The sequence below is a fragment of the Manacus candei genome, unplaced genomic scaffold (genome assembly GCF_025592945.1).
Source record: "Manacus candei isolate 608988 ecotype Guabito, Panama unplaced genomic scaffold, ASM2559294v1 h1tg000011l, whole genome shotgun sequence".
Lineage (NCBI taxonomy): Eukaryota > Metazoa > Chordata > Aves > Passeriformes > Pipridae > Manacus > Manacus candei.
Genome location: NW_026138059.1, coordinates 25,305,441 through 25,377,529, shown reverse-complemented (window position 1 = coordinate 25,377,529; position 72,089 = coordinate 25,305,441). Strand labels below are relative to the sequence as shown.

The following is a 72,089-nucleotide window of genomic DNA, read 5'->3' as shown; positions in this document are numbered from 1 at the left end:
CGGAGTTCAATGGAAAGAAAAAAACACAACAACAACAGAATAAAGAACCCAACCAAACACAAAAACCCCCTGCTCAACTTTTTGTCCAAGAGCAGACGCAAATCAGGAATGACATACTGTTTTAGCCTATTTGATATTATATGTTGCCTTTAAATAGTATAGTTGTAATAAAGTATAACGGCATGAATGGTCACACACATGAACATTTACTTGGTGTGAAGTGTTTTCACTGCTTTCCCTACAGAATAGATACATCTTGAGAAAGAGAAATGGCATAGAGAGCACTGCTGACATTTTTAGGTGATGGAATAATGAAAATAAATGTTCGTTACTGCAGGATTTTTCTAAAGAAGGTTCTCTACTGACAGAATCATTCTCAGTGAAAAATACTGACATCGTCAGTAGAGAAGGCTATCTGTGAGTAGAAATTTTTCTCTTGGTGTCTTCTCTCTTCATGCACCAGTTCAGTCCTGGCACAGTTTTCAGAGTGTACTGCAAGGATGCTTTCACGCACGTTGCCTTTAAATCATCACTGAGGACACAGCAAAAGTACCAATATAACCATTTCCTGGAAAGTTTCAGTGCTCTCTCCAGGTGTTCTTAACTTTCTTAATAACAGTAATTCACAGTGTCAGGGTCCCGTTAGTCACCAGACAGATCATTTAACCACTCATAGAAAGCATCCAACATCTGCCTCAGTGATATGTTTCCCAATCAGAATCTGCTACCTCATGCCTTTTGATCTTGAACTGCAGTATGACTGTGGCTTGTGAACAACAGCACAAACACTGACACTGAACACCTCAAAGTCCACTCTTAAGATAACAGAGACCCTGGAGAAGCAGTTGGAAAAGCGGAGCATCAGTGGTCAGAAAATTCTGCACTCTACCACAGACCTTACATGGAATCATTTAGCTGGGTCCTCCTTTTTTTCCTCTCTTTGTTTTTTTTTTTTATAAAGAACTTGTATGGAGCAACTTGTCCTGGGCAAGCTCTTGTTTAGCTCAAGTCAGTATACCAGACCATTTACAGGTATATTACTTTTCTTTTCCATACCTTTCATTTCAATATATTTATTATCCTTCACCTAATAAATGTTTTATCAAGTTATACATAAAACTTGGATTGATTTAGAAAAGTGTCTGTGGCAGATTTTACAGCTGAAGATCTCCAAAGTGTTTTTATCACTACCGGATTTTTCCGTATAACAGTTAATACTGGTTGGTCCCTTTGTGCAGCCCAGGGACTAGCTAAAGTGCGCCCTTTGAGGGTACTCCAACTGCTTCTCCCAGTACAACTACTCCTTACCCAATTTAGGACTCATCAGCTTCAACAATGCTCACAAAAGCTGGTGCTAAAACCGGTGCTAAAAGCTATTCTTCAGGAAGCATTTGTTTGACAAGTAATGCTCCTGCAGCTCCCTACAACAGCAGCAGCAGAGGTGAGAGTATGTTCATGTGGCTCAGTTTGGGATGAGGGCCATCAGGAGCAAAAGCTGGCCACCTTTCCATGGAGGAGGTGGTCATGAGAGCTAGCAGGAGGCACCAAACCCATTCCCTAAGGACTACCCTACCCCCTGCTGAGAGCAAGCCCAGGGAACTCCTCTGAAGCCAAGTTCAGAGTCTAAAATGAGATAGGTTAGTAACTTCAAGGAAAAGAGCTGAGGTAACATTCAAATGTGTGATGGGTCTCAGCCTGCAGGTCTGCTGGAATCTGTACAGTACTCTGAAAGGCTTTGGAAATTGCAAGTGAAACAGGCAACCTCCCGCTGCCAGAAGGCTTACGTTTGTGGTTGTAATGGTTTGAACCAGGTTTTCCCCCTGAAGCAAAGTGGTAACCCCAGGGGGGTGGTAAACCCCTGGAAGTTTTGAAGTTTTGTCCAATGGGCGCTCCTGCAAAATGTAAACATACCACAAGCAAACGGAAGAGAAGAGTTGTAGTTTTGGGGATGATAGAAGTGGTAACCATGTTCTGACACCACGAGGAAAGGGGCTCAGAACCCCTCGGGGCTCTGCCCACCCCCGGCCCCGGTTGGGAGCTGCAGGGACCTGGAACAGCATAAAGCTGGGCTAGGTGCCTGTAGTTATGCTGGGAGATGTTTTCTCCACTGTGGGCAGCGGCAGGAGTAGTGACAGACCAACACTGGCCAGAGAAGGTGGCAGAGAGCCAGGAGAGATAAGACCAAGCAGCAACAGAGGCATGCAGCACCGCAGAGAGGACTCTTGGAAGGAGAACCGAGAAAAGAGAGTCAGCAGCAGAGTTACAGAGTTTTGGGGGTAAGAACTGAACCAGACCCCCCAAACTCCTTTGAGACCTCCGGGAAAGGAGGGACATGGACTCCTATTTTGGAGAGGAGTTTTGGACATGCAGCACTGGAGAGAGAGAGAGGAGCTGAGAAGCTCAGTCGTCCTGAGAACTGAGCCAGGACGGTGTGGGAGGTTGGCCTTGGGGGCCCTCCCTTGCTGCAAGCTACAAAGAAGCTCGCAGCCTGAGGCAGGGCACAGAGGCCCTGCAAGGAGCTTGAATCTCCTGAAGATACCAGACCGTCACGAAGACCCCCTGTGCTCGTGATATGACCGTGGTAGAATGACCTTTGTTTTGGGTGACGTAGCCCACGGAAGACCCCTTTACCTGCGTCAAGGGGCCGAGAGAGGCTTGGAGGCCTCCCTCGTGAGTGCTGGCAGAAATCCAGCTATCAGCTGCTGCATGTGGAAAGGACAGATGACTGCTGCTGTAGAAGATACTTCTGCTTAGAGACTGGAAGGGATCTGTCCTTCTTCCCTCCTGGACTTTTATTTGGAGGGGAGAAGAGATCTGATCCATTGTAAATACTATATGTCATGGTAGAGATAGTTGTGATTGTGTGTATAATGTATTATAATACTTATTTGTACAGTCATTGTAATATATTCCCTTTCCCCGATTTGGAGTCTGGTGTGTTTTGTCTGGAAAAAACCCATCTCACATTGGATTGAGATGTGACATGGGGCTAGGACTAGAGAATTAGATTTTGGGGCTACCTCAAACCATGACAGTGGTGAAGGGCACATTCCTTGAAAACATTAGAAAGGGGGCTGTGGACTAAAAAGATTGACTACTGCAAAATGAGAGGTACTAGTGAGGTACATCATGGAAGGTGTGAAGTCAAACTTCCCCAATACTCAGAGGTGTTAAGCCCTCAAACCCTGTTCTGTAAGCTGCACTCTGACAGCCTTGCATTGCAGAGAAGAGGTAACGTTCTTGCAAAAGCTCATTGAAAAAGTGTTTGGCTCTCACAGGAGGTCAGCAGGATTGATTGAGCTCCTTTAGATCTACATTAACATATTTCCTCTGCGTCCAGCCAGACGTCATTGATGCACCACGGCTTTGAACTTTAGAGGAGGCTGGATGGCTTCTGCTACAGCTTGCCCAGGGACTGCAAGGAGCCCCAAAACCCAGTCCTTATGCTCTGCCATACAGGTCATGCTGGAGAACCATGTATGGTGCGTGGGTGTTCAGTCTGGTCAGAATCCCCTTGGCTACTCTTTATGACCATGCAAAAGGGAAAAGAGAGGCAAAGCAAAAAAAGAAAGGAGATCAAGTGCAGTGATTCTCTGTTTTTTTCTCTTTTTTTTCCTCCTGTAGAATTACAAGGGAAAAGGTAGGAACAACAGGCACGGAACATTCTGTCTTGGATTCTTATTCACTTCAATTGTTTTTATATCATTGTTTTCTGTACTAGTGTACCTTCACATCATAAGTTTGTTGCTCTGTCTGAGCAAGTAAGCAAGTAGATTTCTGGACTGATGGTCCAGGTTTGCCCCACTGAACCTCAAGAACCTCAAGTTGTACATGAACTAGGAATTCACTTCCCTGTAGACAGTGGAGAGTGAAAGAGCTCTCCAGATGTGATTCAGATCTCAAATGGGCTGACTTGCCTGGAGAAGCCTCACTCAATTTCCTGAAGTTACATAGAGAACAGCAGATTAATGTGCCTTAGTCCAAAGTTGGCATTTGTTCCCCTGGTGGTTTCCATTGGATCCTGTCCTAAAATGAATTTGTATTTCAAAAAGCTATATAAAACTTCTGATGCATCTTTTCTTAACAGGGGTGGCAGTGAAATGAAAATAGATAGAAAACTCCCAGAGAGGAAGGCTATGTCCAAAACATTGTGTAGAGAGAAAGTAGGAGGAGGAGGGAGGGAAGGAGAGGAAAATCCAGGGTGAATAATCAATACTCAGGGGTCTGGAGGGCCTGGACAATTAGGGAATGCATCTCGTAACTCTCCTCAGAATCCTGAAGCTGCCAAAAGGCTGTTACCTGCTCTGGGACTGCTTAGGGAGCTGAGGACATGCCCTGAGAGCCCAGAGAGGCTTTTGGCTCCCCAAAGCTGTGAGTTCACACCAGCCAGAAGAGGATGTGAAATCCAGCCTCACCAAGTTGTCTGGAAGCCGAGCTGTCTGGAAAAGCATTAAGGAAGGACCTTAAAACCTGTCCACTGCAGCAGGTTTAGATTAAAACAGGTATGTTGCAAGCAAACCTAAACCCACTCAAATGGCTGGAGAGCTGGATCCTGCTCAGCTTGCAGGGATTATGTGCCTCACACTGACCAACTTCATGCCAACAACTAACCCCAGTGCTGCTCAATTCCCATCTCCACTATACATGCCACCAGGACTTCTTTTAGCAGATGGTAGCCATTTGCTATGCCAAGCAAAATCTGTGTTGGACCTGCTAACTGACGGATGATACAGAGCCACAGACAGTACTTTTTTTTCTTATTGCAAATAGATATAAGAGCATTGGTGTGCCCAGTTGGCCTCGTGGGGCAGTGCTTGCATAGTACCTCTTCCCACCCACATGTTAAAAATTGTCCCATGTAGACACTTCCACGAACTCTTGTGATCACTTTGCTTTTGTTCTTTCTTGTTTAGTTTCCCTTAATCTAAAAGAAGTAACTCAAACTGAGAACATATTGCTGCTCTTTCAGTGTGGAAAAACATAACATAGCAACTTGTCTTAGCTTTCTAATAGTTTCACGATGTGCTTTTAAACAATGTCAAACTTGTTCAAGGCTCGTGACATTTGAAGTTGGCAAGTAAATCAACATTTTTCAAAAGCAAAACTTTTTAGAAATAAAATGGTTGTATTAATTTCAACAGAAAATATTAGTCCCTGCTTTTTCTGTTTTTTTTTTCTTTTAGACACAAAGTGCTGTGCATGCAAGATTATTTTTATTTTGTATGTATGTTGCAGTGCTCAACATTTTAATTGCCACTTCCTCAATAAAACCATTGGAAATCTTCCATCTTGCCATTAGCACTTACAAAATAACTGTTAACAATATGTTATCCAGACACAGAAACTTTATAATTAACATTGGACTAGTCTTCAAAGTCTAGTGACTAAAATATATCCTATAAAATTACTGGACTTCATTCAATGCTATTCTGCTGGTTTAATGTTCAATAAATGTGTTGAGGGGAGATATTTGGCAACATGCATTAGTCTCTCTGGCAGAGAGAATGACTACAATGGGGTTTGCTCTCTGCTCTATGGCAAGAGCACCAAGGCTCTAGTGGGCTGCTGCGCAAACACTGAAAGGTTGCTGCTGGTGTGAAATAACATAGCTCCCAGACACACTGCTGTGCAATCCTTCAATGCAATGCTCCTCCCTTGTCAACTGACAAGGAATTGGACAGTTCTCACATAAGCAATAAAACACAACAGGCAGTGTATTTCTGGACCATTATAGCACAACTGGGGTAGTGTCAGAAGGCTGAAGGCCAAGCATCTCGACTCTGGGGGAAATACAAGATTGGCTCTGAAGCATCTTAATGCTATCCCAAAATGGAATTTCTACAGTACATTAAATAAGGAGGAATACTTAGTCCTGTGCCTTTAACACAGACATGGACATGACATCACTGGCAGCTAATTAAGACTTATTCCAGCCAGAATTTTGCTGCAGCCATAGCAGGCCATTGCACTGGTAAAGAATTTGGAGGACAGGATGAAAAGGATTGGAATGCACTTTTATTTAGATCAAACTATGAAAAAGGCATCATAATGGATTAAAAACATAATTTTGCAGGATCAATCAAATTTAAAGCAGTATCTCCAAATAATCTGATCATACAAAGCTCTTTGCCCATGGGAAACATCAGAAAAAAACTCTGCCTAGTTTCTGAGATAAACAAGACTAATGGACCAACCAACATGAGGATACAGTTCTGGGAGTTATTTTTACTAGGGTATAGCTCTTAGTCCGGCCAAGAGTATTGTTGTGTTTAACACTCCAGATGCTCAAGGGATGAAGTTGTCACTGTCTCAGTGTACTTTCAGTTCTTTATAAGTATGAAATACTTCACATGCAAGTTGATATCTATACCAGAAGCTACTGTAGGCAAGATTCAGGTTGCTCAGGGTTCCTACCTAGCAAGAAAATTTGGGAAGCCAGAAGCAAAATCCTTGGCCTTAGAGCCATGGGACTCCATGAGACACTGAATAAAGGAGGTATGTGACTCCCAGCCCTGCAGTTTTTGCCCTGTGTACACCCAAATGTATAAAGAGAAAAATTAATAAATATACACTATAAATATTAATATGAGTTTTGCTGTATCCTAAAAGTAAAATTTATTGTTTTTCCAGACTGCTTTACTAACTTTTTACAGATCTTTTAGCAGGCAATATGAAAAAATATAACTGCAGCATCTGGGCAGATTTTCCTTCAGAAAATAAACTTTAGTAGGAACTGTTTTCCTATACTCTCCCTGTTCTTGGCTCACAGGTCATCTAGTGAGGCCACAGTTGGAGCAGTGGAAGAACACTGCCAGGGAAGGGCTTTCATCTTTCATGCTCATTGCGCACATGAACATTTGCTTTCTGTCAACAATTTGGACACTCGGTCAGATCAGTTATTTTCAAATTGTTTGTCATTGTCTGAGCAGGCTTGGTCTCTTTGCAAAGTATGAGTTTTCAGATCCCTCATAAGCAGGAATAGACAGTTGAGCAAGTGGTTGGGTTGCTGAGGGGAATGGTTTGGGCTCAGAAATGTCTACTAGAACACAGTGGAAGCTCCTACCATCTAGATATTTCTCTGTACTGACTCAGTGGGCTCATTCTGTTCAGCACTCTACTAATATTATATCTAATAATACACTTGTGAAATTAGGTTACAGATCATTGTGAGGGTGACTGAGTTCTGCTGGTATAACATCGCTACATTGTGACAGTCAGGTTTCAGATGAAAAACACTGACAATTTTTTAGGTTAAAAAATCCTTTGTTTATTCATTGTCAAGCACTCAGATTGAAGAAAGACAAAAGATTTTGGAGGACATCTTTTCTGTGTATTCTTTTTTGCCATCGTCGTATAGCTATCAATCATAAGATCAGAGAAAAGGGACCTATAAGGGACACTAAGACATTATCTGGTTGATCCACCTCCAGCATGGTAGGGTATATATGCACTCCCTTCCTACCATTTGCTTTTCTAACTTATTCTTGGGTCCCTTTGGTGATTTGGCTTCACGGTTTCCCTAGACAATCTATTTCAATGCTTGGTTATTTATTACAATAGAAACAATATCCTTATTGTTCTGATACCTAAGAGGTACCTTATTTAAATTACCTCCTTTTTCGTGTACAAAGGGCAAAGGAAATTTTTTTTTGTTCTTCTTGCTGCTACCCTCATGTATCTGAAGGTTATTATCACAATTCCTTTTTATTCTTCTGCAGAATAAACAATCTAAATTCCTTCAGCTGTTATTTGTAAGGTATGATTTTAGACCTTTGACCACAGTTGGTGCCCTCCTCTGGTGTCCGTTCACTATGTCTTTTTGGTGTGCAACACCCAGGTTTATCCACACTGAATAGAAGGAACTTGTTTAATGTTTTACAGGTGATATCCCTGTCAACTGCCTTCTTCTGAGCTCTGGGATTACACTGTGGCTGGGGTAGGTATTGTAAGACAAAGCATTTCTCTGATCATTATCCAGTAAAACCATTTGCATCTTGAAGTTCATGAACACTTGCTAGAATATTCACAGAAGCAAATGCAACTGGGGACAGAAAGACAACTGTAACAAATTCAGACAAATATCCCTAAAATAAGTGCTAATGTCATCTCATTCTGAGTTAATATAGATACCCTTCCTCAGGACGATGCAAGACGATAAATTAATCTGCAAGTTTAATAAGATCAAGTGGTAGATACTTATTAAACTGGTAATAGGTGTACATCATGTTGCAGTTTCAATGTTTTAAGAAAAAAGAGGTAATGCTTATAAAGAAAACACAGTGTCTCATGGTCTGAAAACAAGGAGAGGGGAAAACACACATCTCCCCCCAACAACAAATGAGCTGTCATCCACACAAGCTATCCTCTAGACATATTTCTATCCTGGACCTGACAGAGGGGTTTTGACCCAAATGCTTGTCTCTTTTTTTCCAACTGTATTAAGCAACCTAATAAAAGAGACAACCTCTGTCCATAAATCATGTTTCTCTGGTGGCTATCACTCTAATATTTGCTGCCATAAGCCCCTAGGAATGCACAGATCATTCTGTTTCTCTCTCAAAAAGACAAAAAAAAAAAAAAAGATCAGATGAAACCCTATCCTGCTGCGGGGCCATGCTCCTGCACAAAACAGTGGTGTCAGGGGTTACCGCGTTAGCCTCAGATGAACTGATGGGTTGGTACAACAGGGTATAGTGCCATGAATAAATGTGACTTTGTGTCCCAAAGCCATGAGGTCACCACAGTCAGCACTGCACTGGTGCAGTGACACCAGGACTGATTTTGAAGGGCTCTTCCAGTGCTTCACCTGCTCTGTTGAAGCCACCAAACTCCTGGCGAGACTTCAGCTCCTTTGGGTGCATGGTGGCTTTGGAAAAACACAATCCCTATTCACAGGAGGAGAAAATCACCAAATGATTTGTTACAAATTATTCATCATACTCCAAGAATAACCAACTTATTTCATTTAAAAAGAGGGCACAGAGGTTCTCTGCAAGCACATGAGCATTTTTCCCCAAGGAAAATTTCATAATGGTTAATATAAGCAGAACTACAGTAGTGCATATGGTTAACAGCTGCTTTAACATGATATGGCATAACAACTGTCTGGAAATCATTAGCCTAACTTTTCTTTAGTATTTGGGTAATTAACCAACAGACAGAGCTATTTTACCATATCAGATAATACGTATATAATTTTTTCTGTATTATTTACAGTACATATAGTGCTGTTTCTCAAAATAATACATGAAATGATTGCTGGATGAAAAAAAATCGTAGGTCTCCATAGGTATTAGACATATATTTAGATCTTTCCAAAACACTGAAGCACTCAAATAAGACTTTCCTTTAAGGAAATTAAAACATAAAACTCTATTACTGTTAAGGTTGCATAGAGACTAACAAAAGCCTGGAATATAAATATTTATATGTAGATATAAATTTTGTTAAATATATTAAACCATACAGCAAAGTTCTCAGAGACTTTGATAATGTAGATCACTTTTTGGTACAAAGATTTTGTAGTAGGTTTTTATATTGCTCTTTACAACTGCCACCTTCCCCCTCTTTTGTCTACTCATAATAATTTTGTTGGAAGCACAGCTATTCTTTAGCTTAAACAGTGATATCAGAAAATAGTTAGCTCTTTTAGTGCTAAGTAGAGCCAAAATTGAAGAAGAATAAGATAGACCAGCATCACATATGGAGGCCAAAATAATCTTATGTTGACCTACAGAAAGCAAGAAGCCATTGTCATGTTGTGTGAAAACGTATATAAACTTGTGCAGTCAAGGAAGTATAGAAAGGCAGCTTGAAAAATACAGTCGTTTAACAAGCCAACAACTGTGTAGTTCAATAGCATCCCTGATCTAGGAATCAAATTTTGTTGATTAAAAAATAAAATTGAAGGTTTTTTACCTATTCAAACTTTATTCATTCTGTAGAAGAGTTAAATTATAACAATAATATCACTTCCAGAAGCTTCTTTAGGAAGTAATATGGTCAAAGGGATGTCCTAAAATTTAGAATGTACATATGGCAGAAATAAGTATTTAAAATTGTAAGAGATGAATTCCTGTCAACTTCACATGAGTCCAAGTAGTAGGGAGGTAAGGAGTAGTAATGATGTAAAGCTTTCCTTTCTGCTTTGCAGGGTGTTTGCATGTGTGTATTTATTTGTGCACTTGTCCTTCCTCGAGGACAGCTCAGAATTCATATTTAAAACCCATAGAAAACACCTTCATGGAGGTGCATCCATGTTCTTTGGAGTGGGGAAGTGAAAGCTCTTAATAGTTTGGTCATGATGAAGTTTTGGGAGTGGGGAGGGAGAAATGACGTGACAAAAATACAAGTGGTTACCCAGCTGCCTGACAATAAGACAGAGATTAGTGTGACCAAATAGACTTCTATTTTGGATGCCACTAAATGTAGTTTTCACTTGAGCTGCTCCTATTGGACCTCATACATAAGAAAACATAAATTTCTTTACAGCACACATCTGAAAACACAGTGGTAAATCCTAATCCTGCAACAGATTTTGTAGCACAGGTATGTTCTTGTTTAATAAAGATAGATTCCATTCCAACAGTAGCCATTTAGTAAGAAATACATGCAATGCACTGCTGTTTGAATCTGATCTATCACACTTCTGCTAATATAAAACATCATAGAAATCAGAGACAGAAGACTTACTAAACATCAGTAGCTTTTCCACAGTCTCACCACCACTATTAATTAACTGCCTGTTGAAGAGTACAGCATTCTTTCTGAAGTCCAAATCTAGCTATTTGGAGGGAACTCAGCAATAATCCCACCATCCAGATAGGCTTTGACAAACTACTAAAATGCCTGTTTGCAGTCATCATCGGACAGTATAGAGAGTAAAGATATCTGATGGTATTTCCACATTTATAGGACTTCTATATGATTTGTGATCCAACATGAGTAGTGACTGCAATATCTGTAAACTAATCAAATAGACGTATCCAATCACACATTGTCAATGGAAGTTGTTGCAACACAGAGCAAGAGCTCATGTAACTCCAAGAGCTAAATTTTGGGAATAGATGCAGCACTGAATCTGTTCCTAGTTTTGCTACCATGGGAGATAAATAACTGAAAAACTCACATTTCCTCATAAATGTCATGAGTTGAGCTATTTCTCCAAGATATCCATATAGCAGAGAATGCTTGTGGGTTGACAGTCTTGCGTAATATTTAGTACTTGACTGTTAAGTCTCAGGAGAACATTTAATTGCATTTTCTCTTCTTAAAGTTTGACCCAGAATCCTACTAAAGGCAGATGAAAATCACCCTGTGGGTGAGAATGTCCTTTTGAGGTGCAGGAGTGGAAATCCCACCATCTTCCAGCTGAGCATTCCCCTCCTTGCAAAGAGCATACTTTTGGAGTACCCACCACAAACTGCCATGCAGAAGCACTTTTTGACATCAGTGTCTGAGCCAGATTCCCCGCCTTCCTGAAGAGTTTATAGGAGTATGATATGCACTTTCAGATATGCACAAATGAGGCATACAGCTGTTCACATCCAACACCTCACTGGATCAAACAAGCACGTACGGGTCTTATTAAGGGAAAAGGGTTTTTACCTCACTTGCCCTTTTTCACTCTTATAGGACAATAGCTAGAGTAAATCTACACAACAATAGAATCAGATTTTTAATCACAAAATAATGTCTCCATTCTCAGCACATAGTTGGCCTCTGACCAAGTTCCATGTGGGTCCAATACTGCAATCTCCATTCAAATAAGAAGAAATTTTTCAAAGTGAGGATCAGGACTTTTGTCTATAAAATCAGCTGGTTCCTGTTAGAAGATTCAATCAATCATGATGACATTTGTGATATCTGCACCAAAATCAGCAAAACTCATTCCTTTTTCTTTGCAAGATTCATATCATTGTATCTTATCAAAGTCTTTTTGTTACTCAGACCAGTGACTGTAAAGAATTATCAGAAAAAAAATTCTGGAACTGCTTAAGAGTACTGATTTCATGAGGGGGATGGGATGAGTGCATAGAAATCCCCTTCCAAATTAATAGCATTTGAACCCTGAAACAAATGTAATACAATAAAATTGTCTTCAATATCACAATGAATTTAATGAGTCTTAGAGCAATTCACTCACAATAATAAAATACAGAATCATGTAAGTAACACTAATAGTAGCAGACAAATATTCTAAGAACAAGTATTGAATCTATCTGACAGTAACAATGGTAGAGATGAAGAACTGAATCAAATCAGAAAACAAACTTTCAATGGAAACCTTACTATCCAGTCAATTTATAAATTAAAATATGTCCAAAATAAAAGCAGTAAGAAAATGTTAAGTATCCAACCATACTACTCATATTTCAATATTATTTTCCAGTTTTATATCTTCAATCTTTCTTTTTGATATTTAGGCCAAGCTTCCTGGGAATGCTTTTCATGGTTAGCCTCCTGTTTATCACATCTATTCTGTTATTTGGCCCTAGGAGATAAGAGATGACAGCAAAAGAAAAATAATGGATCAGTGAAAGAAAAAGATAGAAAAATTATCTAGTTTTAGACCCATGTTCTGTAATATTACAGGTACTCTTCTTCTGTGAAAAATGGGAAATCACACATTATAATTTCTAGATACTATTAAATCCTGAATCTACCAGTCCACATTAAAAGAGTACCAGCAACATTTTGGAAAGGACTTCTGTCAAAGAGCAAATAGTACCTACACTTCAAGAAACAGAAATTGTGTCCTAAAACTTTCTCCAAGAAAAAGGAGAACATTACTCCTCGTCTTTATGGGTTTCTGAAGACACATATAATCCATGAGCTAATTGATTTATTTTGGAAGAAGACCTGCCCTTTTCTCTTTCTCTTTTTTTTTCCTCTTTTTTTTTTTCTTTCCTTCTTTCTCTTTTTTCTTTTTTTTCCCCTATAGTATTTTCTTCCTGTGAAACAAGGAAGCTTTCAGGACAGATTTTTAAAATGTGAAGATCTGCTTAAAAGATTCTTTGAGACTAGTTGGGACACAGATATTTCTTATAATTATTAGTTATAGCTCAAGATAAAGTGGTGATGGCAAATCAGAACACCAAGTTTTGTACTGTGTACCTACTAAATTTCTATTAGTCACCTTATCCAACAGTATGCAACAAACATATTACTGCAAAGCATGCATTAAATATACCACACCTATGTAGCCACATAGATAGTTGAATGATTTACAAATAGTGAAAATACTTGCACTCTTCTTCCGTGGGGGAAGCATTTACTTCTGTAACAGAGCAGTCCAAGTTCATCTAGTACAAAAGACGATGTTTCTCTTTTTTTCATAGCAAAAAAGTAAAACTTTGCCTGTGAATGTTTTCCTATAAAGCTTATGTGTCTCAGCCCTCTCACTACAGAAATAGAACAGCACTTGCTGTCCACCAGGACAACAGGCCATGTTAGACCTCGACCTTCAAAAACAGGTCTTTGTTATTAGCTGTCTCACTGGTGCTTAGGGATCTCTATTATTGATCAGGACCTGGCTCTTCTAGGCACCTTACACACATGTAAGAGCAAAATTTTTGTTGCCCTGAAGAGTTCAGAGCCTCAAAAAGTTCAGCCAGCCAACTGTGGCTGGTGCAAGCTCCTCATCAAAGGCAAGCAAACATGTCCCAGATGACAACAAATAAATCTTGTTTTCTCCATTTTTGATGTGTCAAAGTTCTGCTGATGTTTCTCCCTGTTTTTTTTCTTATTTTTTATTATTATTTTTCCCATTCCCTTTCAAACCCATCACTTTGTTGCCACAGAACTCAGCTAAGCCATCAGGGTTTTAAATTTAGCTTTGGCAGAAGTCAGAGGGTAGGCTTATGCTCCCACCTCTGGTGATGTAAGGCTAACCTCAGGATCCACACTTCCAGCCGAGCCCAGTGCTCAGCATAGGAAAGCCAAACACATGGATTTTCCCATGCCCTCAGAGAAGCCAGTAAATCCTCTCTGGGCTGCCTGGTGGCAACTGCTGCAGTAAACAAAAAGCAAATTCAGCACAGTCAGTTCCTGTTTAATCCTTACGGGTCAGAACCAACCTGATCAACACAGCAATGTTTGCCAGCTTATGTCACCTGAAGGACCTGGCCCCTGGTCTGAGGAGCCTGCCTTGAAGTTCACTGTGAGATTTTCAGCCAAAAAGCTCTGTGTTCCCTTTCCAATAGTGATTGCTTTTTCCAGTCCTGAGAGTGGAATTCTCATAAAATGTGTACTCTTGTTAGCATTGTGGGACAGTAATGCTAATATTATAGTAGTACCCAGAGGCTTGAAATGAGGTTCCATCACATTGTATGCTGAACATATTTGTGGGGCTTGGCCAGGGTGTCTGCCCCGCCGTGGCAGGAATCATAGACATGTGCCTACAGAGGAGTTGGAAGTACACCCGTGATTGCCAGGTAGGTGCAAACTAGTTATGTCTATCTTTAAATACACATTCTTTTTTCCTGGGGGTAGGTATCATGCTCCTTTTCACAACCTCAAGAAGTCTGCTGGAAAAAACCTTATAGGATGCAACATAAGACAGAGGGTAAGATAAGGAGGTTGTAGTGACCCTTACGAAAGAAGTGATCAGAATATCTGATCTTTGCATCACCATGAGCTTAACCAGTGTGTTTTTCAGGAGAAATATTCCAGTCACGAGATGGCCCTTCCAGAGAGACTTTTAATGGCTTAGGGTAATCAACAACTGGTTTATGCTCCCTCCTGGGGTGCCAAGATCACCCTTTCACATTCCAAAGGGAGAGAGAATATACACATTCCCAACTTCTGACTCTTGGACATACCATTAAAAATTGTCCAGTGCCCTGCAAGAAGGTGACAGCAGAGATGTCACCAAACAGAGTCCATCTGATGGAAGCTTTCCATGGTTCAGGTAAGTGATCTGCCAGAGAGACATGGGAGCCCTCAGTTCATTTATTCATTAGTTTATGTCAAGAATTAAAAAAAAAAAAAGCTTTAGCAGATTTGATTAAATATTTAATTATTTGAGCATGAGAAAACTCTAGTTACTATGCCAGTTGGTTTAATGAAGAAGCAACTATTGACTGATACATGCTATGTATTGGTACTCTTAAACACTACATGTTAACTGATTTAACATTCCTCAAGGACAATTTTAGTCCTAGTGCTGCCATTTGTTCTCTGTCCTAGGGTGCCTGGAGACTGTACTCATGCTTTACCTTTCTGTGAGATATTCTACAGCCACATAATGTTTTGTAGACCCTATTTCAAAGACTTTTAAAATCACAGTCATGGTTTCTGGACTGGCAACTCTGCATTGACTTCAGTGAAAGTCTGTTAATTTACACCAACTGTGAATTTGGATCTTTATTTCTTCTTTTTATTTCTGAGGACACATTGGTTTATTTTAAAACGTGGTTGCTGATGCAAAATGTGTGAAATAGCTTCTTTTGTTGCATAAATATTTTTAAACAGTTTTTTCAAGGAATTTGCAATGAGTTACATGAAGCTGATAAAGCTCTAGTACCCCCTTCATCTTGTGAAAACAGAATTATTTAAAGAATAGCCCTCTGGGATATTAGCATGTTCAAGCAAAAAGAACATTAAGAAGCAACTTTTTTCTCAGAGACCCTTAACCTTTCCCCATCCTGGCCCCTGGAGTGATATTCTACCATCTAGAGACTTTACCTGATTTATCCTGACTAGATTTTCTTTATACTCCAGATAGAACCAGCTGGCCAGTTTGCTGCTTGTCTTTGCCATCACTGCAATGAACAATTAATCTCATGCTGTGAGTCCCTCAGTCTATAAAGCCCACTCCAGATTCAATTAAATTTCCAAGTGTAGGCACAAAGCCATCTAAAAGTTGTTTTTCCCTTGAATTTAATAGGGTTTGGCCTAGAACGCTGGTCCTCTGGTCTAGTAGTCTTTTCCACATAAGGGAGACCTTTCCTCATTACTCAGAATTACCTCAAGATCTTCTTAGCAGTGAGTACTCCCTTAGCTATACACCTTCCTAAACTGTTTTAATGTGATGATGCTATCGAACATTTCTAAACACAGGCACAAATTTGAGACTGTATTGTAAATGGTTCCTGCATCCTTTAAGCATTGTCAAAGGCCAAAACCCATAGCAAAGGAATCAAGTTTAAAATCTTGACATGAAATTCAGGGCTTGTTATCCGGTCATTGAAGAAGGGTTGCACCCCCTCTGAGGATGCAGGGATTGTCTCCCTTCTCCAGAGCTGCTGTTTGCTCAGGTGTCTGCACATGCTTCCGCATCCTCTTTCTCATACGAGGTTTTCTTTCCTTCTCAGCAGTGTTTTGGGGAAGCCAGTCCTACTTTGTGCAATATCCAGTATCTCTCCTGATGACGATTAAATTTTCCTCCTCAGCTCTAACCACTCTTATTCCAGGCTTCCAGTTAGCTGCACACTGGTATTGCCAAAGTAAAAAGGTAAAAAACTGGGCAACAGTAAGACAAAGACACCTACATATATCTCATATACGGGATGTCTTTGCTCCCTCCTTTGAGCTCAAAGGCCTTTCACTTCCTCATCTCCAGAGGCTGTGGGCATGGTGGTGCAAGGCTGTGTGTGGGTGGGTGAAAGCTGCACAGCCAGCTGCAATCCCAGTCCCAACCTGGATAGCTGTCACAGGTCTTTGGGCATTAGAATGTTGAATGGCTTCTCCTGACCTTCGCTTCATTTGAAGACCTGCATGCCTTGCACCAGCGCGCCCCTCCATCTAACAGCAACAGATGCTCCCTGCCCACCCCTGCCACCCAGCACCTCTCACTCTGCACTTGCAACCCCAAGGGGCTGCTTCCCCAGCTCTGCTCTGGTTCCTCACTCTTGCATTCCCATCACATGCACACAAATATGGTAGAACATCTGCTTCTGCAGGGATTTCAACAGCTCTCTGCCCACCTTCCTGCCCCCATTTTCCCCATTCGCAGCCTGGCAGGGGGCTGTCCAGGAAGAGGGGTGAAGAAAGCCTGGGCATGTGCATCCACCTGAGCTGCTGCCTTCTCCTGGAGACATAGGGCAAGGCACAAGGGGCCAGGCAAGGAGGGCTTCCTCCCAAAGGCAAAGCTTAAATTTATTAGAGGGCTGGAGTTCTGTCTTTAGATCTTTCCTGGCTCTGCTCCCAAGAAAATCATGTCAGCGAGAAGAGCTGGCAGCACTGCTGGCTCCCCCGGCTCCTCAGCCCTGGAAGACAGGCTCAGTGCTCGGCCTTCCAGCTTCTGAATCGCGGCTGAGCTGCACGTGGAGCTGGCCCTCACTCCCAGCCTTTGCTCTCCCTCTCCATGAGCTGTTTCTATGAATCACAGGTGTTGTGCATTTCCCTCCACAGACTGAAAGGAGTTTTCAAGAGCTCCAAAATCACTCAAAGTTAATGGGAGTCGGGAGCCCAAAGTGCCCCTGAGGAGCTGCACTGCCCCAGCACCACTCAAGTCCTGGTGTGTGCTGGAACCGGGATTCCTAAGTCACAGAATGCTTTTAAAAATTTGTTTCGCTCTCTCACACAAGTAGCAGCCAAGAGCTTGCAAGTTCTGGTCTTGCTTCTGCAATTAGACTGAGGTTTTTTTAGGCGAGTCACAATCCTACTGAGCCTCTTTCACCATCTGTAAAACGGAGATAACAATACTTAACATCCTTCCAAAGTAAATGTTAATGAGACTTCAGCAGCTTATGTCTGCATAGGGTCTTGAAGATACAAGGCACTGGGAGAACATTATGTGCTGTTGTTACTAATTGTGAATATCCTTTGCTTTAGTTTGTTGTCAATTATTATTAAAAGTGAGAATTTGTGATCCAATGTAATATTACTTGGAAAAGATTTAGTATCTTTCACAGCCTGTAAATAACTTGGTTGTATTTGTCTGATGCAGAGATGGTAATAGGAAACAGATTTCAAAAGTGATGCAAAAAGGAATGTGTGGTTGTTCTGACAATATAGTTTTCTTAAATTTAAACCTGGTAAATCAACTTTGGACTTACATTTTCTCTGAGGAGAATATTTTTAAGTTAGGCAACACAAATGAATTCCTTAATTGGAACATAAACATTAGCTCTATGTTTCTATCCTGCTGTTGAATACTAATGAATAAACAGACACATGCCAGAGTTTTAAACAACATTTGGCAAGGCAGTATAGGGAATTTCTTCACAAATTGCAGAAGGAATCTGAGGAGGGTCTTCCCTCTACTAACCTTTTAACCACAAAAAGTGAAAAGTGACACATATATTGCAATCTAGACACATCGGTGTCACCGAGGGTATTTTGACATATCAACTATTTACCAAAACTGTTCATCTTCATTACCATGAAATACCTATCCAAAGCCATCTAAAATTTGGCAAATGAACGTTAATTGAGCTGCAGTAAAGATATTAGATCACCTGACCCCCTCATAGGTGAAATTACTCAGGCCCAGGAGAGTTCTGCTCATTTTGCTTTATCTTGTTCCTTTTCTTTATTCCCTCTGGAACCACAGGATGCTAGATACAATTCACTCAGACTCTGTATCTCCATCATGAATGTTTGATCTTCCTCCCCCAGCCTGTTCATTGTAATGGATTCACACTACCATGGGCTTCCCTGTAGTGGAGGCTATCCCTAAAAATCAACCTCAATGTAAAGGATAGAGTAGCTATTGGCTGTTGTGTCAGGAAGAAGTCAGTTTAGGAAACGCAGAAATCTTCTCAGGGATATGGGATTGCTGGTTAGAGTTTTTCTCCCAATTGACTGAGTCTACATTCCCTAACACTGAAGGGTTCCAAATCCTTCTGGGCCATGTTGCACCAGCTGAAGGATTATTGATGTTGCTATTCTTCTCCTTTTCATAGGAGCAAGTAAGCACACAACTATGGGTCACTGATGCAAAGCAGCCAATTTGTCTGTGGAAAATGAAGTCTGGGCACTTTCTTTCATGGCTGAGGGTTTTTTATGCTCTCAAACCTCGTAAAGGCACGGTGTAGCTCCAGATGTATGTGTGGTTTTGTGTGTTTTTAATGTAGCTTCTTAGATTTTAATCCTTTAGATTAAAATCCATAATATTTTTCTAATATAGTAGAAGGTTTGGAAGGGTCACCATTAATTAGTTTTATTATAGTTAGTAGCAGCTCTTGGCATACACGTATCTTTAATGGAATCTTCGCTTCTGTGGGGCTGAAGCAGATATGAATTTCTCACAAGAACAGAAAGGAGAGAAAATGCTGGTCTTCTCCATATTTCTAAGCAACCAGTTATTTTGGAATCTATTGCAGATGTATCCCATTAACTGTCAAGTTACTTAGTAAACCCACCAAATTACTGCACACTCACTCAATAAAAGTGCTAGATATATAAAATAGTAAGGAAGTTCTCAAGGTTTTGCTTAAATCTCAACCAGGAAAAAAAAATTGTTTGTTTTTTTGGGTGGGTTTTTTTGTTGGTTAGTTTGGTTTGGGTTGAGTTGGGTTTTTTAAGCAAGGAGTGTAGCTAGGGAAAATGAATGTTGAAAAACAAGCAGCACAAAATGAGGGCTTACATTTCCAAACCTCGACATACCACATGTGCCTATAAAATACAGGAAATGGGTACAAATGTGAAGCTGCACACAGGATTAGAGGCACATGAACACATTTAAAGCAGGTGGAAATAATGTCAGCTGGAGCTGTAATGTTGGGTTTGTACCAGGGGGCAAAGAGTAGATGAGGCTGTACTGCTATTAAAGTACTCTTGATACAATTTTCTGAAAATAAACCATAAACACAAACAATTTCTGGCAGCCTTAAACAAATGTACAGATGTTAGTTGCATCTCTTCCCATTGCTTTTAAAACTGGAAAGTCTCCAGGCCTTTAGCTCAATTGAAAAAACTTCCAAATCCAGAGAGCTACTTTGTCAATAAAAGGAGTCTTGGGGAACATCACTGAAGTGGCATTTTTTGTCAACTGGCATAATAATATCATGCAAGACCAACACATGACATCAAGCTATTGGAGAATTTGGTGCTAAGTTATCATCAAACAGGTATGTCATGCATTAAAACAATGACAGTACACACAGAGGACAAGTAATAACATAGCCTCTACTGCCCCCATAGACTCATCCCTGCAAGATCAGCACGGGCACAGGTTTAATCCTCTTCAAAAACGTCTGTTTTTCCCTACCACTTCCCAGTTAGGACCCTTTGGGATATCCTATGTCAGAAAGAGCCTGCCAGGATCACTAGAAGATCTACAGAAGAAAAAAGGTTTTTGTCTCTTTTTGGAGAATTCTACCAGCAGTGAGGGTAAAAGTAACTTGCCATTAGCTATGCCCTAGGCTACAACCTCCTCCCTGAAGATCCTGGGGGCAGCTGGTGCTAAGAGTCCGTCAGCCAGGAGAAAGTGCTGAGAGATGCCACAGAGGCACAGGATGGCCCCAACCCTGTCTGCATCCTCTGGGATATGAGTAGTTCTGTGTGCACAGTTGGTAAAGTTTACAGCATCCTGTGCCTCTCCTGCCAAACTCTTGCTCACAGTGAGGATCCAAATCAAAGGCTCTCCTACTTCTGTAGCCCTGCCTCCTCATAGCAGCTTAGATTACACATTTTCCATGGACTAGAGGAGCACCCATATCCTATGGCTTAAAAGCAGAACCTGAAGAATTGCCCAATCCAAAGAAATTTGTTTTTCCAAAAAAGACAAAATGTGAATGATTTCAGAGTCTGGAATCCCTTCAATCAGCGTCTTCCAAAAACAACCCTGGCCCTACATCCAAAACCTACTGAGGGAGCAAAAACAAGCAAACCTTTCCCACTTCTGAAGATATGGAATACTTGCTTCAGTGCCCATTAAATGAGATAGTAAGTTTTCCTCCTCTTTGCCAGGTTAAACTACAGCTATTCCTTCCCATTCTCTTGTACTATGCTCTTCCAGAGCACAAATAAAGCACCATCTGGCCCTTCATTAACTCTATTTGATTCCCTTTGATCTCATGTAAACGATGAGAAAAAGATCTAAGCCTCCCTTCTCCTCTTTAGACATGTGCATAACTCACATCAGTGTCAATGAGAGTTAAACATGCCTATGGAGAGGAAGAAATAGAGACCACTGTGTTTTTCACTGTAGCATCTTTGCATTTGCAAAATGGAAACAAAACGGTCCAAAACCTAATTCCCAGATCAGATTCCTCCAGGTCTCAAAGTGAAACTTAGAGAGGATATAGAAATACCAAGGTACTGTGACAGGGTATAGTAGGGTTGTTGATGTTCTTATTCATAAAACAAATCGTCTCAGTTGACATGAATTCAAGCATCTGCACCTCAAAGGAAGAGAAAAAAGAATAAAATTTAAAATGCATTTTGAAGTTTTCCACAATATACTTGATCTTCTGTTTATATACATGACAAAATTTGCTGTAAATTAAAGCCCAAGGTCACAGCACTTTCCAAAACTCCTCTTATATTTGCCCTCCCTGACCCCCCCTTCCCAAACAGCACCATCACTTCCCAGCTGAAGGGAGTAAGTTTAGGTTTATTTTTTCTCATTGCTGGTCAATTTCTATGAGCAAAAAATCCTCTCTCTGGTTTGCATTGCCCAAAGAAGCAGTGGATCTGGAGAGTTTGCAGTTGCCAGCTAACATACCACACTTTGAAAGGCATTGGGGGGAAGTTTGTGCCAATGTAACATCACTGGCAGTGAAGGCTAGCGTTACATGCACTCGCAGGAGAACCCCAGTCACCTGCGCAGTTTTGGTCAGGCAGGGAGGCAGGGACATTGCATTGCATACGCGCTCACGTACCCTGGAATGGTGTGCTTGGAGTGGAATGCTGAGGCTTTCACCCTGTCCTGCACCACACCCTGCACTGAGCCTCCCTCTTCCTGTGCCCTCCTGCTAGTGGGTTTTTCAGCCTCTGTCCCACAACTCAGCATTCCCTGCTGACCCTTCAGTGAGCTGATGGATCTCAGGGTGCACGAATGTGGCGAGAACTGACAAGCCTGTCCACGAGCTCATCGTTCTAAATATATGGCTCTTTCCACCCAGCTGAAGCCCTCTATATGTATGAGTATATATTTGTATATATACACCTACACACGTATATATAAGGCCTGTTTCTGCAGTCCGGGTGTTCCCAGCTTGAGCACCGCCTGTACAGCCGCACTCCTACAGGACACGACGGATGCTTTGCTGCCGGACCAGGACGAGAGAAAACGGCGGGAGCGGAACTGAGGAGAGCGCAGCGGCTGCGCGGGGCTCCGCGGGCGCGCACGGCCCCTGCCCGACGGGCTCCAAGCCGTTTCGAGGCATCGCGGGTGACGGCTTGTCCTGCCATCCGCGGGTGCAGAGCGCGGCGGGAGCGGCGCGGAGCCGCGGAGCCCCGGCCCCGGCGAGCCGCGGGGAGCCGCGGGGACCGCGGGCGGGAGCCAGACCCTCACAGATGGTCCATTTCGCTCCCCTGGCGTTTAATGCGGGCTCTGATCTAGTACAATAATCAATAACCATCCTTCAGTCTTTGAACACCAGGGGGCTGAGAGGACTTTTCAAGACAAATTCCTCGGGCGATGATGTATATTTCACACTTACTGTGCACTTTCCACTAAGAAAAGAGAAAGAGAAAGGAAGAAGGAAAAGGAGAAAAAGTAAAATCATATATAGAGAAGAAAACACTGGAGGAAATAATTGCATTTACCTACAGAAATCAGCGAGTGAAAAAATCCCGCCTGCAAGGCATGTCTATATTTAATAGGGAATACTTATATGCATATACATGTGTGTATGTGTATGTATGTTTAGACATACATATTTATATTATCATATATTAATATATTATTATCTTACTATATTATATTTATATTATTATGCATACATATACACACAGACATTTGCATATTGTCAAAAAGGCCCCAAGGGGCTTTATCCATGCAAACCTTAAAGGTGGGTGATTTTAAAGCCCCGCTTTGCTAAAGTCCACCACTAGCGCCTCGCCCTCTCCCCACTCCCCGGGAAATTACAAGCAGAGTACTCGCACAGTTTTTAATAACTGTCTCCCTTTCAGCACATCGAAAAAGCAATATATTTAGAAGATATATTTTGTATGCAACACTTGATAGGGAACTCGGGGGAAATGATCTCCTGGATGTTATTCTGAAAGCATTTTGGTCTGGCTGATTGCAGAAGAATTTACTTTTGACCAGTGAAATCTCTTCTTTCAGGTGACAGGGTAAATAGGGCCATGCTCAGGGGCTTGGCCAGCACCTCGCTGCAGCGGGCGCCGGTGGTGGCGTGGGGAGCCAGTGTGCGTGGGCTGCTCGGCAGAGAAGCCTGGTTGATGACTTCTTCAAAAATCGCTGCCGTGATGGAGCTCAGTTTTCTTCTCGATCAGTACATTTCTACCCCTGTACCCTTCCCTCCTGCCTCTTTCTCCGACAGCTCCCCGATAACGTGCTCGCCCGCTGCTTCTGTGTGTCCCGGACGGGCATCGGGGCACAACGTCCCCTTTCTCAGGCAGTCCCCCTAAAAGTAGGCACGAGGAACGGAGGGAGCGCGACTGCGAGGGGTGGTGGTGTCCCAGTACAGATAGAGGACTGCGGGGAAACCTCCGTGACGTCCGGGGATGCGCATCACCGTTCCCAGACGTGGGCCGCCGCCAGCCCGCGGCTCGTCTGGGCTTTGAGGATGTTCGCGGGGGTGGAGTAGGGGGGCAGAAGGCAGAAAACGAGTGCTGCGCACCCGAGTGCGTGGGTTTGCTCTCCCTCGGTAACGAGGGACAAGCGGGGCTGATCCGAAAGTCCGGGCGTGAGGCTGCGAAACGAAGCCTTCGGGCTCCCGGCATCGCATCTCTCTGCCTGGATAAAGAAAGACTAGTCGGGGAAGGTGCGTTTCAGTCAGCGAGACAGTGCAATTCCCCTCGCATATAAACACAGGAACGGCCTTTCATGAAATTCAGACAACTTTGTAAAACACCGTCTACTCACACGTTCACACCGAGAAGAGCAGTAAAAGGATATGAGTGCAGGGTCTGGATTTTATATTTTCCTGTTCTCTGGGGTCTGGTTTTAGACGGAGGGGATTGTGTTTTTTTATTTTAGGGATTTTTTTTTCTTTTTCTGTGTGGGGAAAGATTAACCTTTCGAGCTGAGAAACAGAGGTGCTCCCAGGAATTTTCCCCCTCCACCCCCGCGACACACACATCTAGGCGAGAACGGCCGAGCCGCGTTCTGCGGAACGGGGAAAGGGAGGTTACTGCGTTGAAAGCTAAAACAAAGGGCTCTCGTGTTTCCCACCGAGCAGTATTAGGCTACTCATGGCAGTGGAAAAGTCAAGTCCTCAGCAAGTGAGGGAAGCAGGAAGAAAGCCAGTTCAAGGCGGAGAGGCAGGAACTTTCGTTCAGAAATTGATCTACGCTTGGAACAGGAGAAATTGACTCTTCCCTTCGCATCTGTCCGATTATTTCGGTTTATTTATAGCTGATGGGGAAATATGATCTTCTCCTTCCCCTCCCTGGAAACAGGAAAAGCACTAGTAGCTCTCTTCTACGGGATAAGCTTTTCTGTTGCCGAGAACAAGCGCTGCCTGCGGGACCCGGTGGGGGAGGCGCCGTTCACCTCTTGCCCCCGCCGCTCCCGCCACCCGCCCGGCCGCGCCGGACAGCTGCCCCTCGCCGGGATCAGTCCGACAGAGCCTTGTACCCCCTCGCAGGTCAGGGTCGTGTTTCGGGGGAGCTCTGCCAGGCGTGGAAAAGGCGGCCCGATTCTGCAGTCAGACTCGCATAGCGTTCAGAGGAGGACTGAACTGAGCAGAGACCGTAAGGTCAGCTTGTGAAGCAGCCCGCTGGGCTCTTTCGTGGCCATTAAGTCCTTAAGTAACCTTGCATTAAAAACACAGGAAAAAAAAAAAAAGAGAGAGAAAGAAAAAAAACGCCTTCTTTGACACGGTTCAGTAATAAAACAATCGAAAAAGCTAAACTGCTCCCATTCGGGTGCTCCAAGAAGGGAGTTTGCAATTAGCTGCAAAATCCCCCTGTGAGTTAATGAACTCTAATTAATGAGGTATAAATTCACTAACTGTCTTTGCTTTCTTCTTTTATTTTTAACTTTTTTTTTCCACTGGACCTCCATGGAATTGTCTTCATTTTCTTGTCATAATACAGCGAAACTACAACTGCGACATTCTGCAATATTGAAAGAAGAGAAAATACTCACTTGGGTACCCTTAGCTTTGTAAATAACTGCTTTGCCAATAGATGGCATAGTGTCCTTTCCATTGTGAGGAAGTTCCGCTTCCCCGTTTATTTACCTGGCTTGTTTGTTTTGCTCGCAGCATTTTTTTTTACGCGTAAACGTCTCTTTGCATTTCCTTCCCTAGAGTACAGAAAACATAGGTATCTTTAAAAAGGTATATTGCAAAAATTAAAATTACAGATGTAATACATACTGTGAAACCTATAAAAATGCGTTTACAATGGTTACTTAAAAAAGAAATTTATAACTTTCATATGTACCTTACTCATGCAATATGCAACTGCCATATGTTTCCTAGTTCCATAATTCAGTTTTTCCTGGACAGCTGGAGCAGGTAGTACTTCTTAAAGTACATTTCATGTAATATGAGAACTAGCCCTGACTAAAGACCGAGGGTTGCCATAAAGACACAAGCCCTGCTTAAAAAATGTTGTTTAACTACACATCATTTCTTACAATGGTATGATAAAAAGGGGATATACTGTATCTTTTTACTGCCGAAATCTCAGTCTCGCAAACATAAATATTTCCAATTAGTTGCTCTACCCTAAACTATAGTGATTTAAGGTTACCTGATTTAATTTAATTCTATACGTTTTAACGTTTTTCCTGAGACAATACTGAAAATCTGAGTTAAATTTATAGAAAAGCAACAAAAAAAATGTAAAACCAGAGGTTTCTTCAACTCTCATCTAGGGTTTGCAAATGTCTATTTTGTGACTGAAGTAATAAAAAGGCTATTCTTAAAAATCGTTTGTCTGAAACGAACAATAAATGTAAGTGGGAGCATCGTATTAAAGACTGAAGAGTTCCTTAAAAATTATTCATACTCGTGGCTGCGTTATTACATATTAAGATAGTAATACAAGCGCTATAAAACTCAATCACCAGAATATTTACAATTTTATCATGGATGCCTTTATATTGTGTTTTCAATTCTTGAATGCATTTTCTCGGCATTTTCACCCGTCCGGAAAGCCGGTCGGTTGGCTGCGCGTTTATTTCCGTACGTTGATCTTATTTATACTCCGCAGCAGGGGAGCGAATACTTTTTTCCCCTAAGTTTTAAAACGAGACCTGAGGCTGCGGGGGCACGGCGGGCAACGACGGCCGTGCCGAGGAGCTTGCTGGGGTTCACGGGGAAAGGCTGGTGAGGATGGCCGGGGGATGACGCGCCCCTGGCAAGAGGACCGGACTCCCCGTCAGTGGGCACGGCGAGCCGGCCCCGACCCGTTCGTCTCCTCGATGCGCGGCCGTCACGGCGCAGTGCGCTGCGGTGCTGAAGGGGGAACAAAATGTGCCACGCCGCACCGATTAGCCATCCTCTAACTCCACTCGCGGCGGCTGTTTGAGGGCCGCCGTTCCGCCGCCGTGGCCACGCTCCTGGCTTGGCTTCGGGGCGACTGGTGACAGTCGCAACGAGGCTTCCCCCGGTCCGGGCTAAATCTGGGTCACCGCAGGCGGCAAAGGGCTCAGTGTGCGATGAGGGCGTGAGGGATTGCCCTCGCCTTCCCGGCTCGGTTCCCTTTTCTCGGTTCCTGAGCTAGGAGCAAGGAGCGGGATGCTGCATGCTTTCTGGTCCTGGAGGCTGAGTCCGGATCGGCCTCGCCGTCCCCTTGTTGTGGGAACCGTCAGTCGAGTTGTCCAGTTTGAGCCCAGGGAGTCTCAAGTGGTGGGAAACCGACCCCTCTCCCTCTCGTCCCAGCTCGGCCTCAAAGCTAAAGCCCGTCGGGCGGGTGCACGAGGCAGTGTGTCCGAGACGAGTACTAGGGGGTTACCAAGGCTCCGTGGGCCTGGACCAGGCGTGGGATGAGTTGGGACCGCCCGCGCCCCTCGCTATGAGCCGCGCTCGTTATGCGCCCGCGGAAGGTGGCACACACAAGCGGGAGCAAGGTCTGGGCCGTTCTCATCGGAAACCGATGGAGAGCCCCGCCGCCGCTCTGGACCACCGTTCGTGCCGACTCCCTGGTGCCACCTTCTCCGCCGGGCTGCAGCCCGCCTGGCAGGGGGGAAAGCAGTCTAGCCGGAGGGTACCCGGCGGAACGGAACGGGTGGGCTGTAATACCCCGCCGTGGCCAGAGGGGCTCAGGGGGCTTTCCTGCTTCTTTTAAATTTAAGCCGCGCTTAACCTTCTCTCGACCCTCTTTTGAAGGTCATCTGTATCTCTGGGACAGTCGCTCTAGGCTTGCCGTTCACCCCGTTATAGGAAAGTTGAAGTGGTTATTAGCACGCGACACCAGCAAGCAAGAGCAGGGGAAAGGGACGGGGGCGAAGGTGCATTTGGTATGCACAGAAACGGAGTTTGCAGACGACTTTCTCATTGGCATCTGTAATTTTTCTTCAGTTGATAATGCTTGACTGACTAGCCGCCGTCAGCTACCTGCTGTCAGTTTTACATGTCACGTCTCCTTAGGGTGAAGCGATTAAGCTCTCTTGAGGGGGGGCGGGAAGAAGCGATTAATGATATAAATATGTTTTCCTTAGTGACCGCTCCTATGGGTCCCTGCTGGGAAGTTACAGAAAATCGTGTCTTTGAAGGAAAAAGGATGCTGTGGATATTTTACTCTCTGGTGGCACCCGGTTTCAATGTTCGAAAAGATTTGCAGAAATCACACTGTGAATGACAAAACATGGCCATAATCATCCCTTTAATGTCATTCGAAATTTTCGAAAGAAGGGCAGGAAAACACCTTTCTGGTGAAAAACAGTATTTCTTTCCCCTGGAAGTCTAAATATGTGATTGTCCTACGTCAAATAAGCAGCACCTCACCCAATCGCCTTAAAATTCGGAGCGCATTTTAAGGTCCAGAAATAAAAGTAACCCCGAAAGGTGTTTTGGATACATATATTACTCCATTAGCAGATCATTATATAGAGAGATTCTTCTCTCTTTCATCATCCCATAAAAAAATTAATCGGACAGACATATGGATCACAGGTTGTTCCATAAATTTAAATCCAAACAGTTATTTTAAAAAGTCAAGAAATGAAAACACCATGCCACACAGCAACCTACAGAAATCTAGCGAGGAGGAAAAAAATCAACAAGCTCCCGCCCTCTAGAAATAAAAACAATACGTGCGATCTGTCCCTCCGCCGTAGGGCGGGCAGGCTGCGCGCACCCCGCGGTGCGGCGCGGTGGGGTGCGGAGCGGTGCGGAGCAAAGGGTCAGGGTCTCCTCGGCGGGAACGCGCGGCAGTTGGTTCTAAGGGGAGGGAAAAGAATAAAAACTGGGCAAGATCAGCAACTCCGTGCCCAGAGGCTTCTCCGGGACCCCCGCGGCAGCCCCGCCGCTTCTTTCCCGTCCCCGCCGGCGTTGTGCCGAGCCGCAGAGAGCCCGGCGAAGAAGGGGGGCAACTCGCCCCTGCACCGGCAGGTCCCTGCAGCGGCTCGGGGCTTGCCCAGCTCTCCGGGCCCGCGCCGCATTTCTCCAGACGCGCAGCCTCGCTCCAAAGCCCCCGCGCCCCCGCCACCCGCAAGCCGGGCCCCGCCGCCGCGGAGCGCGCCCTCCTCCTCCCGCGCTCCTCCGCACCGCCCCGGGCTGCGGCGGCGGAGTTGGTACCTGCTCCCGCGGGCCCCGCCGGGGCCGTCGCACCGCGGGCGGTGTGGCGAGTGGCCCGGTGGCCGCGGTCGCCAGGAGAGGGGAGCGGGGCGGCGGAAGGTGCCGTCGGAGATGGCGAGGAGGCTGCCGGAGCGCTCTCGGACATATAACATCCATTTCCTTCCTTCCTCTCCCCTATCGATCTCATCCCCACCGCGACGGCGTTTAAACTCTTGCAAGATTCTCTAGCTTAGCACGTTTCGATCACTCTTGCACATCTGATTTCCTTCAAATTCAGTCACGGCTGGAATAGGCAGAGCAGACAGACTTTAGACCAAGGAACACTTAATATGTCCCAGATTTAATGTAAAGATAAACTAACTCCGCAGCACTGTTCGTCGGTGACAGGCATTAAGCATTTTTTTCTCCCCTATCAATTCAGAGCGACAGCCACTGCAGGGGAATTTTTTTCGTGGTGACGAATCTTAGACAAGTTGCCATCTCTTCCAATGCGGAGAGCGTTAGTGTTCCTACTGCGGTTTCGTTTTTGTTTTGTTTTATTTTTTCTTTAATTAATTATCTTTCTGTCACATACCTAATTTTTTCAGGTCTGGAAAGCACATTTACAATTTTAACGCTGATAACCTTATTTGAAGGGATAATTTTTCTCTAGGGTGTATTTATTAGTGAGCCCATTCCTCACATTCTCTGGCGAAACAGCTATTGAAATTAGGAACAAAATTGCATTTTACGGGTAGGTAAAATGCGATAGTGGAAACGGTTATGTCTCCTAAATGGCAGCTATTTCCGTTTTAGATTACGATCAGAAATCTCAGCTGTGCCACTCGACGGCCCGAATAGGACCTCCAAGGCTGTGACACAGACGAACCACACCACGAATTTCCTTCTCTCTGTTGCCCAAAAAAGTGAAGTGAGTTTGAGATCCTAGTCCCCTAACAGTGAAATTTGCCCCATTTTTTTTTACAGTTGGAGAGTTTCTCTTCTGTTTCTTTCAACGGAGCACCTCACTCCATTTATTTCTGAGGGAAAAAAAAAAAAAGGAAAAAAATGCCTCAACAAGAGAAGAAAAAAAAAAGAAAACACAACAAAAATCTCAAAACCTTTTTTCATTTCCCTGAACATGCAAAGAAAAGAATATCTGTTCCCAAACCTTTAATAGTTTTACTCACTGGAAAGATACGAAAGAGTTTTCCCTGTAGCTATTCTATGCACCTGAATATAATTATTATTAAAGTTGCTGTGGCTGGATGCATCTATGTTCATACAAGGTTCAGCTTAATTCTTGTTTTATTGCAGCCTCCGCGATAATGGGTTGGGTTTAGAGTGGGTTGTGGATGCTACGCTGGAACCTCTCTGCAGCCAGAGTTTGAATAACAACGCGATGAATCTCCGAGCGCACAGCCGAGTAACACCAATAATTCCTAATCCTTAACGCAAGACAGGGCACAACGTCATTTTTGAACGTCCGAACGGTTTTCCCGACCGAGACGCTGCGCTCCAGGAGAGCCCCCCTTCCCTCTGAGTTTCGAGGGGAGACGCGAATGGGGGGGGGGGGGGGTGTGTCTCATTAACGTTCATTGCGGGGCGCATCTTCCGCGGGATGGGGGCACGGGGCTGTTTCGGCCTGGGCGGAGGCGGGCGCGGGACGGTGGGGCACCCCCCCTTCCCCGCCCGGCCGCCGCGGCGGGGCCCCCTGGAAGGGCGGCGGGGCCGGGGCGGCGGGGCCGGCGCGGCGCTGATTGGGCTGCGGGCGGCCCGGCCGCACCGCCCCCGCACCGCGGCTCCGCCCGGCCCCCGCCGCCGCAGTGACACTAATGAGCGAGTTCTTCCCACAGGTCTCCTGCCTGGAAGTGCTGACAGATCAAGGCAACAAATTTCAATTACAAGCCCTAATTTGTGTCCGCAGAGCGTTTGTTACCCATGTCAGTCCTGCCTGCCCCATCAGACAGGGCAGAACGTGGAGGAGGAGAAGGAGGAGGAGGAGGGGGAGAGAAGGAACGCATCTGCAGAAAGGAATAGATTTTTTTTCCACTTTAAAAAAACCCCAAAACAACCCCCCCTCAAAAAAAAAAAACTTGGCTGATAACTCGGATTTAAAAAGAAAGGCGAGGAAAAGTCCCAGCCCCTTGCCTGCGCGGTCAGGAGGAAGGGAGGGCGGCCGGCGCGGCGGGCCGGGCGCGGGTGCCGGTGTCGGCGGCCGCGGGGCGCCTGGATGCGCGGGCTGTAGGGTGTCGGGCATGGCCGACAAGCGCCGGTCCTCGCCAGGCACCACCATGAGCCTCAAGGCTCACGCCTTCTCCGTGGAGGCTCTCATCGGGGCCGAGAAGCAGCAACAGCAGCAGCCACAGCCGCCACCGCGGCAGCCCAAGCGGCGGAAACTGGGCGGCGAAGACGAGGCGGCGGAGGACGAAGGGGGCAGCGGCTGCTGCGCCAAGAGCTCCCCCGCCGCTGCCGCTGGCAGGACCTGCGGCGACATGGACCTGGGCTGCGGTGCCCGCGCCCCCGCCGGTGAGTGCCGCCCCGCGCCCCGCCGCTGCCCGCACCCCCGCTCCTCGGCTGGGCTGGGGCTCCCCTTCCCCAGACGCTACTGCCGCTCTGATTCCCCGTTATTCCTTCTGTCCTTCCACGCTGCATGGGCGCCCGCCACCCCTCCCGCCGGCGCTGGCGGTGGGAGCCCGCGGCGCTCCTCGGCCCCTGCACGGAGCGGGGCGGCTGCCGGAGGGGCTGTGGGTGCCGCAGCGCGGGGGAGCGACGGCGGCGGGGCCTGTTTCCCAGGGAAGGAAAAAGCGCTTATACAGTACATAAATGTATGTGTGCTGCTAAGAGTGCATATGCAACTACGTATATAACTATGTATGCATATACATATATATACACACACACACGGCGCACATATATGTGCGTGCAAATAACCGTGTGTGGAGGGGAGCGCCGTTTCACGCTGCGGGGGCAGAAGTCCGTGACCAAACGAAATGCGTCGCCGGCTCCGCACCGCGGACTCGCTGCCACCCGCCTCGGCCCGGGCCGGGGGTGGCTCGTCCCCGAGCTGCTCGTCGGGGACCCCCCGGCAGCCCGGCCGTCCTGGGCCGGCCCCGGCACTCGGGTCAACCCCCGTCCCGGATCCAAGGACGCGGCCCGGACCCGCTCCGGCGTACTCGGTCGCTGCCGCGGGGCGCGGCCTCGGGTCGGCCGGGGCTGAGGGAGCCTCCTGGTCGCGAGGTCCGCGCTCCCCCGACCCTCTCGCTTCCTCCGCTCTCTCCGCAGGCGGCTGCGAGGAGGGTTTCCTGGCGGCCTCCCCGCCCGCCTCCCCCGGCGGCTCCCCCAAGGGCTCGAGGCCCGGGTCGCCGCTGCCCACGCCGCAGGCGCCGCGGGTGGACCTGCAGGGCGCCGAGCTCTGGAAGCGCTTCCACGAGATCGGCACCGAGATGATCATCACCAAGGCGGGAAGGTAACGGGCACCGCGGGGCCGCCACCCGCGCTCTCCCGGGGCGGGCGGGCACATCAAAGCGGGCGAAAACCGGGGGAACCCCCAGATTTACGAGGCAGGTAGATGGCGATAATATTGGATGGGCACGGGAGCATGCGGCGTTTCGGGTTTCCTGTTCATTAGGGCGAGGTCTGGGAGTGTCGTGCCCTTCTGGGGGGAAGGTTTTTCCGTTTCCAGGGGATACACATGGTAAAAACCTGGGTAGTATAAAAGTATCTGAACTTATTAGAAATTAGAAAAACATATTTTATTGAATCCATATGCTACCGTCTGCATTTTCAGAGGGGCTTTATTAATGATTGAAACGCATTCTTAAACAGCACAAAGCAACATTTGTCTTAAGAGAGTCCAGTCGGAGATTTTCTGTTTTATCTTACAGGTGCACTGAAATAACAGCAAAAAACAGTTAACCACGGTCAGGTTTTTACCCGCCTACTTGTTCAGAAATGACGGAGATAAGATTTTTGTTTCCAGTAACGACTTTTAATTGTTTTTTATAGATATGTGTGTACATATATATATTTTTTTTAGGACAGCAGCAAATACTAAATAAACTGGAATAGCTTTCATGTTTATGAAATACAGAAAAGTATTTTATTAGCTTGCAGTCAGGAACTCAGCTCATCAGTAGGATATTGTTTTTTTAAATTTGACTTCAAGAATGAAGTTTTCTGATAAAAGGCATGCCAAGCTAAGAAGGGCATTTTTATGTTAAAATCACCTCATTGGTTAATTAATCCATTTTCTCCAAAGAAGGGTCTAAATCTTCAACCTTTGGGTTGTGATCTTTTTTGTTTTGTTTTAGTGTTGCTTTGGGAGGTTTCTGGTGGTGGTGGGGAGTTAGTTGTTTTTGGTTTTTTTTTTCCCTCCCAGAAATGAGCTCGTAGTTTCGTTTCTGCTTTCAATAAAGAAGTTTTACTATACCTTTCAAAGACAGAGTAGCTCTCGCACTTCACCTTTAGTAAGTTGCAGACAGGAAGTCCCGTCTCAATAAAGACCATATTGTTGGGTTACAGCATGGCACATTGGCTTTTATAACTGCATCCGTGCGGTGTCATAATTGTATCACCGTGGATTTAGCTTTCTAATTTGCTGATACTAGAACGATTCACCATTTTCTACTGTGAGTTGAATCTTCAGTGGCAATTTGCCTTTCTGTACGATTTGGTCTTCCTGAGTGGAGGTGGTGTTTGCGTATCTCCAGGAATACATTTCTAACTAATATCTCAAACGGGCTTTAAATGCGTGTACTGCTAAGGTAAAGTCTCAAAACCAAATGATTTACTGTCTAACAATAAAGTCGAAATGATGTGGTAATAGCTCTACTCCCAAAGCGTATCCCCAAACATACGAAGCATTGTTCCAGTAAATGCACTTTAGAAATCTGTTTTGACATATCGAATGGGCCATTTCATGGCTATGTAACTATAATCGTCCAAAAGGACTCTGTAGGCTAAAAGGAAGAACGAGAAAAATCCCACGAAGCGGTTACTTTTCCTAAACAACCATTCCCGAGTCTGTTTCGTATTAAAAATGACCTCTCTCTTTCCATGTTCAGGCGGATGTTTCCCGCGATGAGAGTGAAGATCTCAGGTTTAGACCCACATCAGCAGTATTATATTGCTATGGATATTGTGCCAGTGGATAACAAAAGATACAGGTATGGTGACTTTCAGGCAAAAAATAATCTGATGCAAGCTGTAGGGAGCAAATAGGGAAGAAAATGTTAACACGATATAAATTAGCAAAAGATCATGTTTAACTCTCTGGAAAGATTTCTGTTTTCATCCTAGTGCATTTTAAAAAAAAACAACACAAAAACATTGCACCAAGTGTGCAAAAGCAACTAAGATTTCTGTTGAAGCTCTTTACGATATATTTGCCTCACATTGTGTATCTACTGTTGGCAGATGCTTGGGTTTTGGCTCTCAGAGTGCAGTTCTAGTGTGGTCAGGAAATGTTACCATATTATATTCCTCATTCTGTTAGTGGGAATTATTTTCTATTAACAAATAATTAAGAAAATGTACATTTTCTAGTGCTCATTGGCATTAACATTAATAATATTAATGTTAGTATGTTAATATGGATGTCTGATTTAACTACGTATAAGTTTTCTTTGTCATGCTTGAAATTGATTATATAATTTAATTTAAAAGTTATTTATCACTGAGATATTTGGTTCCTTAGATTAAAAAAGGGTAATGTTTCTAATTACTGTTTTTTACAGAATTAATGGTATTATTGTCTGAAAAATAATTTGAGGAACCAAAGAGGCTGTTCTTCAAACATTTAGGAGTAGGCAGAGCTGAAGCTCTCACTGTTTCGACGGTAGTCTTTTGAGGGAGCTAGTTAGACACTGCAGAAACCTCTGGTGCTGCAGAAATGTTTGCAGGATAGAGCCCGCAGCGGTTACTGTTGTGAGTTGAAGTTGTTTCGTAGGTGTTGCTTCACAAATGCAATCCCATAGTAGCCAGAGGGAGCCTGGCCAAAGCAGTTCAGCGGAGACAGGATCAGGTCTTTACCAATTGCTGGTTTGATTGTTTTAACCTATACTTAGTATAATGTAGGGAAAACCACTGCAGATTTAATTGCAGAACTAGAAATATTTCAGACCAAGACTAAAAGGTTGGTTCTGCAGGAATGCTGCTTTGTTTCCTAACCAAACACTGCCCTGTGTTTTTCCTGTACTTAACTCATTGACTTCTATTTTGTTATTTTCTCGTGTGGTGTATAAGATCTTTCTTAGGACCATTTTAGATTTTATGTCTTTCAAAAAGGGACAGATAGCAGTGCTAAGGATGCCCAGCATATACAGTTAGGGGAGACTTTACTGACTGTACCATAGAGGAAGAATGCCTTTTTTCTTTGGACCAATGCAGTACAGTTCAAATGAAAATCTTTTCTTGCCTTGTGTTGCATGTGTGCATTTACTTAACAATCTAAACATCTAATTCCTAGAAGATCTGAGCAATTCCTAAATTCCCAGAAAAAACAATGTAATAATTTCAAATTAATTAAAATGTTAATATTAAAAATTAAAAGCAGTTATACTGAATATGAGTTATTTAAACCTAATTTCATATAAAATAATTACAGTCATAATGACCTGCACTGTCTGCCCAGTATGATACGTGGTGCTCAGCTGAAGTAACTTAACAAGAGTTGTATGAAGGGCAGTATTTTCTTAGTTGACAGATATAAATTTCTGTAGTTATGTAGTAACCACACTTTTAGCTATTTTGCTAAATATTAATATTTTACAATTTTACTTGATGTAAAGTTCATTCTTTGCTGTGCTTTTTATTACTGACTGTTAGTTTAACTCTGGCTGTTTGTGCAGCTTCACAAACCGTCTTGCAAATTTTTAAATTTCATAGACATGACAGCAGTTACATAGAGCCTAGTCTTTAGCTGACAGAGCAGATATCAAAACTAAATGTAAATGAAGAAAATTATATCTAGGTACAGATTTCTAGGAAAACTGGACCTTGTAAATACTTGGAAGCTTAAGTTGTTGCTCAAAATGTTTTATGTGTATTTATAACTTTATTTACTTTTGTGGGGAAAGCATATAAACCAAGAAATACAAAATAAATGGAAAATGTTATAACAGTGATCTGGGGCTGAGAATTTGTCCCCAGGAGAGAATTTCACCACCATTCCAGATCTTAGTTATGCAGTTTGATCTGAATTGTATGAACCGATACGTGCATTGGATCACTCAGTTTTTTGTTCCGATTATGTTGTTTTTCTAATAAAGAGCTGAATTGTACAAATATATTTGATAAAGTCTTTCTTGTTTTTATTAAAAATATAGCTGAATTACTGGAATTTTACTGTACTTGAATAAAATAACTTTCTATTAGTGCTTTTTAAATTGCTCTGCGAAATGTCTGCCTTCAAAATAAATCTTCTACCAAAGTAGGCGCTATTTTTGCTATAAAATTACTTTGTCAGCATTGGCCTATCAAATGAAATACAGACTCTGTGTTTTCATTTTTAAGCCTTTATGCAATACTATTCAAGCCAATTAGTATGGTCTGTGGAAATATCAGGAGCATAGTTTGACATACTTTCATTATTTTTCCCAATCATAGTGTTCTTTCCCTTCAATGGCTTTATTTATAGATTCTTATATTAGACTCAACATGTTAAATCTTCCAAATATGGAATTACTACTCGATTTGATAAATGAAGGACCAGATTCTTCCCTCTTTGCTGATGCCTATTCAGAGCAGAGCTGTAGCAATCAATGAACTGACACCAGCTTAAAGCTCAGTGTGGAGTATTAAGACTGATTGATTTTAGGAAGACTTAGGTCAAATCAGAGCATGGTTTTTAACCTCATTTTTGCAGGTGCCAGAACTATGTTTTGAAACTAAAAAAATTACTTTTATTTACGTAGAATTATGTCCTTTCATGTTTTGATAATTGATGGGTTCTTGCTGTATGCAAGGGCCCTAATGTATTAATACTGAATGGATCTGATGAATTGTTTTGTGGTTATAGGTGTTTGTTTTCCTTTTGTAGGTATGTTTATCATAGCTCCAAGTGGATGGTCGCTGGTAATGCTGACTCCCCAGTTCCGCCTCGCGTTTATATTCATCCTGATTCACCCGCTTCTGGGGAGACATGGATGAGACAAGTGATCAGCTTTGACAAACTGAAGCTTACCAATAACGAGCTGGATGATCAAGGGCATGTGAGTACTTGCTCTTCTGCAGTATTATATGTAGGCGCGTTGCTCAGCCCTGAAAGGCTCTGACGTACAGCTTCAGGGTGCCAGAAATAGGCTTGACTTTTCAAAGTTATTTTGGAATTTTACTGTCCAGGTCTAAAATCTGCTTACTTTCTGCTCCGATAATTAACTGCTTATTAGACCCTGCTGTTTTACTCCCCCGCCCTCAAAAACAGAACTCCTTCTGCACAGTAAGACTTTACAAGGTTAAATTGCCTAATACAAAGGGGCAGAATTGCTCTCATGTTTTCCCACCGAGCGTGTTACTTGCAACTTCTGCTCTGATCGAAAAGGACGCTTAAATTCACAAGTGGCTAGAAGAAACATTAATAGTGTGTAATAACTTCACATGAATAAAAATACACTTAAGTATTTTCTTAACCTAAACATTTGTGTGAAATCCCACGAGGTGTTAATAATTGCAGTCAAAAACGAACAACATGGGAGCTGGGTTTGCTCCGATGATGATTTATTACATACCTTATGAAGCAAGACCCTTTCACAGCTGAGGCTCATTACTTCTGAAAAAACTGGCGAAGACGTATGCAGTATGAGTGTTCTGTTTGCAAGTTCTAAATTGTTTAGTTATGACATTATCTAATGTGACAAAATGTGTTATGTTAATATTTCCTTTTCTCTTCAAAACTGTTGAAACATGACAGATGTAAGCCAGTATCATTCCAGCAATCCCTAAAATAGTTTTACTTGACACCTTAAGAAATAATTAAAAAAGGAGAATTGTTTTTAGTCAGGATGAAGTCTTTGATTTTACAAACTCCCATAATAAATGGCAAATGTTGGCATCCTTTCAGAAGGAGCATCAAGTTCCAAATGGTAGAGTTTTAAGATGTTGGAGGCAAGTTTCGAGACAGGATGTGGATTCCATTGTCCTTAGCATAACCCGATTTATTAACCAGGATAGTTTCTGCTTCAAGGAAGGGAGTGAAAGAAAGCATACCTGGAACAGAGTACAAAGATACTACATGCATCTTTTTGTATAGCTGTAACTCTGTGACACTGAACCAGGTATTTTGTTAATGCCCAGTCTTAAGTTTAAGTATGAGATTTTTTCCCCCATTTGCGTTTGCAAATGAGATTAACAAAGGCAGGAATATAAGAGAGTGGCTGAGCTGAGGTAGCAAATACGATAACAAGGATAAAAAGCCTTCCATTTGTATAATAATATTAATAATTTTATTTTATTCTTCCTTCAAAGAAATGTGGGGGTATTCATGTCTCTTATGTTAGCAGTGCTTTTCTTTAGGCTAATAAGAAAGATGTTTTATATTGCTTCTTTCCAGAATTACAGTTAGGGAGTGTTATTTGGCAGTGTCCATTTGAGTCAGGATTAGCACACTAAGTTCCCTTAGTTTCCCCAGCATTTGTGTATTTGTGACTCCTCTTGAGTGGGAGTTGCTTTCTCTGAGTCGTGAGTCTATTATAAGGGCTCTAAAAGTGAAGTGGATGCAAATGGCTAAAGTGTTGCTTTTCCACCAGTGAGCAGGCCAGCTGTTTGTGTACTGCCTCATTTCAGAGGGGCGATACATGGGTACTGTGATCTACCCGTGCACTTGCAGTTGCAAACTGCCCTGTGATGAAATCTTAGCTATGCAGAGAATTGTATTACTGTATTTTTCCATTCTAGATTTTAGCTTTGTTTTTGTTCTGAACTGAAACCTGTGTAGTGTATACAGCACACCATTATTCATAATATGAGGGGATATAAATTTTCTGGTCTTTAGTTAAGTATTTCGACTTGGAAATGAGTGAAGCAAAACCCGAGTGCAGCGATTTGAGACACATTGAACTGATTCAGAGCTATGGCAGTGTCCCTCCTCCCCAAAGTAGAAATTTAAGTATTAAAATAAAAGGACAAAAGAAGGATGACTGTAAAATAATTTCATATTTCTCAAATCTGGGAAATTGCAAACATGTCATTCATAATTACCAGAAAAGGCAAAAGCAGAAAGCAGAAAAGTGTCTTTTCCAATGGGTACATTTTTTCTTTTAAAGCTATGGCAGTGTGGAATGCTGTATTGAAAAAGCTGTGTAGCCTCTGAATGCCTCTGGCAATAATGGAAAACGAATAATCATATTTTGTGATGAATATGAAAAGCAATTGTTTCTCATAAGCAGGAAGGAACCATTTCTCTCAAGAGGCTACTAGGGGAGAGATGAGGAATTAGAAGAACCAGGAGTCAAGGCTCTACTGCCCCTCCAATATTTGTTCTTACATCAAGTGTTCTGACTCTTCCACTCCTGTATGGGACACGAAGTATATTTTATATTATTAGAAAGTGAGTTTTTTCCTCTTCTACTTAGGTAGAGTGGCTCAGAGAAACCTTGGCGGGGTCTCTACCAAGCAGTGTTGGGCTTTAGTTCTTTGGGTGTGCTTTCCCTGCTCTCTGGTTCTGGTAGTTTAATCCTTGCTGAAATTGTTCCTTTACTCTTCCTGTGCTCCTCAAAGGCATAAGCCTTTGCAGAATTTTTGTGTTAAAATCCATGGGGTAGGTTTTGGTCTCGTAGGGAGCTTGCATGACAACAATCCAGAGCCTTTTTACCTATGTTAGAGTATTAACTGTCAGAATCTGTGAGAGAAGTGTGGGAATGGGGAACACACAGTATTTGCAAACAGGCACTGAGTAGTACTCTTAAGCAATATTTATGTTGTGGTAGTAGTTCCAGGTGGCCAGCTGCCCTTGCAGTGTATTGCTCGGAGGTTAGCATCTTGTGAAAGGAGATCAACCATCTCTGAGATGACTTGCTTTGCTGCTCAAGTGCTTTCCAGTCTCCTTGTTGCCTGCTGCTGTTTTCAACAGTATTTTGAGTGGGAGTTTGTGCGGATGCAATTTTATAGCTCTGTTTTGAGGAGAGATTTTGAAGTACATCTGCATATAGGACACTCTGATATATGGGTTTCACTGGCAGGCTTGAGAAGATCAAGCAAAATTTGTAAGGATGTGTTTTCCTTGTGTTGTTTTTGATCTCAAAAGAAAGTTCCAGGGTGAATTCCCTACTTTGGAAATACTGTGTTCTTATAGAGGCATTAAGACACACACTGTGGCTTTTGTGTCTTTCATCTAAATAGTGATGGCAAGGAAAAGTAAAGCTGGATTTTGCAGTTGTCACTTAGAAGTGGAGTAGTGCATGGTCTGGATGCTCTTTTTTAATGCCTTTCATCCCTCTCTCATTTGTGGACTAAGTGCTGCATTTTAAAAGCAGTCTCTCCCTCCGGCTGGTTAGAGCTGGCTGATTTTTGTGTTTCAATGCAGTTTTTAATCTGAATTTCAGTAGAGGGGAAAAGTCAATATTTTTTATGCTATTTTCCATGCTTTTCAACTGAGTATTTTTTGATGCAGAGGAACATCTTTTAACTTCTAGTGAAAATGAGGCTGTTAGCGTGTTAATTGTTCCTTGGTGGTTGGGGTGGGTTTTCTTCCCCATTTGAAAGTGGGGCGAGGCTGGAAGCAGAGGCGGACTGTTACTCTGCCCAGACTTGGCTCCAAATAGTGAGCTCTGCTTACAGTCAGTGGGTAGTTATATATTCTTGTCACAATGAAAAGCTGTGAAACATCAGCATTTGCACTTGCAGATTTTGTCCTAGTCAAGAGGAAATCCGTGCTCCTCAGCCCCACACTTCCCTGACTGCAGAAAGCCTGACTGCATGTGCTTTGGAGAGAGGATGAAAGAGGATTTTTAGTAAAACCAGCAGCAAGGACCACACTGGTGGTGGGGAGGTAACTGTGTAGTCTTGGTAGGATTGGCATCTCCTCTGCGAAGGAGCATTCGGCTCGCACTTGTTCTGGCTGTGATGGTTGTGCTCATGGTCAGCTCTGAGGCCTCATCGTGGCAGCAGCTCTCAAAAGCCATGTTGTAAAGGTAATCCCAGCTTTGTGCGTGTACAGGTGCTTTTGGTCACCTTTGCTCTGCCACCTACCTGTGGTCTTCCTGCTGCGGCATTTTCCGTCTGATAATGATTTCTTGGCAGCTGCTGTGGCCAAAGTTTAATTTTACTTTTGGTGGGAGAGGTTTATTTCCCCATGAAGTTTTTTTGGTCTTGCCCTGTGAGGGGTTTATAGAGAGAGGCAGGCTTTTCAACTGTGAGTTGAAAGTAATGCCAGTTCATGTTTGGGAACACAGTGGGACTTCTGATTGGTGTTTTTGTTATTGGATTTTAAGGCTATGAAGGGAAAGTTGCTGTTTCTGAAGCTAAACTGTTAGATCCCGTTTGTGCTTTTAAATGTGCAAGGACTGTGAAATGAAAAGCCGGAATCTCCTTTTCCTTAGCTTTTTCTTTGCAGTAGCTTTAGGTGATGCTTAGAATAATACAACTAAACTGTTTTCGGAGTGGGTGTTTCATCTCCCTCTCCTTTTATGTCATATCTTTGTAGTGTTGCTCTTTAATTCAATTATGTATTATTTATTTAGAATTCAGAGTCCTTCTGATCATTAACAAAGATTCCATCATTACAAGGCATAGTACAAAATCAATTAAAAAAATTTATTGCTTTGGATTTGCTAGCTGCCAGCAGTGTGTCAGTGCAGGAAATTTTGGTATAGGACAGAGGCCAGACAGGTTGCTCTTAAGAGATGCCACAGATCAGTTTAGCTGCAATAGCCACCCAGATAAGCAGTGAGAGGTGTTCCTCTCCATGCTTCTTCCATGTTCAGCTACATGAGCAGAGCTGTTTGTAGCTGCCAGGGTTATCACTGCTGTGTGGGCAAGTGGTGGTTTGCACCACAGAGCTGATGGGATCAATCAGTTTGTGTGGGAGCAGAACATGGCATGCTCAGTGGCACCTAGGTGAATGGCAAGGCAAATAGCAGTGGGTTGGAACAGTGAAATGCCTTTCGTTGATCATTTCTTTTTCTGTTGCACCAGTATCTCCCGTGGTATCATTGGATATTCATAGGAAAACAGGGTCAGGAATGTCCTGTCCTCTCTGCATTTTCATTTTGTAGATATTTTCCAGTGGAGAGTTGAAATGAGTGTTGTAAAAGAGAATACACGTTTGCATGATAAAAAAATCTTATTCTGTTCAAGATTTCAGAAACTGGAAAAAGGCTTCATATGAGAACATCCATAGGGCACTCCCTGAGCAAATTAATTGGAGCCTGTGATGTCATTTTCAAAACCTTACTCACAGGCTAATAAAACCCCTGATTATGCAGAAACTTGGCTTATCCAAAACAGGGTCATGTCATCTGGCCAGGACCAAGTGTATTAAACTGGCCAAATTCTAGTTTATCCAAATAAATGTAATAAATTCATCCAAATGTATATCATTTGGATGAATGAACTTCCATGGTCTCTAGCATAGGGGCTCTGTTGAGTACTTGTGCACACGCACATTCTGAGGCTACTCAAGGAGCAGGAAATTAAAAAGCTTCCCCAGAATGTTGATTAGTGGTTCCACAGGCCAATAGCCATAGGACTATTTATTTATTGAGTTACTAATTTCTTAAGGCTTCCAACAATAATAGTTGAACTTCCAATTTATTTTTTTTCTTGAAATCTTCTATTTTAATAGTGGTTAGCTGAAGTGGATTAAAATATAGGAAAAATTCTGTATTTTAAACCTCCTCTAAAATTTAGGTGCAGTACCAAATGTTTTTTTGTGTTTAATTTTATGCATTATGAGTTCATATACTTCTATAATTTATTTTTGATTTTTTGTATGCTGGGAGGGGTTTGTTAATGGATATTCATTGTCTGTATTATCAATCTAGTTGTTATTAACACTTTAGGGGTTTGGATTTTGGTATCATTTTACTCTCAAGTTTATGCTTCTTCAGAATGTGAGAGTCTCAGCTTGTGTTCCAGACAAGATTTGTTTCTAGCCTTTGGGATATAAGGAGAAAATATTGCTCCACTAGCATATCCCAAAGGTTTCAAAAACAAAAGACAAATTTCTTCTGCTGTTAATCTGTTAGATCAAATTCAGACTTCAGTGGAAAAAAGTGACAAAACTTTGATAATTCCAGTGGGACCTGGACTTCACTCCGGATTTGTCTTTTTTTTTTTTTTCTTCTTCTTTTTTTTTCTTTTTCTTTTTTTTTTCTTTTTCTTTCTTTTTTTTTTTTTTTTTTTTTGAGTCAGTTTCAATCAAGCCAGTCTCTGAATTTGGAGCTCCTGAGTCGTAATTTTTAAATGCTTAGGGTTGGCAATAACATAAATGCACAGGGATTAGACTACTGTAATAAGAACCTTCAGAGGTTAAAGAAAACATTTCATTTCCAGTAAGTGGCATGGTAAACACGTACCATTAATCTGTTCCAAAAAGCTATTAGTCTTGTAACAGCAGGGCGTCCTTTCTAATAAATGTTATCTTTTTCCTTTCACGACTGCATAGATTATCCTTCACTCTATGCATAAATATCAGCCTCGTGTCCATGTCATCCGAAAAGATTGTGGTGATGATCTGTCCCCTGTCAAGCCTATCCCTTCAGGAGAAGGGGTGAAAGCCTTCTCCTTTCCAGAGACAGTTTTCACTACTGTCACAGCATACCAAAATCAACAGGTAATTTGGGCTATCTGCTTGGCACTTTACAGGCTTTTCAGAGCAGACCAGGGACATAAGAGATAGGAGAAAAGCAGATACTTTCATTATACTACTTATTAAAATAAAGTTGTGTAAACATTTTTTGTGCTGCAAGCAGCTTTCACTGGTAGTATTGCAGCAGCGCCTGGAGGCTATAGCTGAGACTTGAGGCCACATGGGCTAGATGCTGTATGTAAAAAATCATTGTTATTATGGAGATCACACAGTCTAATTATCATGTCTAATGGTGTCTTGATTATAAATACAGCATTGAAGAACAAGGCAAAGAGCAATGTAATTTTTAAAGGGGTTTCTGTACCTTTAAGTGTAGATACATGTCTGGATAGAACTTTTAAAGCACTTTTATTCCTGACTCCAGTGCTTTCAAAACTCCCAGGTCCTTAACAGAGGTCTAAAGAAAGTTGCAGTCATTTTCATTAACTGCATTCAGTTTATATTATTAATGGCAATTTATCTGGGTCCAAAGTAAACTGCAGGTTGCATCACTCCAATGTTTGGCTCTTATTACCACCTGTTTAAGTCTTAGCATACATAGTGACATCATAGTTAGTGTTGTGACATTTTATTAATTCCATGTAAGTTACTGCAGCTGTATTTTTTGAAATTATATATGCATTGATATCTTTACAAATGGAAGAGTAGGAGAACTGTGTAATTACTGAAATGTAATTATTTGGTGCCTTTCTGATTTTTTTCAAGTAAATTACAAGTATTTGGAGTAGGGAGTGTTTTACTGGGATGTTTTTGTTTGTTTGGGTGTGGGGTGGTGGTGGTGTTGGTTTTGGTTTTGGGGTTTTTTTGTGGAGGATAGTAACCTAGAGATAATCTGTTTTTTCATATTTTCTTCTTGACCCGTACAGAAATAAAATTTAGTTTAAATTTTATTGCAGTTAGGCAGTATACTCTCTTGGGTGAAGAATGACATTTACCGGAAGATTTTGCTCAATAGTTCCAACCTGCCACTTGGCAGCATTAAATACGTGTTAGTTTCTCTGGGGATCTGCAAAAGTAGTGATCAGAAAATTGGACCTTATTTTGCTATGTTTCAGGACAACCATCTTAAACCATGCAAATGTGAAGATGTTTCTACTGTCAGCTTAATTCTTTCAGAAGAGTCATTTTATGTGCTATTCAGCTGAATTTACAGGTAATAATTTCTCTAATCATATTCACAGATAACTCGTCTGAAGATTGATAGGAATCCATTCGCCAAAGGGTTTAGAGATTCGGGTCGTAACAGGTAGGTGTTGGGAAGGACGTGGGCTTGTTACTGCTGACAGGCTCACAGAATCACTTTGTGAAGGCTGTTCAAGGTGAATATGTGTATCTACAGACAAACTAATTTGAGAACTCAGACTCCTGGAGGGAGCACTTAGATTTCCCAGCAATGTTCTCTGTGGTGAGCTCTCATTCCTGCTCCTCTGACCATCTAGGTCAAAAACAGGCTGGCACTCGGCTTGACGCATGTACTCAAGTTTCCTTTCAGTGTAAGCAGTGACATACCATGAAGGCTGCAAATGGAATTAATGCATGCTCGGGTCTGTGATTTCAGGCTGCTCTTGAAATCTCCTCTTTCTCCTGGCTGGAGACACAAATTGCAAATACCATTGTCAAACTATAAGCCCAGGTTCTCTTGCATGTAAGTGGCATTTAGTATGGACGAATGGCTTGTTGTTTTCTCTTAGAAACTAAGTTGGTTTGTGCAGTAACCTTATGTTTAGTACACTTGCACAGGAGGTGGGAGACCTGTGTTCAAATGTCTTTTTAGTCTAAGGAGTTTTAAATCCACTTCCTAGGTGAATGCCTTTCCTAGTAGGCTATAAAAGACTTTGAAATAAGGATGGTTTCCATTTCTTCTGTTGTGGATGGACTGATTAATTGCTTGTTCTCTCCCGATCTGTGAATCTTTGAAAATAGCAAAGGGAAATCTGAGTAGTGCAAAGTGCAGGCTTGGGTCTAGTCCGGGCTGCCAGTGCTGATGAGGTATTTTATCCAAAGACTGTTTAATGCAAACTACTTAAGCCTGCTATGAATTGTATGTTAAACCGTTTCAGCTAAAAAAGGCAGTGTTTCATTATGGTGTATATTGTACATCAGTTCCAGTGACCACATTGCATTTGGTGTCTGCAGCTGCTATATTTATGCCCTAGCCCTGCAGAGAAAGGAGCAGACTGTGTGCTGGCAGGAATGATCAGAGAGTTTCTTTTCGATAGTTACTTTTATTGAGCTTCTCTGTTAGCAGAGGCTACAGCATTAAAGACTGTTTTTTGCTTCCACCTGAGTTATATAAAAATTGAGAGTGGACAGCAAACGAGTAGTTTTTAGAAGATGAATACTTACAGAAGGACTAGGGTAGTTGTAAAGATTTACAGGAATTCACTGTAAGTATCTTTTCAGTATCTCTGAGATTTTGTCTTCTATCGAGAAACAATTAGCCATGTTTTGTTCTGGGGCCTGGAATTGGTGCCCCAGGCACTGACATAAATAGAATTTTGCCCTCCTTTGTAGCCTTCTAGTTAGAAATTAAGCGAACAGTAACTTCCAGATAAATGCATTGACTGAAGAAGCAAAACATGCTGTGTGTACTTGGGGAAGAAAAGAGTTGCAATACGTGCCCTGTTTGAAAGCTCTCCGTGGGCAGTGTTTTTGGTATGCTTTTTGCAGAACTATGAAGTAAGTACTAAGGAACCTCCTAATAAGTGTGAAATCCTGATCCTCTGAATTAGATGAGTTTAAGTGGATTTAGAATTTCTTCCATAATGTTATATAAAACAAGAGAGGATTCCCTTTAAAATAGAATGGAAAGAATTGTTCAGAAACCAGTTTTGAAGAGGTTTTAATGAAGCAGGACAGCTCTGGTATTACCTGAGGACAATGTAAGTGCTGTAAGAGTTCGGTATCTGCAACCACACAGATCCAGTTGTAGGACTGGGGATATCCAGAGAGGTTTTTTAGGTTTGACTACTAGGAATAGTTTGGTTCAGGCATTAAAAAAAAAGCAGGATATTTTAATTGAAAGACAGTTATATTTTATGGAAAGGGATTAAGAAGGCCAGTCCTGATAGAAGGGCAAGCCTCTGTAAAATGTTTTGGAGCAGCCTTTAGATGAGATCTGAATGCTTTTATTGTACAAACACAGTCGTTACAGAAGTGACTGCAAACTCTTGTCCATTGCAAATTGGCATTGGTTTACTGGAGTCAGTATTGCTGTTTTCTTTGATAGTCTCTGTGGTACCGAATAGGAGTGTTTGAGAATGCAGCTCAGATTTTTAATTGTCAAGGAAAATGTCTATTGGTTTACTCAACTAATGATTAATACATATTGAAATTAAATGTTCAGGTTTTGTTATCTTCATTGTTGTAGCTGGTGTGTTTATCATTAGGGTATTTCAGACGGCAACAAAAGGTTAAAAAAATTCTGTGGTAAAATTATATCCAGCTTTCAATATTGCTTTAATTATTGCAGCTATCTTACTCTGCACTGCTGCATGCAATAATTAAATTGCATGTTTAATTAAAAATATTCCCTTTCAGGTCATTCCCATTTAGTCCCACAGCCTATTTTACAGAAATCAGTAGCTTCACCTTTTAAAAGCATTCCCCGTGCATTTGCAAAGTGCAACAGAATTTATGTGCTGAGAATAGTTTCATTCTTCAGTTGGGCCTTAAGTTTGACCCTATAAAAACTTTTACTCAGGAAAGGACCAGAATTTCTCCCTTTAAATACTTCAGGAAAAACATAACTGTTTTGTTAAATAAACTCGGCCATTTGATAGCGCAAATTAGGGTGGTGATAAAAAGTGGAAATTGTTCGAAGGCATCTTGTATAAATTATCGCCTTGGCTACACTCCTCCAGGAGGTGGCTTTTATCTCCACTTTAACTAGAATTGAAAATTCACCGTTACTGCAGAAAATTAAGGCTATCTTTTTAGTCCGGGTTCAGCTAATAAATACTTTATAAATGTTTCCTGACACACATTTGTGTTCCTGCTGGAAATGCAGTGGGGAAGGAGCAGTATCAGAACCTGTTGGTTGCTTCAAATTGGGCTATTTGCATAATTCGAGTTTACAGAGTGCTACTGCTCAAAGGCAAGCACTTGTTTTTGGTGTGTGCCCGATGTTGACATTTAACAGGCCTCTGAGGCCCAGCAGCCAAAAATAACAGCAAAATTATACCTCTGAGTATTTATGCTTCTGAGGTGCATTATTCATAAATAATTGTCAGAAAACAAATGGGCCTTTACCTTCAGAAACAGAGATTCTTATAAATAGTGTCTGCCAGCACTATCTACCCAGTTATTTCAATTTTCTCATTACATTGTTGAAAGAAAATCGCTGAAGATTTTTGGTTTGTAAGGGCATTTTGCTCAGCACGTAATAACTGAGACACAACACTGCTTTATACATTTTAGTGGCAAAAGAGCTGTACACCCATGCCTTGCTCATGTTCTAAGTGTAATTTTCTAGCTCATCAGTAATGAACGGGAATCCTATTTTAATAGAAGTTGTCAGTGGATCACCTTTGTTCTAGGCAGAAATAGAACATCCCTCTGGCAGTTAGAGGCAGAGGAATGATCTCTTAAGGAAATATCATACTAGGAAAACATTTTAACATTTAGCCAAGGCTCCCCACTCAAATAGCCCTCTCAAGAGGCCCAAAATATTGAAATAGAGAGCCAGACTTATGGAGTTGGAAGACTCTGTCTGCTGCAAGCCCAGTGTAGCAGATCTCAGTGATCTCATGGGTAGGATATAAGGCTCTTTTCTACAAAGCAAAATCAACTTCAAAATTATCCTGAAATGTTACTAGTTTTTATGTGTTTCTGAGGTAGAGTATCCAGAGATATGTGACAAAATACAGCTTGCTTTCATGCCGCCTTGGTTCTTTTGTTCTAAATAGAATGGGACTGGAAGCTCTGGTAGAGTCCTATGCCTTCTGGAGACCTTCACTGAGGACGCTTACATTTGAAGATATACCTGGGATACCCAAACAAGGTAATGGCTGTCTTTGTGTTCTTTCAAAAGAAAAATGCATGAAGATAAAGCTTTGGCCATCATACTTTAGGAAAGTCTGTGTCTCTTGTAGAGAAAAAACAACCAACTAACCCCAGTGCAGGCTATCACCTCTCATCAGTTATTCTAAGCTGAGAAGGTGATGCTAATTCAATCACTGTGGCAATAAAAATGTTAGATTGTAAAGATAAATCAGATCACATGTGGAGGAGAATTCCAGTTTAAGGGTTTAAATTATTCAGTTTAAGGATCGAATAGCCTATTCCTTAGAGCTATGCACTGGCTACATACAAAAGGTAGAGATCACTTATAGATGACATCTATTGTACACATCCAAACTCCAATGCAGGAATTTCTTGTGTTTTTAAGAGAAAAAAAAAAAGGGAATGAGAGAATAAATGTCCTCTTAAGTAGTGAGTAAATAGTGGCAAGCTTAACTGGGTTTCTTCTTGGAATGCCTTCTTGATTCTTTAAGACCTAAAAATTTTTCAGTAAATGTGTCAACAAACTTTATGGGCATTCTAGAGCGTGAAAAAATGGATCTCTCTGTTTTGTTTTTTCTTGCTCTTCAGTCCTGGTTGGAAACCTCTTGGTTTCCTCTTTCCCCATCATACAGGTAGTGCCATGAATGAAATAAATAGCCTTTAAATGACCTTTTTGGATAGAGAGTGGAATCTTTGTACTCTTTTCTGAATTCTTTTATTTCCAGAGAACCCCAGTGCAAATATTAAACTTCTCATCTTTTTCCCAACAAAATCAGACATATTGCTCCTGTTTCTTCGCATTTCCTGCTGCCAAATTTACAAACATCCAGTCTGCTTTCTTGATAATGTATTGCAAAGTTGTTAAACATCTTAAAAGCAAAAATCCAGAAAATACAGAAAGTCAGAGAAATAACTTTTATCAACTTCTTAGCTCATTCCTTTGAGAAATCCTGAGCATCAGTGCTTGATGTGGGCAACTCAAAAGGAGGTTTTGTGCCAAGTCACAGATACATTGGCTGAGTGTTGGCAGAGTTTTGAGTGGAGCACAGGGGTGAGGGACACTCTCATAAAAAAGGCCTGTAACGAGAAGTTAGCATCAAACCTGAAATGCCTTGTCAGACTGTAAGACTGAAAGGCAGCTCACTATGCAGTTAATCCATTTAGGAGACAGACCAGCTTTATTGCCCTGTTTGTATGTAGGAGCATTGTTTGAGAGCAGGGGAACTGCTGCCATGAACTTCTCGCTTCCTGTTCTGCTGTTGCCTGGGGTTAAGGAGCTTGTTGAAGTTACTGTTGATATTCTGAGGATAGAAACTGGGATCCTTGCAAAGTCTTTAGTCATCTATACCTTAGGTGGTTTAGAGACTTTCTGAAAGACCCCATTAGAAATTTGCCTGGCTTATTAATGCTGAAAGTGCCTGTCATCGGGTAGCAGAGGCATTAGCGTAGATTGGAAGAAAAAATATGTCTTATGCTAGGATTTATGGAATGTGGCAGTGTCTAATGATGCTTTGATCTTGTGGTGTCCTGTTAACAGAGCAAAAAGCAGCAGGCATTGTTCAGTAATTATGTATGTTTCTTTTTACTAGCTCACCTATCATGATAATCTGTTAACTTATTGACAACATGTATCTCTTTGCAGCATCCAGCCGTTTGATTGTTAATATGATTCACAAATGGGAGAGTCTGCCATGTTAAGTCTTCTGCCTGGGAGACTGTGAAAGGCCCAAATTAATTTTTCTACAGTCAGTTTTCACTGAGATACAATCTCTTTAAGAAAGGAAGTGTTTCTTGCAACTGGGAAACTTTCAGTCCTGAGAAAAGGTCTCACCTGTAGCAGTGTGTTTTCAGGAACATTCAGCATTGGTATTTGTAATTTAAAAAGTTCTTATATCAGTAAATAGACAATTTGCAAACAGTTTGCTGCAATCCTACCTGTTCAAGAAGTGAAGCAGGTGTGTGCAGTATTCAGCCTACACTCTTTCAGAAGTTGTTCTGAAGTTTCGTTCTCAGATTTTTTTGGTTTGAAGTTGGAATTTTTTTGTTCTGAAGTTAGTAGCTTTCCTGAAGCTGTTAACTATGGGAGCCTCTATCATCTGAGCTAAGCAGCTGGTTCCTCAGCTGGTGCTCTGATAGTGACAGTCAGGCACAGAGTGCTCGAAACACACTCCAGACTGTAGTGAGAACACAGACACATCAAAAATCATCATTTTGAAGAAGGCTTCCTGTGATGTGGTACTCACTTGGCTACATCTTAACTGCCATGCAATTTCCTTCCAGTGTCATATAAGGAGCAGTTAATCTTTTGGGCAGGAGCTCTAAATATTGAGTGACGGTTGTAAAAATGTAACTTCAGTTCTCTTTCTTGGTCAAGTTGTTTGTTTAGAAATATGCATGTGGTTTACTCACACACCCTCCTGCACATATCTGTAAAAGATTTTTTTAATTAGTTTGAGTTGTGTTTCATGTCAAGGGTTATTATAAAAGCCAAAGGTCTTGATCTGTCACCTAGGAAGTGAACTTCCCCGACGCGCTTCTTACGCTGTAACATTCTCTTCCAGGAAATGCAGGTTCCTCTACTTTACTCCAGGGATCTGGCAGTGGAGTGCCATCTACCCACCCTCACCTTTTACCGGGTTCCCCTTGCTCATCTCCAGCCTTCCACCTCAATCCCAACACTAGCCAGCTGTGTACCCTTGCTCCAGCTGACTACACAGCTTGTGCCCGCTCAGGCTTGACCCTGAACAGATACAGCACTTCCTTGGCTGAAACCTACAACAGGCTCACAAACCAAACCAGTGAGACGTTTGCACCCCCGAGGACTCCCTCCTATGTCGGTGTGTCGAGTAGCACAACTGTGAATATGTCTATGAGTGGCAATGATGGGGATGCATTCAGCTGCCCACAGACTGGCTTATCTATGCAGATTTCAGGGATGTCTCCACAGCTCCAGTACATCATGCCATCCCCATCCAGCAATGCCTTTACCACTAATCAAACCCACCAAGGCTCCTACAACACGTTTAGACTGCACAGTCCCTGTGCGCTCTATGGATATAACTTTTCCACATCTCCTAAACTGGCTGCCAGTCCTGAGAAAATCGTTTCTTCCCAAGGAAGTTTCTTGGGGTCCTCGCCAAGTGGAACCATGACGGATCGGCAGATGTTGCCCCCTGTGGAAGGAGTGCACTTACTTAGCAGTGGGGGGCAGCAAAATTTCTTTGACTCTAGGACCCTAGGAAGCTTGACACTCTCGTCTTCTCAAGTGTCTGCACATATGGTTTGATGAAGCCTTTAAGAAAAAGTACAGTATGTTTGGTGTCTACAATGTATTTCTTTTGGAATATGAAGGGACACTCGATGTAGCTTGTAAAGTGCATATATATATATATAATATGAGAGGAAGTTTTACTGAAATTTTGACTTGCTTGTGGCCAGATTATTTTCCTATTTTGAGTTACACAGAATTTGCTCTGTTGCAGACTGCTTTAGTTTTCTGGTATAATACACTTAGTTGTATAACACATTGGGACATATGCAACAAATTAAGCAAGACTTCCTCCCCTTTCCCCCTCCTCTGTTCCAGCGCCTTTAAAGAACGAAATGACACTTGGAGTATTAAACAACACAAACAAGCCCACTTGCCCATTTCCTATAGCACTAGTGAGTTTCTTTAAAACATTCATACAATGATAAGCTGATGCACCAAAGGCATTTTACAAGTTTCTTCTCTGTTATAAGGGATACAAAGGATATTTGGACTTGTAAGTGTTGAGCATGAAGCATCTAGCCTAAAATAGAAGTTTAGCTAATGGATTATTTACAAAGTAAATTGAAAGATTAGTTTGCCTTCTTATGATACATTGTTTTTAGCTTATCAACAGCACAGCATTCTCACTAGGATTTTTTTTTTCAGCATTAGTTTAGATTTATGGTTAGATATTTGAAGACTAATAATGTGTATTCAAATTGTGGTGATAGAAATAATTTAAACCAACAGCACTAGAAGCAGCATTCCTTAGTACGGAATGAAGTTCAGGTTGCTTAGTTTTTGTCAAAGGAAGGGCTTGATGCATTTTTTCCTCCATAAATATTGCCTATAAGACATTTACTGGACAGTAGGATATTCTAAAGTATCTTTGTTTCTGTATTTTTACTTTTTTTAAAGGAAAATGCAGGTTCGATTTAGAAAAAAAAAAGTGAGCAGAATGAGAAATTCCATTATTGGTTTTACCTGTTTTGTTTGCGTGTTTGTTGTGTTTTGGATTTGGTTTGGTGTTTTTTGGGTTTTTTTTGTTTGTTTGTTTGTTTTTTAGTAAGGGCAAAAGTATCTCAGTGTCTCAAAAATACATCACCTGTATCAGTTAGGCAGATGACCCAGTTTGCCCACAAGAATTTCTGGAAGCAGAACATTGTCATAGCTGACTTCCTGTTGCTTTATTTCTGTCAGTGTTTGTCCTGGAATTGGAGAGGCTTCCTTCATTCCCACCTCTGGTTTTTAAATGGCACTTGTAAGAACATAGATCACAATCTGCTGCTGACCACACTTCTCCAGAGTGACAAGGACACAGGGAAACACTTGTCATGGTGAAATCTGCACCTGCACAGCACAGGTGTGTATCAGTCCTTCTGCAAAAGCTGCCTCTCAGCTACCCTTCTGTCAGAGCTTAACCACAGAGGTTGTAGAACTAATTTTAATGCTTGAGAGGACAGGTCATCTTCAACGGTATGCTAAGCCTCATTTATATTGTGCAGGTGATACAAAGGCGTTATAAGGTGGGTACAAATATAGATGAAAATATTTCCCCAGTAAGCATTGAAGAAGATAAAGGCCTTTCAAGTTTTTAGATTTTTTTTGTGAAAGTGAATTTTCATGTTTCTCAAGTGTTCCTATGTCTTTTCTAGCAAATAGTGCACTTAACCACTCCCACTTCAAGAAGGACTCATTTCAGCTTGCATTTCATTAATGGGATGGAGATAATGCAGGCAGAAACAGCCCTCTTGCTATCTCCTCTTATTATGTGGGAATAGAAGAGAAACCACAACTATCTTGAAGCCTGTGCCTGCAGAATGCTTAATTTTTATTGCTTGCATATTTGTTTCTGTTAAAGAAGATACATATAAAGTTCTCATTCAAAGTTAGAAAGACAAGAGGATGCAATTGAGGAGATGTGGGTTTGCTTCTTTGCTGTTTCAAACTTCCTAAGTGACCTTGAGCAGTTCACTCAGTCTCTCTATATCAGACTTTTTTTCTTCTGTAAAATGTGATAATAGCACTTCATGCCTCGTAGAAAAGGGTGACAGTATATTGAAGATGAAGATCATCTTTACATCTTCTGTGCTGTGGACAGTACGTTACAGATGAATGACTAGGAAGTGTTCATATACAAGGATAAGAAAGAGCATTTGTGTACTTCAGGTCTGATGCTGGTTTTGGCATTGCAGTGTCCTTGAGGCAGATCTTAAAGAAAAGACCTGCAATGCTGAAAATGCTATTCAAACTCACACTAATGATTTTTGAAATGGTTCTAAGATGTGTACAAGATGGGCAAGTTTTCAGTTATGTAAATTGTCATAGCTTTATTGGTTTAAATTAACAAGTAACTTGTGTATAGTAATTCTTGCTCCAGCCAAAACTTTGAAATTTTGTAGTTGGACAAATCTTTAAATGGCAAAGATGGTACAATTAATCTGTACTTGAAAAAGGGTAATTACCCATGTTATCTTAAGGGCTTTGACTAGGTAGAAATGTGGAAGAGCTAAATCATGCATGTTCTTATGAGGAGAAAAAAAGGGTTGTGCATGGATGTTCATGGAGGTGCTCCTGACATGACTTTATCATCTGGGAATTTTTTAGAACTGGTCTCTTATTTTTCCTCAAATTACTTTTATCATATAACCACACAATATTGTTTCGTTTGTTCCTTAAAATTTGAATCATATTGTAAATACTGGTGTGTCATTGTGAAAAGACTAGCTTTTTATCAATACAGTAAATGCTATATATGCATTATATCTATAATTATATATCTGTATTTTACAAAAATGCCACAGAAAATATATTAAAGTGTGTATTCAAACACTTTTTACTACATTTGGAAAACTGAGAGGCTTGGGCCTTTTTTTTCTCTACAACTTCTCCAAGAACAAAGGAAGTGACTCTGAGGTAAGCTCTGGGTTTCAGAGGCTTAATACAACAAGCTGCAGCTAGTCCACAATTCTTACATGGTTCAGTTTAACCATCTGCCATTGAATCTCTCTATTATTTGTACGCAAAGATCCCAACAGATGTTGTGTACAAGGAGATCCTGAGGCTGATAGCAGAGCTCTGAGGGTTTTACATGGGAAAACGGGACTGAGCCGCTTGCTGGGCTCTTTAGCCAGTGATGGAACTTGGTTGCTTCCTTGTAGCCCATGGCATCCCATCTGCTAAGACCAATTCAGCTGCTCCCTATCAACTGGGTCTGGGAAATTGGCACTTCCATGCGACTTGAGCAGAAGCTTGGTACTCTGCCTGTTTTCTCTCTCTGCTGTTTCTTTGGTCATTTGCTCTCTGTTCTGCTAGTTCTAAATGCAGAAATCTATTGATTTGACAATTTGCAACCTATAATCATCCGACTGTACTGTTACTCAGCAATGAGCAACATTTCTTCGTCAAGAAATACTGTTATGCATAGTGGCCTTATTTCCTATTGCACTGCAATAAATGATTCTCTGTGACATAGGGCAGAGGGCCTGAAAATCTGATTACTTCAGAGACTCTGGTTTCATAGTCACTTAACACCAGCATTGTTGCAAATGACCAGAATTAGGGCAAGAGAAGTAGGCATGAAATGCTTGATCATAAATATCAGGCCTCCAGAGAGAATGAAAGCTTCTGTTTTTAATAAGAGAAGAACCTTTTTTTTTTTTTTGAATAGCACAGTCAGATTCTGAGAGGGCTCATTTCTGCTGCAGCAATGGACATCAGGAGAAAGCTGAAAATCATGGATGTTGTTGTCTTTAATAGTAGTAAGCCTGTACTGTGAGCAGTTCAGCAGAAGAAATATAAATCATCATCAGAAGTAGCTCACAGATTCTATGGATATATTTTACCTGTAAAGATAATATACCTAGTCAATCTGTACCTAGGTATGTTTAAAAAGTTTGCAGTTTATCTAATTACCTAATGAGTTAATGGTTTTTGTGAGCTGACTTTGCACTTCAGGTGACAAAATATATTAACTTGTCAGTTGAGCTCTTCATTAATGTGAACCTCAGATTCAATATTTCACCTTGTAGTTAACACAAAGTTGTTGATATGTCAATTTAATATATGCAAAAATACAGGAAAGTTCTTGTTCTGCCTTATGTTCCACCATATTGCTCAGCTACCCAGTTAATTCAAAACACTGGCATGCCAAGATGACACACACTTTTAAGAGGTGATGCCTTGCTTCATTAGAAAATAACATTTCTAGAGAATTAAACTTTGCTTTTAGTCGGTGTTGTTATCTTCAAGCTCTGAAAAGGTGTTTGTAACCCAAAAAAGCATGAGTCCTATGCAGTCACCACTTATTCTTGCAAAGTAATGTTGAATTGGCCATAAAACTATCTCAGATAGTTTGGTGCCCAATGCCCAGACAGAGCAGTTCCAGCAAATTTTAGAATTTGAACTCCATAAAGTAAATGTTTTTAAGAAGCCTCAGTAAATCAGATCAGCACTGCTATCAGGAAGACTAAGTATACTGTGGGCAAATAGAAACACTTTCCTGAATTTTATCTGTCACCTTCAGAGGTTTATTATCCTAAATAGTTAATATCCAACATGGTCCACTCCACCAGAATGAGCATTAAACCTCCATGAGCTGGATGAATTTCCACATTTTTCCATTGTGGCCTTTCTAAATGTTGGCAGTAAGAGCCAGGTTTCAAGACAAGCACCAGTGCTCCAGGTTTGCAGCTGGGAATGGCAGGAGAAGTGCAGATAGCCCAAATAGACCCTGCAGTCCCACCATACACTTTTGGAATGTCACAGGTGCTGTGATGGCACCCACAATGTATAGTTCTATCCAAACATAATTCAGTGCACCTCTCACAAGGGTAATTACCCATGTTAGGGGGCTATAGCCTAAAATAAGACCTGACGTCAAAGACTGGTCAGGAAGGATAAAGCATGATGTGAAAATACCTGTGCTACCCAAAAGCTGGTCTATGGCAGTGAATGTTAAGTGTAGGCCCAGCACAGACTTGGCCTTTGTCAGTACTGCAGCCACTTTGACTATGCTGCACGCTTGTGTTCATTTGCACACCACTGGATTTTATTTGGATGCTATAATATAGAGCCAAGAATAAATTTAGAGCACATTGAAGGAAACCTGGACTCAACTGTGGCCAGTGGTAATGGTGCCCCTGACTTGAGCTTTATGGATACCACATTTTCAGACTCTAAGCCATCCCTCTTTCTGTTCTGGAGTGCTTTACCCATGCAGCAGTTGTAGTCATAACTCTCTTGTGCATTTTTCTGTCCCTTTATGGTGCTTTTCAGATGGATGACTGGCTTCTTGTGTTTCACATGCTCATAGTTTGTTTTTAACTTTGTGTTTCTGCAGTTTTTGAGCCATAGTCTGTCTCAAAATGAAAGACAAGACAAGGGTGGAATTTGGTGCTCCATCCCCAGTATATTCCTTTCCACTGCAGATAATTGACTATATATTTCCCACAATGTTTTTATTGTATTTTACAGAGAAAAGTAATAAAAATAGAGGCTGTATCACAATCAAAGCAGTGTTTCCATTCCTCAGGCAATATTTTTCACTAACCCAAAGGAAAAACACCTCCCCACCCTTTCCTGGTTACTATACTCAGTATATGGTTCTCGGTAAGAAGAAAACCAGATGCCATATTTAAATGCAAGATGGCAGAAACCAGAAAACCAGAAAAATGGATCCCAATTCAGGGAAATGTTCCTGGATAGTCTTTGTGTTCTTTGAAGTGCAATAGGGGCACTAATGCTTCCAGAGACATCTGCAAAGACCCTTTGATATGTCATTGCTGTTGGTGTATGATAAATGCCTTGCTGACACAGCATGCGCTACAGATTACCTGCCCCGTACTCAGGCAGGACGTTGTCAGTGTCACACAAAGACGTGCAAGCGAATGCCGTTTATGTTGTTCTAGTAAATCCTACACCAAAGTGTAACTTCACAAGTGTTAAGCAGATCTCAAAGCTATGTTAAGAGACCAGTTCTCAGGGAGAACTCATTACATGCCAAGCCCATGCACTCCAGTTATACTCTGGTGGTAACTAAAAAGCATCTTATAATGAATATAAAACCAGTTAATCTAAGCAGGCATTTCTTTCACTTTGCTATAACTAAATAACCCACATTTTGGTGGTGGAGGGAGAAGGAGACCAAGCATCTGGCGGTTGTAATACTGAATGTTTCAGTCACATAGGAATTTTTTTTGTGGAGAGAGAGAAGCCTTGGAAAATGAAATTTAAATCAAGAGGAGGCAAGTGAAGACTGGTCTATGAGAAAGGATCCTTTAGACATCAAAGTATACCATTGTGAATGTCTAAAAATGATCTCTCTGATGTCACATCCTTGCATTCAGTAGAGGATAGAACTGTTACATTAAGGAGTGTAATGATCTGTGATACCTTTCAATTATGAAGTGTTGGGTAGAATGAAGGTGTTTGGTAAGGTAAAGGCTGAACTACTTAAAATAATCTGAGATTGAATGCCATTGATTTTAAGTCTTAACATTCTGTTCCTTTTCTCTTTTTTTTTTTTTAAAGATACTGCTAGCAAAGATGAGATGATGCTTAAAAATTTCCAGCCAGATGTGTCTCCAAACATTCCCAGAGATGACAGATATTCAAATGTAGTTTGGATTAAACCCATTATATAGATAAGTGTCTTTTATAGCTGACTGCAGCTGTGAAGTCTGGAATCAGATCTGTAACTCCCTTAAACTTTGAAGACTGTAGTCAAATCTGTGGTTTTGGATTTGAATCTTCAGTTGCTTGTTGCATCAGACTGTCATTCCCATCTGTTACACCAACAGCTCGGTGCAAAACTCTGATACCAGTTTCAGACTCCACAAAGCTGAGGTTCAGAAAGGCCACTTCTCAAGCACATTGCTACATATGAGCAGCGACAGCAGCATATTATAGGTCCGTAGGTTAACAACTCTGTACATGCCATCTAATGGCTATCGATGACCCACCGTGGAACACTGGCTCATGGGTCACAGGTTGTTGGCTCCCACCCTGTAAAGTATGCTTTACATACTTCCTTCATATTATGTTTCTGTGTAAGCAAATGTTGTAGCTTCCCACAGGGATATTACATGATCCAGTGTGGAAGGAGAGAGGGTTGGCGTAATTGCAAATGGGATGAAAGCTGCTCCGTGAGGTACTCTCTAAGGGCTTATCTATACACAGCGAAACTAGGAGCGAATTTACAACACCTCAACTCCACAGGTGGGCACTCTTCACATGCAGTAAGCAAGGAGAAGGTGTTTCATGTGGAAAATAAGAAAATATTCCACACAAGCGATGTTCCTATGAGGATACAGTGCTTTGAGCCTGAGGTCCTGCAGTTTCCCTCTCTTGTTTGCTCTACAGGAAGACCTTAAGACTTCAACCACACTGCAAAAAATAACAACCCACAAATGTCTGTCTGGGAGGGTGTCACTGGTTGTCACCGTGGCATAGACAGCCTCACCAACTGCAGTGATGGAGCCACCCACGGTAAATGCTGGACAACTCTTCTGACCTGTTAATAGTTGGCAGACTATATGATGACAGTTGCAAGAATCTGATGCACAGCAGTATCCTTTACAGCAGTTTAATCTTTGTCATCAAATCCCTCGGCAGCCATGATTAATAGCAGCACTTGAGCTTGTTTTGAAAGTTGTATATTTGGCAGCTATGAACTTTGATCTATGGTTTCGCTTTAAAGAATCATTATGACACAAACTTTTCCTGTAATCCTTCCATCTAATTAAACCACACACAAATACTATGTGGAGAAATATGATGCTATTGATATAAGCTGTGTGTTTATTACATTATTTTAGGCACTTTATTAAAGTGGATAGTTGTTCCCAGCAAGATAGTAGATAAGCTCCCCCAAAACAATAACATCACCCAGAAAGAATATATAAGAGAATTTCCCAAGGCCAAATTTTATTAGAAACTTTCTTTGTTGATTAATACTGTGCCCTTGAACCCATTAAGGGCTCAGATGCTTTAACTTGAGCTAAAATTACTAGCATTTAATGAATTCAGCCTACTAATGTGTACTTTTCCACAAAACGTTTGCCTTTGTTCCAGATGGTCAAAGGACTCCAATGCCTAACATGATAGTGTTTGTCTTCCTGAAGTAGTTTTTTTGTATTTGTGTACAAGTTAATGGGGAAGCTTTTGAAAATCGAAGAAAATTTATTTTCATATAAGTATTTTAAACAACAGAACATCCATCATTTTGTAGCTGAATCAATCATAAACCAGCCATTTCTTGCTGGTCTTTATCCTGCTGCACACTTTGTAGTGAAATTCCCATGAGGCAGGTAATACTCATGTTTTCAAGGCGAAAATATGAACTGTGGATCAGTCTGAGCAGTGTTTTTTCTAGGGCTGAGGTGCAGGGCTTCATAGTCTTGACTGAATTGACTTCCTTGTGTATTGCACCTTCATGATGCCAGGATTTGTGCAGAAGAGGATTCCTTCCTCTAGAGCAGACTACCCAGCCTCTGAGCAGCAGTTATATGGAGCTACCTGGAATTCCATGGCTTTCTCCTGATTGCCCCATTTTGATCTGCTAACCTGGGTGCCACAAAACAGAGATAACAGAGGTATAAGTCACTGTCTTGAGGCTACTGTGGCTGCCAGGCCCAACAGTGTTTATATTTGCCAATCACCATATTTTCCATATTTTCTGAGTAGACTTTCAGCCAGCTGGCTTTTGGCTGAAACATTACTCCTGTCAGTACTGGTTAAGCCCAGTCACCATGGTTTCTGAGTCAGTTGGAGAGCAGACAAAGTACCAAATATAATAATTTTCCCAAATTTTCTGACAAATTTCCAGAGAGTTCATATAAATGTAGGGCAGCTGAAGCAACATGAGTGATCCCTTAGAGAATTCACAGCTGAGCACCCTCAAGCAGAGGGAATAGCTGCCCATCACCACTCTCTGGACTTCATCAGAAAGGAATGAAACAGAACTGCACTAAAGCAGTTCCATCTGCTCCTGCCAGGTTCTCCAGTCTTGGTATTAATCCCCTGTGATGAGCTGTGTCCAAGACTACCACAAGACTGAGCAGAATTAGCAGGGACATTTGTCATGTGTCTGCTGTCATGAGGAAGGCTGGATCAGTGGCCAGAAATGGCCTTGACCTAACCTGCTCCTAAATAGCTGGGCACAAGCTACTTGAGCTGTCATCCTGTCTTTAGTGGCTCTTCTCTGAAAAGCAAAACTTGTTTAGGTAAACTGGAATCCTTCTGACATCTGCACATCCAGGGCTTTGAGTGACAGTCGCAGCCTGGGCAGAGTAGAGGTGTCACATTATTCTCAACCAGCCACAAAGTCTTGTGGGTGGATATGGAGTCAAAATGTATTTTATATACAACTAGAATAAAGTTTTGTATAAAGAGCTAATAAAACCTCATAAGGACTTTTTACTAGATCAAGGGCTGCCTCTTGTTCTTATTGAACTCAATGAGAATTTTGCTACTGACTTCAAAGAAAGTTGAAAGGAGCCATGAGGGGTTGATTTCTACTCCTACATATGTGCTTCTGCACACCAAATTTGCATCTGAAAGGACTGTGTTTTAGTTAGTTTTTGTTGCTATAGTTGTCGGGGTTTTGCTAATTGAGAGTTTGCATAAGCACAAGATCTGCTACATGTAGATTGTCTATACACATGAGCAAATGGCTTATTTCTGTTGTACAAAACTATCCCTATGCTACATACATTGCATGTATGCAATGCAAAAACGACACATTGAACTACCTCGTCTGAGTGGCTTCATTCTCTTGGGAGACAAAAATCTCTCCTAAGCACTTAATGATTGGTGAAGTAGGTTCACTGTAAGATGGATAAAACCAAATCAAATATAAATTGATCCTTTTGCAGGTTTTTTCCCAGGCTGCAAAAGGGAAAGCTTCAGTGTCTATTCTTTGACACCGTCTCCTGTAGCATTCTCCTGTGCCCCCACAGCTTGGACGGGGGCACTCTGTGCTGGGTTAGGAACTGGCTGGAGGGCTGGGCCCAGAGAGTGGTGGTGAACGGGGCTGCATCCAGTTGGTGGCCGGTCACTAGTGGTGTCCCCCAGGGATCAGTGTTGGGCCCAGTCCTGTTTAATATCTTTATTGATGATTTACATGAGAGGATTGAGTCCACCATTAGCAAATTTGCAGATGACACTAACTTGGGGGTGAGTGTCGATCAGCTAGAAGGCAGGAGGGCTCTGCAGAAGGACCTGGACAGACTGGAGAGTTGGGCTGATTCCAGCGGGATGAGGTTCAACAAGGCCAAGTGCCGGGTCCTGCACTTTGGCCACAAAAACCCCATGCAGTGCTACAGGCTGGGCACAGAGTGTCTGGAGAGCAGCCAGGCAGAAAAGGACCTGGGAGTTTGGATTGACAGGAAGCTGAACATGAGCCAGCAGTGTGCCCAGGTGGCCAAGAAGGCCAATGGCATCCTGGCCTGTATCAGGAACAGTGTGGCCAGCAGGACCAGGGAAGTGATTCTTCCCCTGTACTCGGCGCTGGTGAAGCCACACCTGGAATACTGTGTCCAGTTCTGGGCCCTTCAGTTCAGGAAGGATATTGAGGTGCTGGAGCAGGTCCAGAGAAGAGTAACAAGGCTGGTGAAGGGACTCAAACACAGGTCTTATGAGGAGAGGCTGAGGGAGCTGGGGTTGTTTAACCTGCGAAAGAGGAGACTCAGGGAAGACCTCATCACTCTCTACAACTCCCTGAAAGGAGATTGTGGCCAGGTGGGGGTTGGTCTCTTCTCCCAGGCAACTATCAGTAAGACAGGAGGGCATGGTCTTAAGCTCTGCCAGAGGAGGTTTAGATTAGATATTAGGAAGAAATTCTTTATAGAGAGGGTAATCAGGCATTGGAATGGGCTGCCCAGGGAAGTGGTGGATTTTCTGTCCCTAGAGGTTTTTAAGATGAGAGTGGATGTGGCACTTAGTGCCATGGTCTAGTAATCATGGTGGTAGTGGATCAAGGGTTGGACTTGATGATCTCAGAGGTCTTTTCCAACCTGCCTGATTCTATGATTCTATGCTTCTATGATTCTATAAGTGGGCATAGAGCCTTAAGACCAGATTCAAGGATCCAAGCAGTTGTCAAAATGGTTTGGAACTTAGCTTAACCACTTCTGAGTACATTCTTCTCCATTCCTTCTCTGCAGCATTTTGTAGAGCATGAGACTTATCAACTGCACCCAAATACACTTCTTTAGGCCAGAGGGCTTCTTACACAGAACTTTGATTGTTCAGAAACAGAAAAGACATTGTTAGAATGGGGGCACAATTTAAAAACAAGCTATTGAATATGAATTCCTATTTGCAAATACATGGAAGTTCTGTACAAATCCTGTGAGAGCACTAGAAGCTCCTAGAGACCTAAGCAAAATCAGATAGAACTCATTTCTTTGTCAGTAATAACATACTTTTTCTGCTTTACGGTTAATTGAGACCTGGCTGCTGCTAACTTTCTTTTAGGGATGATTTCATAAGATGTAGATCTTCCTGTCAGGAAACACTCCTGCACTGTGTGCTTCAGTAGTTGCCATCCCATTCTTGATAGTTACACATTCTCTATGACCCTAAATAATGCCACTCTTGCATAGATTTTTATGTACTTCAGACATTAGAAAGCATTATCACAGCCTTACTCAGTGACCCTGTAGTCAAGCCATATGTATTTAACTCCTTCAACCTTCCCTTGTGAAAAGCTTTCAGGGAGACCAGAAGAAATGGACTCATTTCTCTCAATGCATCAGTGTCTCTGAGCAAGGATACAATAGAAAGCACATTGGCTGGGCCCTCAGCCTCTCAAAAGAAAACTGCTCTGGTGGGTTTCTGCTCCTGTATGACTCTTTTTCTGGGTTACTCAGACCATGGGCATGGAGTAGAAGATTGCTGAAGCTTCAAAGATTACTTCCGCCAAACCAGAGAGAGTTCAGTGACCAGTATGGTGTGTGTAGGAAGATACTGACTGAGGAGATGGAGAGTAGCAAGTAGAGAGGCTTGGTGAAAGCCTGCACAACCTCGGCGTAAAGAGGTTGGGTAGTCCCGTAAAGCAGCAGCACCTGGTTGCTGATGAGAACAAATCCAGTTTTCTGAGCTGACTGGTTTTTCTTTTCTGTTCATGAAAAGTATGTACTTTTCATGATCTCACACTCTGAAGCTAACCCAGTCAACTTTTCAGAATAGGTTTAATATCTTTTGTTGTATTTGAGGTCATAGGGCTTTGCTGCAGCTGCAGCACAGCCAAATAATCTGGACCTGTTGCAGGAGTTACTAGTCAGAGCTCTGATTTGTGTCAGGTGTAGGTTTAAACCAGATGTGACAAGGATACTTCCTGATGTTGAAAGCTAAGGAAGGTGTCCCACATTTCCTGGGAGCTTAGCCTTGGGCAATATATACCTAAAATATATTTAAAAGGTGGACAATAAAAAAGTGACATTGGAAAGAGAGTTATAATTCATCTAATAAACGGAAACATCCCATACCATGGTTGTGGTTGTGTCTAGTGCTGATTTTTTTATATTTTATGTAAGGCTTGCTTTATGTCCAGGATTAGCTTTTCAACATCCAGGAGTGATAAGGGCTTTTGAAGGGTTGTAGGTAGCAAGCCATAAGATAAAGCCAAAGAGCAGCTACTAGATTTCTTTGCATTAAAGCAAATATAGCTACCTGAGAAACCTGAGAAAGACAGTGTCCTAGAGACAGACACTGACACAGAAGCCTGATTTGGATATTTGCATCTTTTAAAAAGGTGGAGGTTAGACTAAGACACCTTCATGGTCAAGAGAGAATGAGGAGACTGAAGGGATATTTACAATATAAATCATGAATAAATGGAAACTGGAGCTCATGATAGCTCAACTTGGCTAGGCTTGCCTTTCAGCTCTGGCAGCCCTCAGCGTGGAGTGAACAGGTAAGGACATACCACAGATACTCATTTTGACCTGCCAGGGAGATGTTTCAACCAGAGTGTTTCACACTATTTTGTCATCAGGATTTATGCCTATAGGTTCTGAGGGGACCTCACAGATCCTCATCTTGCATTGACAACAGTGTTTCAGTATAAAATAGTCAGTGACTAAGAATACTTAGATGGACACTTTCATTGTGACAGTTAACAGGATTTTTTTCACATTGATACATTAGACTTTTTTTAAAGCTGTTCAGGCCACTCAGTATTCACTAAGGGTACAATACTGTTTCCCTAAATGTTAACAAAAAGGAAGAAACGTGTGAAATACCTATATGTTGCTGCCTGCTTCTTAGAAACTCAGAATACACCCTGCATATGTAAAAGCACAGCACAGCTCTCTTCAATAAGCAAAACGACAACACATGTATTTAAATATCAGAGCCTGAATGGAGTCTGCTTCTTTTCCCACACCTCTGTAAAATCAAAGTTTGAAACCCTGTAGGAGCTCTTTTAAAATATCCTGGCTTCCTTGCTGCAGACCATATGTTTTTTTCAAAAACCAGGACTGCAAACTCAAATAATTGCATGACTTGCATTCTATCACTGTGGATTGTGCTCTACTGGCTTCAACTGGCACGGTTTGGTAGCTGTTACAGATGCCACAATTCATTGCTTTGAAGTCTGCACATTAAAAAAACGAGGGGGGGAGAAGGGAAAAAAAAAAGGTTTCAAAAGATTGCCTGACTTTCTGTTATGAATAAGTTGACATTTTGCAACATCTGTCGTAGTCACTGCCACTTTAGCTTCCTTCCTCTGCTCAAGCTTATGAGTTTTATGTTAATACTGGAGCGGCTGTGGATGGTGTGACCTCACCTTGAATATTGTGTGCAGTTTTGGTCACCACAATATAAGATATGAAGCTCTTAGAGAGTGTCCAAAGGAGGGTAACAAAGATGGTGAAGGGCCTTAAGGGGAAGCCATGTGACAAGCAGCTGAGGTCACTTGGTCTGTTCAGCCTGGAAAAGAGGAGACTGAGGAGAGACCTCATTGCAGTTACGACTTCCTCATGAGGAGAAGAGGAGGGGCAGACACTGATCTCTTCTCTGTGGTGACCGGTGACAGGACCTGAGAGAATGGCCTGAAGTTGTGTCAGGGGATGTTTAGGTTGGATATTAGAAAAAAGTTCTTCACCCAGAGGGTGGTTGGGTACTGGAACAGGCTCCCCAAGGAAGTCGTCACAGCACCAAGCCTGATGGAGTTCAAGAAATGTTTGGATGATACTTTTGGGCACAGGGTGTGACTCTCATGGATGGTCCTGAGAGGCCAGGAGTTGGACTTGATGATCCTTGTGGATCCCTTCCAACTCAGAATATTTTGTGATTCTATGATTTTTGCTACGAGTGAGGTGCAACAGAGTGATAGGTGCAGGTAACTCCTTTCTTTGAGAATCAGGCCTCTAGGTGCTGCTCTGTTCCTGCTGACATGAAGTAGGGGGCACAGAAGGCATGTATTTTGCAGTAATACCTGTCTGGAAGAAGAAAATTGTCATTACAATAGTCTGCAATAGTCTGTCCTTGTGAAAGAGGCTCAGATCATTCCCAAGGAGCCTACAGGTAGCCCAACCACCTCGCAGCACTGCTCAGACATCTTCCCCTTCTTGTCTACTGCTCTGCACAAGGTGTTATGGACAGCTGTGTCTTGAGTCACTGGGGTACAGTGAACCTTCTCCTTTTCTTGCTGTTTGGAGCCTCAGGGCAGTGAATTCATACTCTGCTCTGCCCATGATCATGACTAGCTCAAGTGTGACTGTCAGAGGAAATAAGCCTTCCTTGTACTGTTTCCTTGGTTATTAATTTTCATATTCCTAGATGCAATCTGTGTAACCTCATTCAGCTGTTAATGAGGACTGAGAGAGAAAAACTTGTCCCAGGTGGACTTATCAGCTTGTTTTAATTAGTTTTTGAAAATAAATATTGCCAACAGGACAAAGCAGTGGTATCAGTGATAAGATTAAGCTTTGACTAATTAAGCACTTGAACACTAAGAAACAGCATCTTCACTTTGGCAACTTCAGCTGGCTGCTTGGAGAATTTGCAATGTGATATAATTTTGCATGCAGTACAATTTCCCCATTAGAAAAGTGACACCAACCCCTCCTTGGCATGTACTAGCAGGGTTCCTCACATAGTGCTCGTGCCTGGGGAGGTGCCCTGGCCTTCTGCAGGGTCCTGGCTATGTCGAACTTTGTCTCTTCCATTCAGACTCCAAATGGAATAATTCCATCTGGGCTGTTTTCAGGTTTGAATCTGGGGGCTGGAATTCATCGCCTCAGAGGCTGCTTCCCCCAATTCACTGGTGTGTTCGATCACAAGCATCTGTAATCCCTGTAATCCATTTCACCCTGCTTGCCTTTCTCATGGAGGATGGGAAGAGAAATGGTCTGACTCCATAGAAGCACGTAACACTGCCTATGACCCTGCTTAAAAGCCAGAAGAAGGTGTCCTTGAAGTTATTAAGAGAAACTATGTGACAGCTCTTTACACTATTATTTTAAGTATCAGCTTCAACTTCCTTGTTAATTTCCAATATATTTTTGGTTTGGTTTGGTTTTATTTGCTAATAATATTTTGAACACTGTGCTCATCTGTTTTAGCTGAGGTGGTGCTACTGAGGTGGATTCAGCCCCCCTCCCTCCCGATATTGTTGGTCTGCTTTATAGAACATGGGAAAAAGGTCAGGGGAAACATAATTAAAATGCCAGCACATGAGCAGATTTTGTCCACATGTTCTTAAGATCTTGAGATCTTGTTGTTCTCGGGTTTGCTGTTTCTAGGCACCAGGTGTTAAGACCAAGCTATGTTAAAAGGGTTTCATATTAAAAAAGTATATTTGATGTGGTATATTATTAGCTGCCAGTGCTGCTGTCTTATCCCGACAAGGTAAAATGGAAATTTTTTTGCATAGCACTGCACTTTTCAGTCTTTTGCAATGTGAAGCATCTAGGTCTTGAGAAAGTGAATGCATCTCAGCAGATACTGTTTTGTCTCTCCCTTGTGTCAGCCATGATCTGGGATGGTTTCAAAATCTTTGCCACTTGAAATGCAATTGATCTGAAACTTGCCCAGAAAACTGTTGCTTATTTTTCTTTAACATGCTGTTCTTTATTTCCATATACCTTCCCCCACAAATGAAAAGTGGCAAAAAAAGGATAAAAAGGATTTTTAAAAAAACCAGATTTCTAATTGTTGATGATTTACAATATTTATAAACAATTAGACTCCAATGAACACAGAGATTTCTTTTTTTTATTTTGATGATTAACATTGTGATGAAAAATATTTTGAAGCTTTGAGATACTGATGTTTGAAAAAATTAATTAGAACCATGCTGTGTTTTTCATAAGGATATGATTGTCTACCATGGTGCTTGCAAAAGTTCAGATTTAAAATTCAAAAACATTCATCCAGGATCCCATGTTTAACTAATAATAAATAGAAGAGGCAAGCATGAAAGAAGAAGTTGTTAGAGGGAGAAGGAAACATTTTTCTCAAGTAAAATACTTGAGCAGAAACCACCTTTTTCTCCTGCTTCTGCCCTTTTTAGTTAACAAGATGCCTAAACTAGAGATCAAAGTGACACACAAAAGTGATTCTCTGAACAAGCAAGGTTAAGGATCAGCTCACCGCTGTCGTTATCTCCTGCACCTTCTAGGATACCTCCAGGGGCACAATTTGGGGTAGGGGGAGGGGCAAAGCTGGAATGAGGATAGAACAATGTTGAAACAGAGTGAAATGTGACTATATCATGCATGCATGAATATGCCATGTTAGGGTCCTGTCATTTTTTACCATGGAAGCTCTACTAAGGAGGCAGCCTGGGAACCATGAACTGAGCAACCACCATTTGTCAAAGACTGGGGTCTGTGCATATACGCACATTTTATTCATGTTCTTTATAGATAGCTACAATACATGAACTGGTTGTCAAGTTGCAACTTGATAGCCCATGGCAGAAACTTGGAATTTCTGGGTTTCCATTCCTCTTTTTCACTTAAAGAAGACGTGTAAAGCCGGTCAGATCAATTACTTTCTACAGGGACTATATGCTCTCCTGGAATTACAAAGGGCACCTAAGAAGCCCAACTCAGATGTAGGAAGATGTTTGTACTTCAGTGGGATGAACCTTATCTAAAATCACTATGTTAATTATTCTGTGTATATATATATATACACACACATACATACATACATACATACATACAAGCCCTGCCCTTGCACACAGTAACTGCTTGTCATTTGTCCAAGATTTGCTCCTTCCAACCTTGTGGTTTCTTTGGAAAAGTAAGTGCTTTTCTATCAGTGCTTTGCAAGGTGCTATCTCTTAGACAGAGTGACATTTATACCTGTACCTGGAGCAACAAGCTCTAAACTTTGTTGGGGTGAACAGGAGCCCTTTCTATTTCTCTTCCCAAAGTGACACTTAGGAACATTTTGCTCTCAGTGCTGGATGTGCACAACTGTCTGTTCAGAAATCTAAAACATTAATGTTTTGAACATCAGCTGTGGCCTAATTTTTCTGGCACTGTAAAACACTGGCAACAGAACTTAGCTGTCTCTGTTCTTAAACCAAGCCTTGACTAGAGCTGCTACATTGTGACTTTTTACAGACCAGAGTGCAGAGGAGATCAGTAATTTCAGCAAAGTTAAAATACCTTTCCTTTGTCCAAGACCTCAGAGAGATTTAGTATAACTAAGAATGACATGTGGGCCAGACTCTCTCCCTCTTTCCTGCCTTTTTTTTTTGCATAAAATTGAGCTGTACTGACACAAAGTTGTGTTGTTATCAATATAATGGTAGTGAACATTAAGTGGGTAGTTGTTATTTCAGTCCTTGTAAGTCATTAGCAGTAAACTAGACCTGTATATTTACTTATCTATGCTGAAATAAACACAGTGCAGCAGTTGTGACTCACAGTTGAGACTGAAGTGAAACTTCCAGTTACAGCTCCCACTTTTATACCTAATTATAATGTTCTTAATCTTATACCAACTTGGCTTGGCTGAAACATTGTACTTGCACTCATTGAGAAAAGTATTCATGGTTTTTCAGTCATGAGTAATGTAGACATTTCTATTTCATACCAATAGCCACACAATCTTACCTTCATATTATATATATGTAGTGTTTACATATATATCTTGTTATTTTATATGAGTACATATTTACACATACATATACAGACATAAACTGATAAAGAAAAATATTTTAGCATTAGACTTTCAAAGAATTATGAAGTTAGAACAGAGTGAAAGGTTCACAGTGAAACTTAAAACTTTACTAGCTATAAGATTTCATTACTAACACAAAACTCGGTCCAGTACTTTGCTCAGCCCAGGGTCAACTTATTTTTAGCAGGAGGGATAGTCTTATAGTTAAAATATAAGGTAAGGTTTGAATTTCCACACAAAAACTTTGCATTGCTGAGTAGCTCCTAAAAAAAAAAAAAAGAAAAAAGAAAAGGAATGAGGTCTGTATATTGGCAAGAATGAAACTTTGCTAAATTCAGTGCCACAGCTTTGGATTTGCCTTGATCTGTGTATATGTTTGCTTCTTCACGTTTTCTTCCACCACACAATATCACTGCTTTATCCTTCTACTGACATTGCAGGGGCAAAGTGGGTGTGAAATAACTCATCCATGCACTAGCCAGAAGTATTTCTTTAGATACAGATGTTGGTGTGGTTACATTCTGTGTCCTCTCTCCTTTCCCATGTGAGTGTATTCGTGCCAATGAGAAGGTTTTCAGAGAAGGAGGGGTGTTAATGCACACAGAGTTGCTCCAAGTTCCTGAATAACCATCTTGGAAACAGTTCTACAATTTTAGGAGTTGTCTTCTCAGGCAGGAAGCAGGAATGCTTCCTATTTTAGTCAACCAGCGGGCCCAAGGTGTCAATGAAGAGAAAAAATATCTTGTAATAGTAGTCACAGCACACAGTTAACATGAGCAAATCTTACAACCAGCATTCATTTACATGATCATTTGCTGAAGGGATCAATTCTGAATAAGAAATTAATTTCTAATCTTTATTTGTAAGCGCGGTGTATTCTCTAGGTATCCAGAAACATAAAGTGGATATAAACAAAGTAGGTCTTAGAAAGATGAAAAACAGGAAAAGGTAAAGCAGGTGGTTTTTTCCCTGGTAATTGCTTAACATTCTTCACTAAATAATTTATAGTTATAAAAAAAGATATCTTGAGCTAATAAAACAACATAAAAGTTGATGGTTTTGCCGATAGATCTTATATGTGAGATTCTAGGTTGAGAAGGGAGAATGAGTCAGTATTTGTCAGACAATAAGGATTCAAAACATTCATCATCAGGAATTAGGTTCTTGCCTCTCTGAAGCTATGACACAGGCTGTGACATTTTCCTCAAAGGATTTTTGAAAAATACATACACTCATTGAAATTTTACACCTGCCCTCAGTTCCCTCCCTTGCATGTTGGGAAAAACAATACTTTGTGAGCAGAGACATTTTAAAATCCTTTTATGGAAAGACCATTGTGCCCAGTATTGTGCTAATATTTTCTTAATCCAAGCAGATGTTTAAGCAAAGTTGTAAGACTGCAGCATCTGTGGCTGCTGGGAATCGTCCTGCTCCAAGGCAGAATCAGGGAAAGTTGCCATAAGGAATTATTCCTCCTGAAAATGAAGCATAGATTTGGAGGTGACAGACTACCCCTGAGGAGATACAAGGAACCCCTGAGGAAGTTCTTTTCTTTGGCACTTGGCTTTATATGAACTAGAAGCCCCCCTGGGTCTTCTGCAATTTTTCCAATGGGTGGAAAACACAGATAACATTTAGGAAAGCAATTTTTGACTGCCAAAACTGCAGTGCCTGTCAGTTTTGCATCCAAGCAGAACTGATGAAAATCCAAATATTTGTGGATTTTGCTTCAGATGCAAATATTTAGTATAGCTTCAATCCCAAATTGAAGTCCCAATGGAATTTTGATTAGAACTCCTGATATTCGTACCTCAGTGTTTTCCTCATCTCAAATAATATCAAGCTGAATATTTCTTAATAATGTTCTGAGTGTATATACATGTCAAAAATATTTTAGCTTAGTACATGTTCATAACATGGTACGTGTGTTTTCAAAGCTGACTTCAGTGAGGATTTTTATTCAGGGTGTGTGTTTATGTCCAAAATAACAAGCAGAAAATTTGCCAGGAGGTATCATTCAAACAACCAAACACACACTTCTTGGCCTTGGGTCAATCGTGCTATCAATTGCCTTACACAAAATCAGACTCTAGAAAATCACAGTTTAAAACAACAGTCAAGCTTGTGA

General features: G+C 41.9%; 1 protein-coding gene across 3 annotated transcripts; it reads left to right on the top strand.

Annotated features, from left to right (window-relative positions):
- Positions 1-30,592: 30,592 nt before the first annotated feature.
- TBX18 (T-box transcription factor 18) lies at positions 30,593-57,327 on the top strand. Of its 3 annotated transcripts, none has more exons than XM_051777946.1 (8): positions 30,593-31,283; positions 32,040-32,223; positions 33,821-33,922; positions 36,796-36,967; positions 43,357-43,524; positions 44,742-44,806; positions 48,468-48,562; positions 51,126-57,327. In XM_051777946.1, the coding sequence occupies exons 1-8, from the start codon at positions 31,013-31,015 to the stop codon at positions 51,848-51,850; spliced, it is 1,782 nt and encodes a 593-aa protein (XP_051633906.1). In that variant the 5' UTR covers positions 30,593-31,012; the 3' UTR covers positions 51,851-57,327. The 3 variants fall into 3 exon arrangements, with proteins under 3 accessions (XP_051633906.1, XP_051633907.1, XP_051633905.1); XM_051777947.1 differs by lacking the exon at positions 30,593-31,283 and adding an exon at positions 31,383-31,582; XM_051777945.1 differs by lacking the exon at positions 30,593-31,283 and having other exon boundaries at positions 31,661-32,223.
- The last annotated feature ends 14,762 nt before the right edge of the window (positions 57,328-72,089 follow it).

Bases quoted from the DNA above. Each gene is read 5' to 3' on its own strand.
- TBX18 (XM_051777945.1), top strand. From the start codon at position 31,748: ATGCGTCGCCGGCTCCGCACCGCGGACTCGCTGCCACCCGCCTCGGCC. The intron at 44,807-48,467 runs GTAGGTGTTGGG...TGTTCTAAATAG, and splicing joins AGAGATTCGGGTCGTAACAG to AATGGGACTGGAAGCTCTGG. The intron at 48,563-51,125 runs GTAATGGCTGTC...ATTCTCTTCCAG, and splicing joins ACCTGGGATACCCAAACAAG to GAAATGCAGGTTCCTCTACT.